Raw genomic sequence first — 72089 nt, forward strand, 5'->3', positions numbered from 1 at the left:
TACATTCAAGTTTATAACTATGGATGGGTCAGTTCCTTAATTTATGCTGGGTAATTTTGTCTGGTTTACCCTATGTAAAGAAAACTGTAAACTTGGCAACAAATTATCTGGTTATCAATTATTTAATGGAGAAATATTTACTGGTTGCTACCATTTGCCAGGTTTTATACAAGGTATTACATTTTTGCAACAAAATAGACCCATTCTCTGCCCCCATGAAGTTTTAAGTCTATGGAAGACAGATAGTAGATATTTAAATGGCCATATAGATATATGATTACAAATGTTAATAACTTCTATGACAGAAACAGAGTATACAAAGAGAGAAAATAATTGAAGTTGCATACTTTAATTCTGTTATTTAGTTTGAGCATAAGGGGAGGGCAATATTTAAGCTGATATCTGAAGAATGAGAAGGACCCAGACATGGAATAGGTGGGTGGAGGTGCTCTATGAGTAAAGAACATCTCTTTGAAAGTGTAAAGCATGCTGAAGTAACTGAAAGTTCAGTGTGGCTGAAGCTTGGAGAGATAACAGGACAGTAGCACAAGATGAGGTGGGAATGGTAGGCAGGGACCAGATTGTGTAGGGCTATAGCAAAAAGCTTGCATTTTATTGAAAATGCAAAGGAAAGCCATTGAAAGCTTTCAGATAAGTAATATGATCAGATTTACATTTTAATTTTTTTTCCTCTGTCCACATTTTAATTTTTTAATAATTTTATTTATTTATTTTTGGCTGTGCTGGGTCTTCATTGCTGTGTGGGCTTTTCTCTAGTTGCAGCAAGCAGGGGCTACTCTCTAGTTGTGGTGTGCAGGCTTCTCACTGCAGTGGCTTTTCTTGTTGCAGAGCATGGTTTCTAGGGCAAGTGAATTTCAGTAGTTGCAGCACATGAGCTCAGTAGTTGTGGTTCCCGGCTCAAGAGCCACACAGGCTCTTGTGGTGCAATAGTTGTGGTGCACAGGCTTAGTTGCTCCACAGCATATGGATCTTCTTGGACCAGGGATCAAACCAGTGTCTCCTGCATTAGCAGGTGGATACTTTACCACTGAGCCACCAGGGAAGCCCCTAGATTTACATTTTTAAATGATCATTTTGACTTTAGTGTGAACAATGGATGGATTTAGGGAAGAATGGAAGTTGAGAAAAGTTGGCTGATAATTTCTGGCTGAGAGGTGTGACCAAGTAACCAAATGTATCTGCACTATAGCCGCAGTTGTTCTCTTTAAAGGATTTGTGTATATTTTTTTTTATAGTATTATCCAAGCTAATAAACCGTGACAATATGCTTCTTATTTTTGCTGATGAAATATGTTAAACATAATATTCTACTGAAAGTTGTATTTCCTAACTATATAACTTCTCTTCTGAAGGCTAAATTCACATATTATTAATATTTTGGTTTTACATATTTGCAAATAATTTCTTTTTTTTCTTTATTAACCAATTGACTCTGGATTCAGTTCTGTAGAGCTTATTCAAGGAAAGGATGAATCAGAGTTAGAAGACATTTCTGTGATCCCCAATCATACTAATCAACTCTCTCTTGGTGGATTTTCTCCACCAGCTTCTTTTTGCAACCCAGCCATTTATGTGTTAACAAAACAGTTTGAACGAACAAATGGTTAGGTAACTTCTTACCATTTCAGCAGAATGAAAAAAGTGGTCATGGAGAAACATTAGTTTTGTTAGAAATTGTGATACTTAATGAGTATGTAAAGAATTTTTGGCATCATAAAATTGTGCTCACAGTTTCTGGAAAATTGTCCCCCGGTGACATGGAGAAACCAGGTAACCTGAAATGTCCTGACCATCCACTGTGCCAAGGGCATCCCAGTGATCCCTACTCTGCAAATGAGTTGAAGACAAATGGAACTTGGTGGGTATTCCTGAAAAGAGCACAGAGCTTCAACAAAAAAAAAGAAAAAAGAGGGCAAATAGTCTCCAATAATTTGACGGAGGTACCACAACTACATCATTAAGAGAGGAAGTCAAGTGGTTGATGACTCTGTCTTAAATGAAGTGAACAATAAGAGAAATGAGTCAGAAAACTATAGTCAGAGAGATCTCTAAGGAGATCTGTGAAAGAGGTCACTGAAAGATCAGTGATTGACAATGTGCAGCTAAAGAAGAAATCTTTGAGACCTAATATGAATTTACTTTCCTTTGAAAAGCACCAAGAACTAAGTAAGGCCTGAGTGAGGTAGATCTCAAGAGAGTTCAGACATCTGCCAAGTGGAAGTCTAGCATGAGCAAGGGTCAGAGTGGGTTTGAAGAATCACTGTACAGAAAGGAATGGGGTATAAGTTCTAAGAGAAACCAAGAATCCTACTCAACTGACAGTGGTGTCAACTCTACTCCAGATTAAAAGTCTGAACGGACTCTTTTCTTCCCAGTGTGAGTGAAAGAAAGTGAGATTTTATTTTTTTGTCATTGTACTAGCCGAATTAAGCTGAAGTGGACTTAAGTCACAATAACAAGTTTGCTCTGAGATATAAATTTCTTATTCTATTTTCCTTTGGTTTTCCCTATAAAGGCTCTGGTTACAATAAGTCAACCTTATCTTGACTGAATCAAAGTGAAAGGATTTTCCAGACATCAGGAGGGTAGATGGGAAGAGAACTCAGCACCCACCATGGCCCATACAAGTAGCAGTAGCCACCCAGAATGAAGTAGTGGAGCTGGCATAGATAGAGATCATAGAACTAACAAAAACTCTCCGACAACTCTGGGATCGTTTTGTCATCTTGGTTCAAAGGCAAACAGACCTAAAGCAGAAAATCAAGGCTGCTTCAAAAAAGTGAAAGAAAAGAACCTAAAGCAGAAGGGACACAAACTTCCCTTTGGCTGCTTAAAAAACAGATCTCAAGAAAAGATAGGTCAGCTTCCAGAAAAAAGGAATTCCTATGGCTGTGAAACTTCAGTCCACAGTCCAAACAAGTGCCATTCAGAAGGAACACATGAGAGTAGAGGCAAATGCAAAATCAGTCAACTTGATTCTGTGACTTAAGAGACTGTTATTATATGGTCATGGCAAGGGAAAAAAAAATCTCTCTGGATTTGTTCTATTGCCACCTTTTATGAACAGAGTCTGAAATAAAACAATGGGATTGTTTTGGTCATTAAGATGCCCTAAGGCAACCCTATTTAATTCTTTCTTCTCTTGAAACAAAGGTACTTTAAATGCAAGACTGTGGGGTTTGTGTAAATAAAACCTATAAATTTCACAGTCACACTTATATTTTTACATTGTTCAGAGCTTAGTATGACCAAATATGCAACAAATATTTTGGTAAAATTTTTCCTATGAAGACATTTAAATTCCTAAAAAAACATTTATTTCATACACATCCCCAAAAAGCAATGTTTCAGTTTGCACATCATGGATAATTTCTAAAAATGCCACAGAATGTCAACTTACATGCTAATCAGAAAAAGCAAAAACTTTTTTTTTTTTTTTTTGAGAACTTGCATTGGGTCAGATAGCCAATTTAGCCAGGATTTAAAAACAAATACTATAGCAAATGCCTTATACTTAACACTCACTATAGTTGACTTCTATCACTGTGAACACATCTTTTGAATAAATATCACTATGCTTAATATCTTGTAATAATCTATAATGAAAAAATGTCTTAAAAAGAACACACACACACATATATACACACCCACATATGTGCTGTGCTCAGTCATTCAGTCGTGTCTGACTCTTTGTGACCCCATGAACTGTAGCCCACCAGGCTCTTCTGTCCATGGGATTCCCCAGGCAAGAATACTGGAGTGGGTTGCCATTCCCTTCTGCAATATATATGGGTTGTGTTTAGTCGCTCAGTTGTGTCTGACTCTTTGCAGCCCCATGGACTGCAGCCTGCCAGGCTCCTCTGCCCATGGGGATTCTCCAGGCAAGAATACTGGAGTGGGTTGCCATGCCTTCCTCCAGGGGATCTTCCCAACCCAGGGATGGAACCCATGTATGCATGCATGCTAAGTCACTTCAGTTGTGTCCGACTCTGTGTGACCCTATGGACAGCAGCCCTCCAGGCTCCTCTGTCCACAGGATTCTCCAAGCAAGAATACTGGAGTGGGTTGCCATTTCCTTCCCCCAAATGGAACCCAGGTCTCCCGCACTGCAGGCGGATTCTTTACCATCTGAGCCACCAGGGAAGCCCAAGAATACTGGAGTGGGTAGCCTATCCCTTCTCCAGGGGATCTTCCTGACCCAGGAATTGAACTGGGGTCTCCTGCATTGCAGGTGGATTCTTTACCAGTTGAGCTACCAGGGAAACCCCGATATATATATATGTTGTGCTGCACTATACTTAGTCGCTTAGTCGTGTCCGACTCTTTGTGACTCCATGGGCTGTAGCCCCCCAGGCTCCTCTGTCCATGGGGATTCTCCAGGCAAGAATACTGGGGTGGGTTGCCATGCCCTCCTCCAGGGGATCTTCCCAATCCAGGGATCGAACCCAGGTCTCCCGCATTGCAGGTGAATTCTTTACCATCTGAGCCACCAGGGAAACCTATACATACATATATGTATGCGTGTGTGTGTGTATGTATGGAATCACTCCACTGTACTAGCACACATCATTGTAAATTAACTATACTGCAGTTAAAAAAGAAATAAACATCACTTACATTTCTGTATAATCTATATTCTTAAATATTTCATTATAGTAAAATGTTTCTGATTCACTAAAGCTCCTCAGTGAATAGAAATAGCAATGCCAAGTACTCATTCCAGGAAACTGACAGGCCCACACGAGGCAGGTGATGTACTGCTGGGAATTTTGCATAGGCTTGGAAGTCAGGATACTTGGGAAAAATCTGGATTAACGCTAACTCACTATAGGAGATCTTAGGCAGTATAATTTGGGGTTTGGAGATGTCATTATCCAAGGGTAGGGTGAAGAGTCCTGGAATCCCTTAAGGATGTCACAGGGATGACTGCAGTGGTTATGGGGAGTTCTAAACCACCCCCACAATCAAAAGAGGTCTTTTTGATTTGTTTAACACGCTGAACTTCTGTGTAAGTTCAGTTTGAAGACTACCATGGCCAAAATAAAAAAGAAATCACTGAATGAAGTACCCCTTAAGGATTTACCATTTTGTTGACACTCTAATACAACTGGATTTCATGTCTTTCTTTTGAACTGCAATAACTGACCATTGGGACCATTCATTTCCCTGTGTGCAAGTGTGCTCAGTTGCCCTGTCATGTCCAACTCTTTGTGACCCCATGGACTATGGCCCGCCAGGCTCCTCTGTCCATGGGGATTTTCTTGGCAAGGATACTGAAGCGGGTTGCCATTTCCTCCTCCAGGGGATCTTCCCCACTCAGGGATCAAATGCGCCTCTCCTGTGTCTCCTGCATTTTAGGCGGACTCTTTACTACTGAGCCACCTGGGGGCCCCTGATCTCCCTGAGGTAAGTGAAATATTTTCACCATTTGAATCAGGAGCATGTTAGACATCTGCAGGACTGAGTAGTGCAGGTGCATCTTGCTTGTTCACTATGCATTGATTTAACTGCTACCATCTTCACTATCATCTTTCCCTCTCCTTTCCTGTCACTCTGAGTGACATGCCAGCTGACAGTGTTATGAACAGGAAGGTTTGGGCAGAGTGACTGTCAGAAATATTTTTACTGTGTGAAAGGACATTTCTGGAATGTTATGGCATCGTTGCCTCCTGCCCCTAGAGAATGTGGCATGGGCTTTTGGGCTCTTGCCACTGTACCCAGCATATCAAAGTGAGTTCCTGGCCTCATTATATGTTACAAAATATTTAAATAATATCCCTACCTTATATATCCAACTGTTTTGATATTCATGTTCTTACTTATGCCCTAAGTTAGATTTTATACTTTGACTTAGATACAGTTTAGCCAAAGTCCTTAGGACACTTTGGTAAATGCTATTACCAGAATTAGAACATGCCCCCTGAGTTGCAGTGAGATTTGTGCTAAAGTTCACAATGCGAATTTGATAGCTCTAAACATGAGATATGTACTTGCTGCGTTTACTGAAATCCCCCAGTCCCCTATCACTTTCCTTAGATTTCAAAGTTATGGAATTGTCCAGTATGTTTGCTCAGAATGACCTGATGTGACTCAAGTGTTATTCTGGGCATGATGCTGTGGCCAGTTACCTTGGTTGTACATGTTTTAATGTGATTTGGGTTACTGATATAAATGAGTTGATTGCATATAACTTCTTAGTATCTTCTATTATAATAACATTGTATTTCTTTTCAGACATTTTATTGTCTCAGACTACAATATAGCATCTCGACATAGGCAATTTTAAGTAGACTTGATCATGTTTCAGTGCTTTAATCTTAAACACATCAGATTTGAAATTTGGATTGTGTATTAGTGGCAAATTCATTAACCTCTAACATCTCTTGGATCATGTTTATAATTATTTCAAAGCTTCCCTTACCACGCCAGAACAACCATGTGATAATCTGAAAAACAATTCTTTTTTGATCTATTTATTATTTTAGAGGGCAATTTATGACTCATCATGACTATGTCAGAAACTAGGACCCAGAAAATACATTGACCTCATCTCAGACACAGATTTCCAGCTAGTTTTACAGATAGGTTAATCAGGTAGTTGTGCATGTTGTGAGATTTGAGGACTCCTACCTTTAAAAAATACTCCCCTTGAGAGATCATTTGAAATTAGAAGGTCTTTGAACTCTAAAAGTAGTCTACTGAAATGTAAATACCTCTGGCTGCATAGCCTGTAAATCTATTATCTGTTGTTAACAACTTAGCACAGATTTATTTAGCAGACTTTGATAATTAGCTGAAAGGGACCAGCAAGACCAAGATTTGATATTGGTAAAGGACTGACAGGTCAACAAGATGAGATGTTGGTTTAAGTGGGAGGCAAATCTGCTTAAAATAATGGTTTTAGCTAGACAAGGGAAGCACGGTGGCATAAGGCATCTGAGGGCAGGCATAAAAGAGAAATAGCAGAATGCTTAGGCCAAATGTACTTGATTCCCCATTTTCCTGAAAGCCAACCTTTACCATTGAGTTCTAGATTAGGTTAGACTGCTTGGTTGCCACTCTGCCATCCATCTACCAGTGTAACTTTCAAGACTGCATTGGATAGGATATTCTCTATGCAGGTGGCAAAAATGCAATTCTGTAGCATCTTCCTCCTTTTCCAACTTCCTTAGGTATCTTCTTGCCATTTTGGGAGAAGCTTTCCTTGAAAAATTTACTGTTGATGCTTTAACCCTTTAACCAAGGCAACCCTATTCGAACTTTCCCACCTAATGCTCTCTTCAAAATAGTTTTTACCTGTTGACTCACAGATTTAGGGAGCAAACTTATGGTTGCCAGCAGGGAAGGATAGGAAGAGGGACAGTTAGGAAGTTTGGGATGGACATGTACACATTGCTATATTTAAAATGAAGTGCAGTGAAAGTCTCTCAGTCATGTCCAACCCTTTGGGATGCCGTGGACTATAGAGTCTATGGAATTCTCCAGGCCAGACTACTGGAGTGGGTAGCCTTTCCCTTCTCCAGGGGATCTTCCCAACCCAGGGATTGAACCCAGGTCTCCTGCATTGCAGGTGGATTCTTTACTAGCTGAGCCACAAGGGAAGCCCAAGAATATTGGAGTGGGTAGCCTATCCCTTCTCCAGCGGATCTTCTCCCAGGAATGGAACTGGCATCTCCTGCATTGCAGGAGGATTCTTTACCAACTGAGCTCTCAGGGAGGCCAAATATTTAAAATGGATAACCAATAAGGACCTACTGTATAACACAGGAAACTCTGCTCAATTTACATGGTAGCTTGGATGGGAGGAGGGTTTGGGGAAGAATGAGTGAGCGGTAGTCACTCTATAGCTAAGTCCCTTCACTGTCCACCGGAAACTATCACAACATTGTTAACCAGCTATTTGTTGTTCAGTCACCAAGTCATGTCTCTTCGAGACCCCATGGACTGCAGCACGCCAGGCTTCAGTTCAGTTCAGTTCAGTTTAGTCGCTCAGTCGTGTCCGACTCTTTGCGACCCCATGAACTGCAGCACGCCAGGCCTCCCTGTCCAATCACCAACTCCCGGAGTTTACCCAAACTCATGTCCATTGAGTCGGTGATGCCATCCAACCATCTCATCTTCTGTCGTCCCCTTCTCCTCCCGCCTTCAATCTTTCCCAGCATCAGGGTCTTTTCAAATGAGTCAGTTCTTCGCATCAGGTGGTCAAAGTATTGGAGTTTCAGCTTCAACATCAGTCCTTCCAGTGAACACTCAGGACTGATCTCCTTATGATTTCTTAGGTAATTTCATTTTTCATTTGTCTCTTCTTTCTGTAAATGTTATTATCCATATGTTGGGCAACCTATATTGATCCCCAACTCATTTTTTCTCCCTATTTTCTTAATCCCTAGCTTCCAGGAGATTTCCTCCAATTTATATTTCAACACACATATTTTTACCTTATTTTTAATTTCCAAAACATTTTCCTTGTTCTCTGAATGTTCTTTTTTAAATAGTGAATTGTTAATGAATGCTGTGTATTCTCATCTCTCTAAAAGATAAGTATTTAAAAATTTTTCTTCCATTCTCTGTTCCCTGCCTTGTTTCCTACAAGGTCACGTTTTTGATACATTGTTTCTATTTCTCTTAATGTCTTGTTCTTGATGGCTTATTTACATACAATAACAAGAGACTAAGAAGCTGATTGGGAGTTCTTGGTATATGAATGGCCACTGTTACGTGGTACATTTCTCTTTAAGTTGAGAAAGCTGCAATTAAGCTTTTTCACTAGGGTTCTCCAAAATGTCAGTAGTTTTAGGTGTTTTATATTGGACGATTTAGTTTCTACAGAGAGAAATATTCCAATTTCCTATTAGGTGTTATAAGCCTGGCTGTTGCTGTTATGGGATATACAAAAAGAGTGGATGGAGACTGAAGGTTGTACTATTTAATATGCAGGCTTTAGATCCTTGCTTTCAGCATGACAACTCATTCTAAATTTTAGCCACATAAACTTTTCTAGCAAGAAAAATACCTCCAGTCTTCTGCATGCATTGTCAAAGGAAATTACTCCATGGAATGCATGAGTGAACTTAGGAGGAGGGGCTCTGTACTCCTTATACCAAGTACCAAACTATCTTTATTTTTTCAGCCCTACCCACATCTCTGCCTCTAGAGGTCCTTGGTGCCTCCAAATTCTTAAAACTTTCTGAGCATGGATTGCCCTGTTTTGTTTTGCATTTTGGCCTCTCCCCAGTTTCAGGCTTAGGTTTCAATATTATCTACTCTGCTAAGTCAGTTACCACCTGTCCATCTGCTTTCCAGCTTACAAAACTTGTGTTGACATTTCTCTTCTGCTGTCATCTCCTCTTGTGTTCCCTTTGTCCTTTTGGGTTTTATGACTTTAAAAATTCTTTGCTGTCATTTTAGTGAGGTTTCAAAAGTGAGTGAAGATAAATGTATTCATTGAATCTGTCATGCTTATCTGGAGTTCCCCTTATTCATTTTTAAAAGCTGTATGGTATTCTGTGATATGGATGGGCCAAAGAGTAACAGAAAAAAATATTGAATATCTGATAGAACATGTTGTTGAGTCATTAAGTTGTGTCTGACTCTTTGCAATCCCATGGACTGCAGCACACCAGGCTTCCCTGTTCTTCACTATCTCCCAGAGTTTGCTCAAACTCATGTCCATTGAGTCAGTGATGCCATCCAACCATCTCATCCTCTGTCACCCACTTCTCCTCCTGCCTTCAATCTTTCCCAGTATCAGAGTCTTTTCCAATGAGTCAGCTCTTTGCATCAGGTGGCCAAAGTATTGGAGCTTCAGCATCAGTCCTTCCAATAAATATTCAGGGTTGATTTCCTTTAGAATTGACTGGTTTGATCTCCTTGCTGTCCAAGGGACTCTCAAGAGTCTTCTCCAGCACCACATGAGACAAAACCAGTCATAATAGGCATCAGTCCTAGTGTTAAAGCATGGAACTAAAGTTCTCTGCTAAGCAAGTCTTAACCTTTTAGTTGTTAGATTGTTTGGAGCTTCAAGGTGTCCAGGAGAAAAGACCAAGATGGCCAGAGTGCTGGAGAGGTGTACTTTGGTATGAGAGTCAAGGTAGACACTTTTAACAAGGTGTTCTGGATATATTTTACCAAGCATTATATCTGCACTTGTGCATGCTGGCTAAATATCAACCATAAATGTGCCATGAACTATTTAATCAATCCTCTATTGATGGACATTTAGATTATTCCTCATTTTTGTTGAACTTTATGGCAATGTATACATGACAACCTTGGACATACGTCTTTCTGCATCTTTGAGAATATTTCTGTAGCTCTGCTTTCTGTAGTAGTAGATTTCCTTCACCCATTATCTTGAAAAACCTTGAAAATGAATAATAGAAATTAAACAGTTCCTGATATTTTAAAGATAAACTCTAATTTTAAAGTTAATTTAACCTATTCATGTTTAAAAGTAAGTTCTTTTTTAAATTGGAATGCATTTTTAATGTTAACTAGTATGTGTCCTACAAACAGATTACACCTTCTTTTTTATTTCCCTGTGCTATACAGTAGGTTCTCATTAGTTATTTGTTTTATACATAGTAGTGTATATATGTCAGTCCCAATCTCCCAATTCATCCCACCCCCCTTTCCCCCTTGGTATCCATATGTTTGTTCTCTATGTCTGTGTTTCTATTTCTGCTTTGCAAATAGGTTCATCTGTACTATTTTTCTAGATCCCACATACATGTGTTAATATATGGTATTTCACTGTATATGACAGTCTCTAGGTCCAACCACACCTCTATAAATGACCCAATTTTGTTCCTTTCATGGCTGAGTAATATTCCATTGTATATATGTACCACATCTTTTTTACCCATTCCTCTGTTGATGTACATTTAGGTTGCTTCTGTGTCCTGGTTATTGTAAATAGTGCTGATGTGAGCATTGATGTGCACATGTCTTTTTGAATTATAATTTGCTCTGTGTATATGCCCAGTAGTAGGATTACTAGGTCACATGGTAATTCTAGTTTTAGTTTTAAGGAACTTCCATAGTGGCTATATCAATTTATATCCTCACCAACAATATAAGAGGTGGGAATATAAATATTCCCTTTTCTCCACACCCTCTCCAGCATTTATTGTTTATAGACCTTTTGATGTGACCATTCTGACTTTGACTGGTGGGAGGTATACCTCATTGTAGTTTTGACTTGCATTCTCTAATAATTAGTGATGTTGAGCATCTTTCCATGTGCCTATTGGCCATCTGTATGTCTTCTTTGGAGAAATGTCTATTTAGATCTTCTGCCCATTTTTTGATTGGAATTTTTTATATTGCACTGTATGAGCTGTTTGTATATAAGATTTGCCAAAAAAAAAAAATCCTTTGGTTTTTAAGTAAAAATAAAAGACACATTTTTCATTTTCACCAAGAACTTTATTGAACAACATATTCACCATTTTGTTCCACTACCTTCTGCCATTTTTCAGGCAACTTCATAATTCCATCTTCCCAAAACTTTTTTATCTTTTTGAGCAAAGAACTGTTCCAGGTGCCTTTTACAGTCTTCCAGGGAATTGAAAATTTTTTCCATTAAGAGAATTTTGTAAAGACTGAAATAAATGGAAATCCAAAGGTGCAATGTCTGGTGAATACAGTGGATGAATCAGAACTTCCCAGCCAAGCTGTAACAGTTTTTGCCTGGTCATCAAAGAAACATGTGGTCTTGCATTATCCTGATGGAAGATTATGCATTTTCTGTTGACTAATTCTGGATGCTCATTGTCAAGTGATGTTTTCAGTTGATCTACCTGGGTCCAGTAACTTTTGGAATGAATCATTTGGTTTTTCAGAAGGAACTCTTACTAGAGGACTCCCTTCTACCCCACCATATACACATCATTCAAAGGATAATAAGAGAGTGCTATGAACAATAAGAGCATGCTATCATATGCTTACTCATAAATTTGACAAGTTAGAAAATAGATTCATTCCTTGAAAACCACAAGCTAGAAATCCCAACCAAGATAAAATACATTGTCTTACAACCTTTAAAGATAGTTCATTCATGAAAGAATAGAATAAAAAACAAAATCCTCTAGATGCTTTTACTAGAGAATTTTATTAAATATTTAAAGAAATAAGACCAATTCTACATCATCCTTTCTAGAAAGCAGAGGACAGAACACTTCCCATTCATACTATGAGGTTAGTATTTCCTTGATACCAAACTTGACAAAGACATTACAAGTAAAGAAAATCAGAGACCAATAACCCAATGAATATAGATGCAAAAATCCTCAACAAAATACTAGCAACTCAAATCCAGCAACATATAAAAAAGATTATACACCATGACCAAATGAATATCATCCCAAGAATGCAAGTTTGTTCAATATATGAAAACAATCAGTATAATGGACTATATTAATAGAATAAAGGATAAAAACAACATGATCATCTCAAAAGACAAAGGAAAAGCTTTTGACAAAATCCACACCTATTCATGATAAAAGCTTTCATAAAAATAGAAACAAAGAGGCACTTTCTCAGCTTTATGAAGAGCATCTACAAAAATCCCACAGCTAACATTATACTTAATGGTGAAAGACTGAATGCTTGTATTCTAAGATTAGAAACAAATCTAGAATGGTCACTCTCACCATGCTTATTCAACATTGTTCTGGAAATTAGAACCAGTATAATAAGTTATATTGCCAGGAAATAAAAATCATACAGACAAGAAAGAAATAAATAAAACTTTCCCTAGTAGAAGATGACATTTGTTTATGTTGAAAATTTCAGGGAATCCAAAAACCTAGAATTAATAAATGTGATCAGCAAACTCTCAGGACACAAGATAAATTAATTTGTATTCCTATATACTAGCAACAAACACAAGGAAACAAAATGAAAAATCTAACTTTTACAATTGCTCAAAAAAGTGAAGTACTTAGGTGGAAATTTAACAAAACATATATAGCACTTATATGTTGAACCCCTACCCCCCAAAAAAAAACAGTGAAAGAAATAAAAGATCTAAATAAATAGACATACATTTTTCATGGATTGAAAGACAATATATAAAGCTGTCAGTTCTTTCCAAATTAATATTCAAGTTGAACTTGATTCTTTTCAAAGTTCAAGTAAGATTTTTTTTACAGATATAGATATGGTTATTTAAACATATATATGGGAAAGGAAAGGAACTAGATTAACTAAAACAATTTTGAAAAGAAAATACAGTGAGAAAAATCAGTCTACCCAATTTTTTGGCCACTTTATTTTTTTGATTGAAGGATATTTAATTTACAGAATTTTGTGGTTTTCTGTCATACATCAAGAATCAGTCATAGCAGTCTACCCAATTTTAAGACATTATATAGCTATCATAGTTAAAGTTAGGTTGTATTGGTTGAGGGATGGATGCATAGATCAGTGGGACAGAATAGAGAACCAAGAGATAGATCCACATAAATATGCTCAACTGATGTTTGACAGAGATCCAAAACCAATTAAATGGAAAAAAGGTATCCTTTTCAATAAATGATACTGGAACACTTGAACATCCATAGAAAACATGACACAACAAGCAAACAAAAATCCCTTAACCTAAATATAATATCTTATTAAACATTTAACTCAAAAGAGATCATGGACTTAAATGTAAAATGTAAACTTTAAAACTTTTAGAAAAAAATAAAAGAAAAACTTTTGTATCTAGTGATAGACACACTTCTTAAAATTGACACCAAAAGCACAATCCATAAAAGAAAAACTTGATAAATTGGAAAATATTGATAAATTGATCAAAATTTAAAACTTTTGTTTTGGAAAAGACCCTGTTAAGAGTATGGAAAGGAAAACTATAGACACTGCAGCAATATGTGTAGACCACAATTTGCAAAGGACTAATATAAAAGATCTCCTCCATGAATCACACACTTGTCATTGTGAAGGGCCTTGTGTAACTCAGTGAAACTATGAACCATAACATGCAGAGCCACCCAAGACAGACAGGTCATAGTGGAGAGTTCTGATAAAACATGGTACACTACAGGAGGAAATGGCAACCCACTCCAGTATTCTTGCCTTGAGAACCCATGAACAGTATAAAAAGCAAAATGATATGACACCAGGATTTGAGGCTCCCAAATCGGAAGGTGTCCAATATGCTATTGGGGAAGAGCAGAGGGCAATTACTAATAGCTCCAGAAAGAATGAAGCAGCTGGGCCAAAGCAGAAACAATGCTCAGCTGTGGATGTATCTGGTGGTGAAAGTAAAGTCTGATGCTGTAGAGAAGAATATGACATAGGAACCTGGGATATTAGGTTCATGAATCAAGGTAAATTGGATGTGGTCAAGCAGGAGATGACAAGATTGAACATCAATATCTTAGGAATCAATGAGTTAAAATGGACAGGAATGGGTGAATTTAATTTAGATAGCCACTATATCTACTACTGTGGACATGAATCCCTTAGAAAAAATGGAATAGCCCTCATAATCAACAAAAAGAGTTCAAAATGCAGTACTTGGGTGCAACCTCAAAAATGACAGAATGATCTTGGTTCGTTTCCAAGGCAAACCATTCAACATCACAGTAATCCAAGTCTATGCCCAACCACTGATGCCAAAGAAACTGAAGTTGACCAGTTCTATGAAGACCTACAACACCTTCTAGAACTAACACCAAAAAGATGTCCTTTTCATCATAGGGGATTGGAATGCAAAAGAGATACCTGGAATAAGCAGGTTTGGCCTTGTAGTACAAAATGAAGCAGGGCAAAGGCTAACAGAGTTTTGTCAAAAGAACATGCTGGTCATAGCAAACATCCTTTTCCAACAACCCAAGAGACGACTCTACATGTGGACATCACCAGATGGTCAATAGCAAAATCAGATTGATTATATTCTTTGCAGCTGAAGATGGAGAAACTGTATACAGTCAGCAAAAACAAGACTTGGAGCTGACTGTGGCTCAGATCATGAACTCCTTATTGCAAAATTCAGACTTAAGTTGAAGAAAGTAGGGAAAACCACTAAGCCATTCAGGTGTGACCTAAATCAAATTCCTTATGATTATTCCTTATGATTATACAGGTTATGAATAGATACAGGAGATTAGATCTGGTAGACAGAGTGCCTGAAGAACTATGAATAGAGGTTTGTAATATTGTACAGGAGGCAGTGACCAAAACCATCCCAAAGAAAAAGAAATGCAAGAAGGCAAAGTGGTTGTCTGAAGAGGCTTTACAAATAGCTGAGGAAAGAAGAGAAGCAAAAGGCAAAGGGGGAAGGGAAAAGATATACCCAACTGAATGCAGAATCCAGAGAATAGCAAGGAGAGATAAGAAGGCCTTCTTAAATGAACAATGCAAAGAAATAGAGGGAAAACAATAGAATGGGAAAGACTAGAAATCTCTTCAAGAAAATTGGAGATATCAAGGGAACATTTCATGCAAGGATGGGCATGATAAAGGACAGAAACAGTAAGGACTTAATAGAAACAGAAGAGATTAAGAAGAGGTGGCAAGAATACATAGAAGAATACAAAATACAAAAATGTCTTAATAATCCAGATAACCATGATGGTTTGGTTACTTACCTAGAGCTGGACATCCTGGAGTATGAAGTCAAGTGAGTCTTAGGAACTTAGGAAGTATTACTATGAACAAAATTAGTGGAGGTGATGGAATTACAGCTGAACTATTTCAAATCCTAAAAGATGATGCTTTTAAAGTGCTGCACATAATATGTCAGCAAATTTGGAAAACTCAGCAGTGGGCATTGGATAGGAAAAAGTCAGTTTTCATTGCAATCTCAAGAAGGGCAATGCCAAAGAATGTTCAAATTGCCACACAATTGTGCTCATTTCACATGCTAGTAAGGTAATGCTCAAAATCCTTCAAGCTAGAGGCTTCAGCAGTATGTGAACTGAGAAATTCCAGATGTACAAGCTGGGTTTAGAAAAGGCAGAGGAACCAGAGATCAAATTGCCAACATTTGTTGGATCATAGAGAAAGCAAGGGAATTCCAGAATAAACATCTACTCTGCTTCATTGACTATGCTAAAGCCTTTGACTGTGTGGATCACAACAAACTGGAAAATTCTTAAAGAGATGGGAATACCAGACCACCTTACCTGCCTCCTGAGAAACTTGTATGCAGGTCAAGAAGCAACAGTTAGAACCGGACATGGAACAATGGACTGGTTCAAAATTGGGAAAGGAGTACATCAAGTTGTATATTGTCACTCTGCTTATTTAACTTCTATGCAGAGTACATCATGCAAAATGCCAGGCTAGATGAATCACAAGTTGGAATCAAGATTGCTGGGAGAAATATCAACTTCAGATATGCAGATTATACGACCCTAACAGCAGAAAGAGAAGAGGAACTAAAGAGCCTCTTGATAAAGGTGAAAGAGAACAGTGAAAAAGCTGGCTTAAAACTCAACATTCAAAAAACTAAGATCATGGCATCCAGTCCCATCACTTCATGGCAAATAGATGAGAAAAAATGGAAACAATGACAGACTTTATTTTACTTGGGCTCCAAAATTACTGCAGATGGTGACTGCAGCCATGAAATTAAAAGACGCTTTCTCCTTGGAAGGAAAAGTTATGACAAACTTAGCACATTAAAAAGCAAAGACATCACTTTGCTGACAAAGGTCCGTCTAGTCAAAGCTATGGTTTTCCCAGTAGTCATGTATGGATGTGAGAGTTGGACCATAAAGAAGGCTGAGCACTGAAGAACTGATGCTTTCAAATTGTGGTGCTGAAGAAGACTCTTGAGAGTCCCTTGGATAGCAAGGAGATCAAACCAGTCAATCCTAAAGGAAATCAATCCTGAATATTCATTGGAAGGACTGATGCTGAAGCTGAAGCTCCAATACTTTGACCACCTGATGTGAAGAGCTGACTCACTGGAAAATACCCTGATGCTGGGAAAAGTTGAGGTTAGGAAGAGAAGGGGTGACAGAGGATGAGATGGTTGGATGACATCACTGACTCAATGGACATGAGTTTGAGCAAACTCCAGAAGATAGTGAAGGACAAGGAAGCCTGGCATGTTGCAACCCATGGGGTCGCAAAGAGTTGGTCATGACTGAGTGACTGAACAACAGTAACAAATGTTTAGAGTACCACAATTTAACATATGAAACACTGGGAAAATCCACCTCCAAAACACAGGATTTGTTTCATAAATTAGGATACCTTTTTTGAAGAATAACTTACAACCACAAAAAACCACATTTTCAAAGAACATTTTATACAGTGTGACTAATGATCATGATATATTGTTAACAAAAGTTGCTAAATAATATCTTATAATACATGGTCACTATTTTTTAAAACCAAAACATGAATGTAATTACTTAGGCATGACTGAAAATACATCTTTTAAAACACCTAAATTCTGTCCTTTCCAAAATTTTATGCAGTAACAATATACGACTTCTTTAAATAGGGAAAAAACTATTTAAAACTAAAAAAAAAAACCTGTTTTAAAAATACTTCTTCTAATTTAGGTTAAAAGTGATGAAGCCTTCTATATAATTAAAGCCTCAATAATTCAATAATTCAGAAAATTATGCTTTTCATACTAATGGAAAATAAACACTTCCTTGACATTTTTGCTAAAGTAGAAATGATACACAATTATAATCATAACCTGTTATGTCTTAGGATGAACAGTTCCAATAGTTACATATTTTAAACATACAAATTTCTCTGAAATACAAATATGATCAAGTCCACTTTTCTCAACTACATGTCCATAAATTCATTCTAAATGGAGGCAGCAGGGACTTCCATGGTGGTCCAGTGATTAAGAATTCCCCTGCCAATGCAGGGGACACAGGTTCTATCCCTGATCCAGGAAGATCCCACATCCTGTGGGGCAACTAAGCCAGTGCACTACAACTACTGAAGCCCATGTGTCTAGAGCCTGTGCTCTGCAACAAGAGAAGCTACCGCAATGAGAAGCCTGTGCACTGCAAGCAAGTGTAAGCCCTGCACACCAAAACTAGAGAATACCCTCATGCAGCAGCAAAGACCCAGCACAGCCAAAAATAGATAAATAAATATTTTTTAAAATGTCAGGGTCCACTACCCACAGGTGTGAGGGCTGGGGGCTGTTGAGCCTCCAAGGTGCAGAAGCACTTTCATTGTAGAATCAATGTTCCTGAACTTCAGGAGAGCAAGAAAGGAGTGGGCAGACAGGGGAAAGAGATCACTTTGCTTCACTGATGTGTGAATTCTTTCTTCTGGAACTGCCAGATTTCATCATGACAAGATGCATCATATAAGAACACAGGCACAAGTCACCCCTAACAAGAAATCAACACAAACCACTCAACCAACCTTTCCCTCCAAGGGCAAAAACCAAAAGGAAGAAGGAATACAACCCTAAAGCCTGGGAAAAGGAGACCTCAAGTGGAGCAAGTTAGAAAAAAAAATGAAAAGACAGAGAAATACAGCACAAATGAAAGAGCAAGGTAGAAACTCACAAGACCAAATAAACGAAGAGGAAATAAGCAATCTACCTGAAAGAGAATTCAGAATAATGATAGTAAAGATGCTCTGAAGACTTGAAAATAGAATGGAGAAAATGCAAGAAACATTTAACACAGTTAATACAATCACCAAGGAGAAATCTAAGATATGCAGATTATACCACACATGTCAGAAAGCGAAGAGGAACTAAAGAGCCTCTTGATGAAAGTGAAAGAGGAGAGTGAAAAAGTTGGCTTAAAACTCAGCATTCAGAAAACTAAGATCATGGCATCTGGTCCCATCACTTCATGGCAAATAGATGGGGAAACAATGGAAACAGTGACAGACTTTATTTTCTTGGGCTCCAAAATCACTGCAGATGGTGACTGCAGCCATGAAATTAAAAGACACTTGCTCCTTGGAAGAAAAGCTATGACCAACCTAGACAGCATATTAAAAAGCAGAGACATTACTTTGCCAACAAAGTTCATCTAGTCACAACTAGAGTTTTTCTAGTAGTCATGTATGGATGTGAGAGTTGGGCCATAAAGAAAGCTGAGCACCGAAGAACTGATGCTTTTGAACTGCAGTGTTGAAGAAGACTCTTGAGAGTCCCTTGGACTGCATGGAGATCAAACCAATCAATCCTAAAGGAAATCAGTCCTGAATATTCATTGGAAGGACTGATACTGAAGCTGACACTCCAATAATTTGGCCACCTGATGCGAAGAGCTGACTTCTTAGAAAAGACCCTGATGCTGGCAAAGATGGAAGGCAGGAGGAGAAGAGGACAATAGAGGATGAGATTTTGGATGGCATCACCAACTCAATGGACATGAGTTTGAACAAGCTCTGGGAGTTGGTGATGGACAGGGAAGCCTGGTGTGTTGCAGTCCTTGGAGTCACAAAGATTTGGACATGACTGAGTGACTGAAATGAAATGAACTGAATATACAAGGGAAAACCCATATGATTAACAGTGGATCTTTCAGCAGAAACTCTGCAGGCCAGAAGGGAATGGCAGGATATATTTAAAGCACTGAAAGAGAAAAATCTACAACCAAGATTACTATACATGGCAAAGATCTCATTCAAAATTGGAGAAATCAAAATCTTACAGACAAGCAGAAGTTAAGAGAATTCAGCACCACCAAACCAGCCTTGCAACAAATACTAAAGGGACTTACATAGCCAGTAAACACAAGAGAAAGGAAAGACCTACAAAAACAAACCCAAAACAATCAAGAAAATGCCAATAGGAACATATATATCAATGATTACCTTAAATGTAAATGAATTAAATGCACCAACCAAAAGATACAGACTCACTAAATGGATACAAAACCAATTCTGTAAAGCAATTATCCTTCAATAAAAAATAAATTAATTTAAAAAACCTCAAATATGAAAACCCATATATATGCTGCCTACAAGAGACCCACTTCAGACCTAGAGACACATACAGACTGAAAGTAAAAGGATGGAAAAAGATATTCCATGTGAATGGAAACCAAAAGAAAGCCAGAGTGGCAATCCTTATTTCAGACAAAATAGACTTTAAAATAAAGAATATTATAACAAGCAAAAAAGGCACTACATAATGAACTAGGGATCAATCCAAGAAGAAGACATAACAATTGTAAATATTTATGTACCCAACATAGGAGCACCTCAATACATAAGGCAAACACTAACAGGCATAAGAGGGGAAATTGACAGTAACACAATAATAGTAGGGGACTTTAACACCCCACTTACACCAATGGACAGATCATCAAAACAGAGAATCAATAAGGAAACACAAACCTTAAATGAAACATTAGACCAAATGGACCTAATTGATATCTTCAGGACTTTCCATCCAAATGCAGAAGAATACACTTTCTTCTCAAGTGCACATGGAACATTCTCCAGGATAGACCACATCTTGGGCCACAAATCAAGCCTCAGTAAATTTAAGAAAATTGAAATCATATCAAGTATCTTCTCTGACCACAATGCTATGAGACTAGATATCAACTACAGGAAAAAAAACTGCAAAAAACACTAAACTCATGGAGATTAAACAATACATTACTAAATAACAAAGAGGTTACTGAAGAAATAAGAAGGGAAATAAAAAGATTCCTAGAAACAAATGACCATGAAAATATGACAACCCAAAACCTATCAATTCAGTTCAGTCACTCAGTTGTGTCCAGCTCTTGCAACCCCATGGACTGCAGCATGTGAGGCTTCCCTGTCCATCACCAACCCAGAGCTTGCTCAAATTCATGTCCATTTACTCGGTGATGCCATCCAAACATCTCATCCTCTGTTGTTCCCTTCTTCTCCTGCCTTCAATCTTTCCCAGCATCAGGGTCTTTCCCAACGAGTCAGTTCTTTGCATCAGGTGGCCAAAGTATTGGACCTTCAGCTTCAGCATCAGTCCTTCCAATGAATATTCAGGACTAATTTCCTTTAGAATTGACTGGTTTGATCTCCTTGCAGTCCGAGGGACTCTCAAGAGTCTTCTCCAACACCACAGTTTCAAAAGCATCAATTCTTCAATCACTCAGCTTTCTTTATGGCCCAACTCTCACATCCATACATGACTACTGGAAAAACCATAGCTTTGACTAGATGGACCTTTGTTAGCAAAGTGATGTCTCTGCTTTTTAATATTTAATATGATGTCGGGTTTGTCATAGCTTTTCTTCCAATGAGCAAGCATCTTTTAATTTCATGGCTGCAAACCTATGGGATTCAGCAAAAGCAGTTCTAAGAGGGAAGTTTATAGCAACACAATCCTACCTCAAGAAACAAGAAAACATCAAATAGACAACCTAACTCTACATCTAAAGCAGCTGGAAAAAGAAGAACAAAAAAACCCCAAAGTCAGCAGAAGGAAAGAAATCATAAAGATCAGAGCAGAAATAAATGAAAAAGAAATGAAGGAAACAATAGCAAAGATTAATAAAACTAAAAGCTGGTTCTTTGAGAAGATAAACAAAATTGACAAACCACTAGCCAGACTCATCAAGAAAAAAAAGGATAGAAAATCAAATCAACAAAATTAGAAATGAAAAAGGAGAGGTTACAACAGACAACACAGAAATACAAAGGATCATAAGAGAATATTATGAGCAACTATATGCTAATAAAATGGACAACCTAGAGGAAATGGACAGATTCTTAGAAAAGTTCAACCTCCCAAGACTGAACCAGGAAGAAATAGAAATTATGAACAAGCCAATTACAAACACTGAAATTGAAACTGTGATCAAAAATCTCCCAAAAAACAAAAGCCCAGGGCCAGATGGCTTCACAGGGAAATTCTATCAAACATTTAGAGAAGAGCTAATGCCTATTTTTCTGAAACTCTTCCAAAAAATTGCAGAGGAAGGAACACTTCCAAACTCATTCTATGAGGCTACAATCACCCTGATACCAAAACCAGGCAAAGACAACATGAAGAAAAGAAAATTACAGGCCAATATCACTGATGAAAATAAATGCACAAATCCTCAACAGAATTCTTGGAAACAGAAGTCAACAACACATTAAAAAGCTCATACACCGTGATCAAGTTGGGTTTATTCCAGGGATGCAAGGATTCTTCAATATACACAAATCAGTCAATGTGATACACCATACTAACCAACTAAAACATAAAAACCATATGACCATCTCAATAGATGCAGAAAAAGCCTTTGACAAAATTCAGCACCCATTTATGATAAAAACTCTTCAAAAAATGGGCATAGAAGGAACCTACCTCAACATAGTAAAGACCATATATGATAAGCCCACAGCAAACATTATTCTCAGTGGTGAAAAACTAAAAGCATTCCCTCTAAGATCAGTAACAAGATGGGGTTGTCCATTCTCACTACTATTATTCAACATAGTTTTGGAAGTCCTAACTACAGCAATTAGAGAAGAAAAGAAATAAAAGGAATCCAGATTGGAAAAGAAGTAAAACTCTCACTGTTTGCAGATGACATGATACTGTACATAGAAAACCCTAAAGATAGTATCAGAAAATTACTAGAGCTAATCAGTGAATTTAGCAAAGTTGCAGGATACAAAATCAATACACAGAAATCACTTGCATTCCTATATACTAACAATGAAAAATCAGAAAGAGAAATTAAGGAATCAATCCCATTCACCATTGCAACAAAAAGAATAAAATATCTAGGAATAAACCTACCTAAGGAGACAAAAGAACTGTATATGGAAAATTATAAGACACTGATGAAAGAAATCAAAGATGACATAAACAGATGGAGAGATATTCCATGTTCCTGGGTAGGAAGAATCAATATTGTGAAAATGACTATACTACCAAATGCAATCTACAGATTCAATGTGATCCCTATCAAATTACCAATGGCATTTTTCACAGAACTAGAACAAAAAATTTCACAATTCATATGGAAACACAAAAGACCCTGAATAGCCAAAGCAATCTTGAGAAAGAAGAATGGAGCTGGAGGAATCAACCTTCCTGACTTCAGACTATACTACAAAGCTACAGTCATCAAGACAGCATGGTACTGGCACAAAAACAGAAACATAGACCAACGGAAAAATATAGAGAGCCCAAAGACAAACCCATGTACCTATGGGTTCCTTATTTTTCTAAAAGGAGGCAAGAATATACAATGGGGCAAAGATAGCCTCTTCAATAAGTGGTGCTGGGAAAACTGGACAGCTACATGCAAAAGAATGAAATTAGAACACTTCCTAATGCCATACACAAAGATAAACTCAAAATGGATTAAAGACCTAAATGTAAGACCAGAAACTATAAAACTCTTAGAGGAAAACATAGGCAGAACACTCAATGACATAAATCAAAGCAAGATCCTCTATGACCCACCTCCTAGAGTAATGAAAATAAAAACAAAAATAAACAAGTGGGACCTAATTAAACTTAAATGCTTTTGCACAGCAAAGGAAACTATAAACAAGTGAAAAGACAACCCTCAGAATGGAAGAAAATAATAGCAAATGAAACAACTGACAAAGGATTAATTTCCAAAATATACAAGCAGCTCATACAAGTCAATACCAGAAAAACAAACAACCCAATCAAAAAATGGGGAAAAGACCTAAACAGACATTTCTCCAAAGACATACAGATGGCTAATAAACACATGAAAAGATACGCTCAACATCACTCACTATTAGAGAAATGCAAATCAAAACTGCAATGAGATACTACTTCACACCAGTCAGAAAGGCCATCATCAAAAAGTCTACAAACAATAAATACTGGAGAGAGTGTGGAGAAAAGGGAACCCTCCTACACTGTTAGTGGGAATGCAAACTGGTACAGCCACTATGGAGAGCATGGTGGAGATTACTTTAAAAACTGGGAATAAAACTGCCCTATGACCCAGCAATCCCACTCCTAAGAATATAGCCTGAGAAAACCAAAATTGAAAAAGACACAATGTTCATTGCAGCCTATTTGCAATAGACAGAACATGGAAACAACCTGGATGTCCATTGACAGATCAATGGATAAAGAAACTATGATACATATATACAGTGGAATACTACTCAGCCATAAAAAGGAACATATTTGAGTCAGTTCTAATGAGGTGGATGAACCTAGAGCCTATTATACAGAATGAAGTAAGTCAGAAAGAGAAATATAAATATTGTATACTGATGCATACGTATGGAATCTAAAAAGATTGTACTGATGAATTAATTTTCAGGGTAGCAGTGGAGAAACAGACATAGAAAACAGACCTATGGACACGGGGGAGGGGAGGAGGGAGAGGGTGAGATGTATGGAGAGAGTAACATGGAAATTTACAATACCATATGTAAAATAGATAGCCAACAGGAATTTGCTGTATGACTCAGGGAACTCAAACAGGGGCTCTGTGACAGTCTAGAAGGGTGGGATGGGGAGGTGGATGGGAGGAGGTTCGGGAGGAGGGGACATGGGTATACCTATGGCTGATTCTTGTTGATATATGACAGAAAACCACAAAATTCTGTAAAGCAATTATCCTTCAATTAAAAAAAAAGAAAAAATATTTTTGGAGGACTCAAGTCAACAGTTATCAGTAAATATTTATTGTGCATTTACCAGGAAAAAAAAAAAAAAGGAGGCAGAAATAAGCTTGAACTTTGGAGCAAGAAGCCATGGCTTCTAGTTCCTGGGCCACCACCTGTGAGCACTGTGACTCAGGTCAATTGTTTTTTTCTTACCTCTCCTTTTCTCTTTTATAAAATGGAAAAATTAACAATTTCTTCCTCAAGTCTTCTCATGTGGATCAAATTAAATAATATGGATGAAAGTACTGTGAAAATTGTTAAATCGCATCTCCACTGTTCTTTATTATGTCTATTTCCTGTGAGACAAACATTACCCTTTGCTTGGCTTAGCGAATCCCTGGATACATCTTACTAACTAAAAATCTACAATCACACGGTACTCATGGAGGGAAACTGTATTTTGTAGAATGTTATTGATGCCTCAAATGTTTAAGTGGCTGCTCCTTTCTCCCCATGTAGAAAATGGCTTTCGAAAGTAATTCATCAGAAAGCTATTTGTGGAAGGCGTTGCTTAACTCATTTAGGCACTACAATATTCCCTTCTTTCTGTTAAGATCATTTGCAGTTTCATGGGCAGAATTATGTTTTTGAGAGTTTTGCAGCTTAGGTGTGGTGTTTGTTTTCCATCAGCGTTGTTGACCAATTTAGAATCTCACTCAGACCCAGCTGATGGTCTCTCCAGCAGCCTTCCAGCCTAAGGAAGGAACAGGGTTAAGAAAACAAGCATGAATATTTTTTTACAGGCCTATTATATGTTAAAAAAATTCTCAGAAAGGACCTCAATTAGCTCTAGCAATGAATACAATTTTCATGGGTTTGCTTAGGTATCTGCAAAACTCTTCCCTCATGTAAAAAATAGAAATAAAAGAGTTTTGTAAACTTCTTAAAAAATATCAGCCATTGCACCTAATAGTTTAGGGTGCTCAACTTTTTGGGTGATGCAGTATTTATGGGTTTTTTTTTGGGGGGGTGGCTAAAAAAATCTGGTCTTCATCTCTATAGTGACAAATAAGGCTTTTTAGTCTTCAAGTGCCCTGGAGCATAAACAGAATCCTTCCCTAGCAAGCACCAGACAGAGAGGAGATTAGCTTTTTCTGTTGCTCTGAGGTACATTCACTCATATTAATCTTGTCATCCTGTGTACCAGTGCCCTCTTGTGAAAAATACCGTTATGGGTCCACACTTGTTTCGATTTTGCCTGTTTCTTATTTAAAAAGAGAGAGAGAGAGAGAGAGAGAAAATGTAGATCAGACAGTGATTGAAGCGTTTTGCCCCCTCCCTTTCTCCTTCCTGCTTTTCCTTTTTGTTTTTATCCGGTCTCCCTTTCCATTTCCTCGCCACACACTCTGCCTCCTTGACCTCAAATTGTTCTCCTCTTTCTTTATCTTAATAGATTTTTAGAAGCATGAAGCTGATGTCAATTCTAAGAAGTCTGTCTATCCCTAGAGCCCAAACATTTTGACCTTTATTTTTTTTCTCAAAGTTTTAGGGTTTACATTTAAGTTCATGATCCATTTTGAAAAAATTTTCCCACTCCCCACCAAAGAAAATAGATAATAGAAAATATAGAATTACTTGGGTCTTTAACATAAATCACAGCAAGATCCTCTATGACCCACCTCCCAAAGTAGGAAATAAAAACAAAAAATAAAAAAAAGAGACCTAATTAAACTTAAAAGCTTTTGCACCTGAGGGAAACTATAAGCAAGGTGAAAAGACAGTCCTCAGAATGGGAGAAAATAATAGCAAATGAAACAACTGACAAAGAATTAATCTCCAAAATATACAAGCAGCTCATGCAGCTCAATACCAGAAAAATGAACAACCCAATCAAAAAGTGGGCAAAAGAACTAAACAGACATTTCTCCAAAGAAGACATACAGATGGCTAATAAACACATGAAAAGATGCTCAACATCACTCATTATTAGAGAAATGCAAATCAAAACCACAATGAAGTATAATCTCACAGCAATCAGAATGGCCATCACTCAAAAAGTCTATAAACAACAAATGCTGGAGAGGGGATGGAGAAACTGTTGGTGGGAACACAAAGTGGTACAGCCACTATGGAGAACAGAGGGGAAATTACTTTAAAAACTGGAGATAGAATTTCCATATGACCCAGCAATCCCACTTCTAGGCATATACCCTGAGGAAACCAAAATTGAAAAAGACACATGTACCCCAATGTTCATTGCAGCACTATTTACAATAGCTAGGACATGGAAGCAACCTAGATGTCCATTGGCAGATGAATGGATAAGGAAGTTGTGGTACATATACACAATGGAATATTACTCAGCTATAAAAAGGAATGCATTTGAGTCAGTTCTAATGAGGTGGATGAACCTGGAGCCTATTATACAGAGTGAAGTAAGTCAGAAAGAGAAAGACAAATACTGTATATTAATGCATATATATGGAATTTAGAAAGACAGTATCAATGATCCTACATGCAGGGCAGCAAAGGAGACACAGATGTAAAGAACAGCAAAGGAGACACAAATGTAAAGAACAGACTTTTGGACTCAGTGGGAGAAGGCGAGGGTGGGATGATTTGAGAGAATAGCATTGAAACATGTACATTACCATATGTAAAATAGATGACCAGTGCAAGTTCAATGCATGAAGCAGGGCACTCAAAACCAGTGCTCTGGGACAACGTAGAGGGATAGATGGTGGGGAGGGAGGGGGAAGGGGGGTTTCAGGATGGGGGGGGCACATGTATGCGGGTGGCCCTTTCATGCTGATGTATGACAAAACCATCAAAATATTATAAAGTAATTATTCTCCAATTAAAATAAAATTTTAAAAAAAGAATTACTTGGATCGTTAGACTTATTTCCCATCTTCATCTTCATGATTTGAAGTTACTGCGGACTGAAAGGAAACAGTAGTATTTGGGGACAAAAATAAAGTTACTGTCCACATTTAACTTCAAGGTTTGTGATAGGTTGCTGAGCCAGAGTAAAGTTGTAAGACAGCTTCACAGGACAATATTTTCTCTTAACAGAATAAGCCTCAGTTTCCTACTCTATGAAATGGGGATGATAATACTAATACACAATTTATTGCTGTTGTTCAGTCGCTCAGTTGTGTTTGACTCTTTGTGACCCATAAGAGGGTGTTTGCCATGACCAGTGCAGTCTCTTGGCAAAACTCTTAGCCTTTGCCCTGCTTCATTTTGTACTCCAAACTTGCCTGTTACTCCAGGTATCTCTTGACTTCCCACTTTTGCATTCCAGTCCCCTATGATGAAAAGGACATTTTTTTGGTGTTAGTTCTAGAAGGTCTTGTAGGTCTTCATAGAACCATTCAACTTCAGCTTCTTCAGCATTAGTGGTTGGGCATAGACTTGGATTACTGTGATATTGAATGGTTTGCCTTGGAAATGAACAGAGATCATTCTGTCATTTTTGAGATTGCACCCAAGTACTGCATTTTGACTCTTTTGTTGACTATGAGGGCTATTCCATTTCTTCTAAGGGATTCTTGCCCACAGTAGTAGATATAATAGTCATCTGAATTAAATTCACCCATTCCCATCCATTTTAGTTCATCGATTCCTAAAATGTCGATGTTCACTCTTGTCATCTCCTATTTGACCACTTCCAATTTGCCTTGATTCATGGACCTAACATTCCAGGTTCCTATGCAATATTGTTCTTTACAGCATCGGACTTTACTTCCATCACCAGTCACATCCACAACTGGGTGTTGTTTTCACTTTGGCTCAGCCTCTTCATTCCTTCTGGAGCTATTTCTCCACTCTTCTCCAGTAGCATATTGGGCACCTACTGACCTGGGGAGTTCATCTTTCAGTGTCATATCTTTTTGCCTTTTCATATTGTTCATGGGGTTCTTAAGGCAAGAATGCTGAAGTGGTTTACCATTCCTTTCTCCAGGGGACCACATTTTGTCAGAAGTCTCCACCATGACCCATCTGTCTTGGGTGGCCCAATATATAATTAGTATTAGTTACTGGAAAAAGTTACCAGGTTGTAGGAGAACTTTAATTGTCTTGTATTTCAAGACAAGAAATGTAGCTTTTATTTGTTATATACAACAGGGTGTCATCAAACTTTTTAGCAGGTTAGTTTTAAGAAAATTGGTACAATGGCAGTGGGTAGGAGGAAAAACTAAAGGTGGGCAGGTTATTTGACTTGCCCAAATGATGTGTTATGATAAACATTGCTAACATTTATTGAATGTTTGCTATATGCCAGGCACTGTGCTAATCCTTTTTCTGTCTCATCTCATTTAATTCTTTCAGCCACTCTGTGAAGTAGGTAATATTTATCTACATTTTACAGATGAACAAACTCAGGCACTGAGCAATTAAAAAATTTACTTAAGCCATAACTTAGTAGGAGGTAACCAAAGAAGAGCTGAGTAAGTGGCAGAGCCACCATTTGACCCAGATTGTCCGGCTTCAGAACCCTCAAGCTTAAACACTGTAGTGTACCATTGCTAATGTCAGTCAACAACTCCACAAAGTGCCATCCATATTTACCCATTAGCATTACTTCAAAGAACATTTGACAATTTGAGGGTTTTCTGTGTAGGATAATTATTCAGTTGTCTTCCACAATCTGGGTATAAAGTGTCTTGAGTTTGTGATTTTTTATCTATCCCTCAAGCATTTTTTAAAAAAAGATTGTTTATAGTAGAAATCTTACTAAAATATACTGTAAGTTTCACTGCTTTTGTAAAGAGTTTTCTTGAATCTGATTAATTCTGGATTTTTATATATGTCAATTCTTTTATTTTGGAAGCTAAACCTTTAGAAACTATTAAGGTTTGGAGTACAGTGTGAACCTATAGTTGCTTCTTTCTTTTCTTCTTTCTTCTTCCCTTTCTCCCTCCCTCTCTCCCTCTTTCCTTCCTTCCTCTCTCCTTCCGACACTTCTTTCCTCTTCTCTTCTTTCTCCCTCCCTCCTTCCCTCTTTCTCTGCTCTTCCTCCTTCTCTTCCTGCCTCCCTCCCTCCTTCTCTCTCTCTCTTTCTCACTCCCTGACTCACCGATTCTCTCAGTTGTTAGTGAGGGCTTACTTTCCCCTTTGGCCTTAAGCCCCCAGGTCACTTGTACATACTTCTTGTCTTCTTCCTTGTGATTTGCTGTCTTTGCTCACAGATGTCAGAGTTCTGTTGCTGTTCTTGTGTTTTATAACACAAGATCTTCTTTCCTCTTTGATATTCTTCCCATTGTTTTTCACTGATCTCTCTCCTCCCTTCCTATTCTCTGTTTTGCTGCAGTGGGACTGGATTTTGCTATCTAGGCCAATCAATCAACTATTCCTTTTCCCTGGGCAAGGTTGGGGGGTGTTGTGTAAAATTTTACCCCTTTTCTCTGGCCAGTGAAAACATTATTGACGAGACCTATAAACTATGCACTTTTTACTTCTTAGCTATTTCATAGTTTCTCTTATTTTGGGATTCTTGTTTGCTTTAAATAGCTGAGGTTACTAAACATCTAAATCTGGAAAATCTTAGCTCTATATTTTTTCTAGAATAGAGGGCTTAATAGCATTTAACTTTGAAAAGTCTAAATTGTGATAGTTTTAAATTTAATTATTGCAATAAGCATAAAATAGCAATGTATTTGTTAAATACTCTAGTCTTTCAACTATTTTCCATTTAAAGCTACATAAGTTCTGAAAATTTTAGTCCACAAAAAAATAAGCAAACCTGCACATGGATGTTTATGTCAGCTTTATTCATAATTGGTGAACTTAAAAATCTTCTGAGCCTAATGGCTCAGAAAGTAAAGAATCTGCCTGCAATTCAGGAGATCTGGGTTTGATCCCTGGGTTGGGAAGATCCCCTGGAGGAGGGCATGGCAACCCACTCCAGTATTCTTGCCTGGAGAATCCCATGAACAGAGGAGCCTGGCGGGCTATAGTCCACAGGGTCGCAGAGTCAGATGTAACTGAGTGACTAACACAAGGAGACAAGGACAAGGAAAAGCAACCAAGATGGCCTTCAGTAGGAGAATGGGCAAATAAACTGGGGTACACCCAGACACTGACAGTATTATTCAGCACTAAAAAAGAATGAGCTATGAAGCCATGAAAAGACATGGAGGAACTTTAAATGCACATTACTAAGTGAAAGAAGCCAATCTGAAAAGGCTACATACTATGATTCCAACTATGTGACATTCTGGAAAAGGCAAAACTATGGAGATAGTTAAAAGATCAGTTGTTTCCAGGGACTGGGAGATGGGGAGGAGGGACAAATAGGTGGAGCCCAGGTGAATTTTAGGTCAGTGAATATACTAGGTATGATTCCATAATGATAGATGTATGTCCAAGTAGACAGATACATTTGTCCAAGTCCACAAATTATAAAACACCAAGAGTGAGCCCAAATGTAACTTACTTTGAGTGATAAGGATGTATTGATGTAGGTTCATCAGTTGTAACAAATGTACCACTCTGGTGACAGGGTGTTGATATTTGGGAAGGCTATGCAGTTGTGAGGTCAGGGAGTATATAACGTCTTTGTGCCCTCCCCCGCCCCCAGTTTTGCTGTGAACCTAAAATTGCTTTAAAACAAAGAAGTATTTTTTAAATTGAGATATAATTAGCCTATAACATTGTGTAAGTTTAAGGTGTATAGTATATTGATATGACACATTTATATATTGCAGTATAATTACCACCTTGAGTGAGTGAGTGAGTGAAGTCGCTCAGTCGTGTCTGACTCTTTGCGACCCCATGGACTGTAGCCTACCAGGCTCCTCCGTCCATGGGATTTTCCAGGCAAGAGTACTGGAGTGGGTTGCCATTGTTGGCCAATACCTCCATTATGTCACATAACTATTACTTCATTTTGTGGTTAGAGCATTTAGTATCTAGTCATTTAACAACTTTAAGGTTTATAATACAATATTTCTAACCATAATTTCAATGTTCCACATTAGATCTCCAAAACTTATTCCTCATCTAACTGCAAGTCTGTACCATTTGACCAACATCTCCTTAATTCCCCCACCTTCAGGCCCTGGTAACCTCCATTCTACCCTCTGTTTCTATGAGCCTGACTTTTTTAGACTCTACTACATACGAGTGAGATCACACAGTATTTCTCTTTTTCTTTCTCAGTTATGTCACTTAGCATAATGCCCTCAAGTTTCATCATGCTATCACAGATGGAGAGATTCACTTCTTTCTCATGGTTGAGTAATATTTAATTGTGTATATATAAATCACATCTTTTTTATCTATTCATCCATGGATAGTCTCTTAAGTTGTTTCCTTATCTTGGATATTGTGAATAACACTGCAGTAAACATAGATATGGGCTTCCTTTGCGGCTCAGTTGGTAAAGAATCCACCTGCAATGTGGGAGACCTGGGTTCGATCCCTGGGTTGGGAAGATCCCCTGGAGAAGGAAAAGGCTACCCACTCCAGTATTCTGGCCTGGAGAATTCCATGGACTGTACAGTCCATGGGATTGCAGAGTCGGACATGACTGAAAGACTTTCACTTCACTTCACTTCAAACATAGATATGTGAATATCTCTTGATATTCTGTTTTCATTTTCTTTGTATATATAACCAGAAGTGGAACTGCTGGCAGTTCTATTTTTTAATTTTTTGAGGAACTTCCATACTGTTTTCCATAGTGACTGCACCAAATTTACATTCACACCAAAAATGTATCAGTTCAGTTCAGTTGCTCAGTTGTGTCCGACTCTTTGTGACCCCACAGACTGCAGCACACCAGGCCTCCCTGTCCATCACCAACTCCCAGAGTTTACTCAAACTCATGTCCATTGAGTCAGTGATGCCATCCAACCATCTCATCCTCTGTCGTCCTCTTCTCCTCCCGCCTTCAATCTTTCCCAGCATCAGGGTCTTTTCAAATGAGTCAGTTCTTTGCATCAGGTGGCCAAAGTATTGGAGTTTCAGCTTCAGCATCAGTCCTTCCAATGAACATTCAGGACTGATTTCTTTTAGGATGGACTGGTTGGATCTCCTTGCTGTCCAAGGGACTCTCAAGAGTCTTCTCCAACACCACAGTTCAAAAGCATCAATTTTTTGGTGCTCAGCTTTCTTTACAGTCCAACTCTCACATCCATACATGACTACTGGAAAAACCACAGCCTTGATAGATGGACCTTTGTTGGCAAAGTAATGTCTCTGCTTTTTAATATGCTATCTAGGTTGGTCATAACTTTTCTCCCAAGGAGCAAGCATCTTTTAATTTCATGGTTGCAATCACCATCTGCAGTGATTTTGGAGCCCCCCAAAATAAAGTCTGCCACTGTTTCCACTGTTTCCCCATCTATTTGCCATTTCCACATCCTTACCAACACATGTTATCTTTAATCTTCCTGTTGATAGCCATTTTAATGAATATGAGGTGATAGCTCATTGTAGTTTTGATTTGCATTTTCCTGGTGATTAGTGGCATTGAACATGCTATCATGTATGCCTTAGGCATTTGTAGGTCTTCTTTGGAGAAATGTCTATTCTGTTTCTCTGCCCATCTTTAATTGGATTTTTAAATTATCAACTGTATGAGTTTTATAAATATTTTGTACATTAACTCCTTTTCATATATATATGGTTTGCAAATATTTTCTCCTACTCTCTAGGTTACTTTTTCATTTTGTTGACTGTTTATTTTGCTCTGCAGAAGATTTTTTGATATTTTTCTCACTTACTTGTTTTGCTTTTGTTGCTTGTGCTTTTGGTTTTATATCAAAAAAGAATCATCACCAAGGCCAATTGTCAAGGTGCTTTTTCTTTAAGCTTTTTTCTAGGAGTTTTATGGCTTCATGTTATATATTTAAAATTTTAATCTGCTTTGGGTTAATTTTTGTGAGAGGTGTAGGATACAGGTCTGGCTTAATTATCTTACATGTGATTACCCAGTTCTCTTAACACTGATATTGAAGATATTATCCTTTTCACATTGAGTATTCTTATGTCCCTTGTCAAATATTAGTTCACTGTGTCTATAGATTCAATGCAATTTCTATCAAAATTCCAATGGCATTTTTCACAGAAAGAAAAAGCAAGTCTAAAATATATACAGAACCACACACACACACAAAAAAAACAACTCAGAGTAGCCAAAGTAAGTGAAAGTCACTCTGTTGTGCCCAACTCTTTGTGATCCAGGCCAGAATACTGGAGTGGGTAGTCTTCCTCTTCTGCAGGAGATCTTCCCAACCCAGGGATCAAACCCAGGTCTCCCACATTACAGATGGATTCTTTACCAACTGAGCTATCAGGGAAGCCCCAAGAATAGCCAAAGCAATCCTGAGAAAGAAGAACAAAGCTGGAGGCATCATACTCCCTGGTTTCAAACTATACTCAGAACTGTAGCAATAAAAACAGTATAACAGTGGCATAAAAATAGACACATAGACTGATAGAACAGAATAGAGAACCCAGAAGAAAACTCCCCCATAAAGTCTTAATAAAAAATTATGTAAGTTTATGATTTTTAGATTATATGATTTTTTAAATTGCTGTTACAGTCACTCTAGAAATTTAAAACAGCATTTAAATTATTTTATAATTGAATAGGCTTTAGTTAATTTTTGACATGCTTTCTAGAAAATATTTTAATCATAACTCAATCTAGTACAGAGTTAAATCTGTAAGGCCCATTAGCTTTTAAAAAAAAATATTATTGGAGTATAGTTGATTTGCCTGAAACTAACACATCATTGTAAAAGGGCCATTGACTTTTGAAGAGAATCTTCTCGCACTCAGGATCTATTTGAGAATTAGGAAGACTTTGTTTGGTCTTCCCTGGTGGCTCAGACAGTAAAGAATCCACCTACAATGCAGAAGACCTGGATTCGATCCCTGGGTCAGGAAGATCCCCTGGAGAAAGAAATGGCTACCTATTCCAGTATTCTTGCCTGGGGAATTCCATGGACAGAGAAGCCCTGGAGGCTATAGTCCCTGGGGTCACAAAGAGTCAGACACAACTGAGCAACTAACTCTCACTCTCTCTCTCAGGACTTTGTTTAAAAGCAAAGTAACAAAATGAAACACTAGCTCTGAGTCTTTGAAACAGAAGTTTCTTTTCCCTAAAGTAAAATTGTTTACATTTATAGATGCAAATAGTTCTTAGTGAAATTATTGCCTTTTAAAATTTGCTTTTGAATACTAAAATTCATAACCTTTTTTCCTTAAAGAAATGATATGACGTCTTTCTGAGGACCTGTCTGCTTTTAGTTTAAACTGGAAAACATTATCAAGGTTCATCAAAATTAAAGGTGGGAAAAAATAGGTTCTTCTTATGCCTTTAACTTATTAGAAAATATAAGACTACTTTATCACTAATGGATTTGCTTCAGGTTAATCGTGTAAAATGGCCCTATCACTGCCCTATTTAACAAGCTGTTTCCCTTTGTTCAAGAGTCTTCAAATGAGAATGGAGGTATATTCCAGTCCATTTACATTGCTTATAAATCAAGCAAATCTTCTCCAAAGGAAGAGTTTTATTTGATAGGAGAAAATGTTTTAAAGTAAGGCAAACCTCCTGATTTATACATTCAATTGGAAATGAATGTACACATTCAATTGGAAACCAACCTCTGAAACTGTTTTACCTGAAGAATTACTAAGAAGGTGGTAACTTTTCCAAGAATGATTTTCCCAGGAAATTGGATCATTTTAGAAAAATGGCAAATATCATGAATGGCATGTGAACTGGCCCTGCAAAATTAAAAACTTAAGACTCTATCCACTCTGCCTGGGTCAACAGGGCAGTGGTGCTGGCTCTGTGTTACATTACTTTAAGGTCATTGTTACGGGTCATGAGGGGTTAACCACAAAATACAAGGCAGAGGCATGGTTGGGTAGACTCTGTCAATCACTGTGAATTTATGTAGCAGGCTTACAAGGCATAAAATGATTTTGTCCTTAATCCCAGGGCCCTGGGTAGCATTGGTGGACTGTACAGTGACATTGAGAACTGGAATTGTAAAGTCAACACAGAATAAGTTCTCTGAGGCTTCATGAAGTCTAGAACTATAGTTGCTCTAACAATTCATTGTAATGTAAGTGGAAAATATATTTAATCTTATGTGTCAAACCTTGATCAATCAATTAATAGTGGCTATTGAGGGCTTTGTGTTGAGTAAGATTCTTAGGCTTATCTAAAAGGAGTGCTGAGATTAGGTAGCAATATATGCCATAAACCTGAGAGTAAGAAGTGGGTGCAACCTTGCCGATTGATTGCCATTCCTGGTCTGGGAGTTGCTGCTGTCTCTTAGGCTGTGACCTATCTTGCCTAGCTAGCTCCTCATTGATGGTTATTTTTTTTATTTTATTTTTAATTTTATTTTTATTTTGACTATGCTAGGTATTTGTTGCAGCACACAAGCTCTCTAGTTGCCCTGCAGCATGTGGGATCTTAGCTACATAACCAGGGATTGAAACTTTGCCACCAGACCACCAGAGAAATTCCCCTCTTTGATGTTTAACAAAATTCTCTCACCCAAGTTATAACCAGGGTCAATTATTCCGACAAATTTATGAAAACTTTGAGGGGCATATGGCCTTTGAGACTAATGTACCTACTTTTCCACTTGTTGATGGGATCACCCCTTGAAAGTTAGAAGAGAATGTGGTCATATTATCCTTTCTTTCTGAGGCTCACTGTATTGTGAGACTGGCTTCTGAAACCAGCGTGCCACAACCTTCTTGAGATGGGTGGCTAGTCAGTCTTTATCTTTAACTGCCACTTAAATTTAACTCCCCAGATTAGTCAGATGGCCTCACACATCTACTTGCTTGAATGTGCGGATTTGTTGTTGTTATAACACAACTTATATATTTAAAATGGACAAAAAAATAGTATCATTTACACTATCTTAAGATAAACTTTGAATGGGAGCTTCCTTTTAGTACTTCAAGGTCTACAAGACATATCTAGAAAATTTGCTACTGTGGAAAATGAAGACTGCTTAAATCAATGGAGGGAGTTCAGGAGGGCCTATGGTTTTTCTTCTTGGTTAATTGCTATCACACTTTCCTTCAGGTAACTGAGGGAGTTTCATATTTTCCTTAGACATCATTGAGGCTTCCTTGGTGGCTCAGATGGTAAAGAATCTGCTGCAATGCAGGAGACCTGGGTTCGGTCCCTGGGTCAGGAAGATCCCCTGGAGAAGGGAATGGCAACCCACTCCAGTATTCTTGCCTGGTGAATCCCATGGACAGAGGAGCCTAGTGGGCTATAGTCCATGGGGTTGCAAAGTTGGACAAGACTGAGTGACTAACACTTTAGACATCATTAGGTGCTGAAGCTCTTGCAGGAAAACTTTTATGCTGTATGAATTCTGCCATTTTGCTAGCACTGATAGGGCTCTTGAGTCCACCACTCCATCAGAACCATTAACTCCATTCATATTAGTTTTTATTACAAATCTTACAAAAGTGTGTGCTTCTTGGTATTTAGGTTCACAATCTATTTTAAGGGTATATATTAATCATCAGGGTCAGTTGGTGGCATCTTGCATCACTGTCACTCAAAGGCCAGCACCTAGATTGTGCTTTGGAATGATTCTTTTCCTAGCAGCAAGTATCTGCTTGGATCAGATCTGCCTTATCTCTTTGGTAGTCAGAGACTCATGTCTGTTTCCTGTCCACCTTGTCCTATACTTTTTATTATGGTGGATCTCTTGGCCTGAATTGCTGGCCCAGAGCTTTACCAGCCATACTGTCACTTGGCATTTGACCACATCAAATTCTTGTTACCTGCTTAGACTTTGGCTCTTTTTTTTTTTTTTTTTTCCCATAAGCATTGGTATATATGCTCTCCAGGTTTTTATTCCTGTATCTACTCAGTTTCTGGCCCACTGCTCTTTATGGATAGCTATAAATTTCTCACTTATAACTCATTGCCTCCTTCAACTTTTAACCCATTAGTTGTTTTAGACTGAATTTTACATCTTGTGAAAACACTTAGTTCCAGTCCCTCACCCTCTCTGTATAACACATCAGTTCAGTTCAGTCGCTCAGTCGTGTCTGACTCTTTGCGACCCCATGAATCGCAGCACGCCAGGTCTCCCTGTCCATCACCAACTCCCGGAGTTTACTCAAACTCATGCCCATCGAGTCGGTGATGCCATCCAGCCATCTCATCCTCTGTCGCCCCCTTCTCCTCCTGCCCCCAATCCCTCCCAGCATCAGGGTCTTTTCCAATGAGTCAACTCTTTGCATGAGGTGGCCAAAGTACTGGAGTTTCAGCTTCAGCATCAGTCCTTCCAATGAACACCTAGGACTGATCTCCTTTAGGATGGACTGGTTGGATCTCCTTGCAGTCCAAGGGACTCTCAAGAGTCTTCTCCAACATCACAGTTCAAAAACATCAATTTTTCAGCACTCAGCTTTCTTCACAGTCCAACTCTCACATCCATACATGACCACAGGAAAAACCATAGCCTTGACTAGATGGACCTTTGTTGGCAAAGTAATGTCTCTGCTTTTTAATATGCTATCTAGGTTGGTCATAACTTTCCTTCCAAGGAGTAAGCGTCTTTAATTTCATGGCTGCAGTCACCATCCACAGTGATTTTGGAGCCCCCAAAAAATGAAGTCTGCCACTGTTTCCACTGTCTCCCCATCTATTTCCCATGAGGTGATGGTACCAGATGCCATGATCATAGTTATCCAGTATTGACAAAAAGCTGTCAGGTGAGTTAGGAGTGGGCATGGGGTTAAGGGAATGATGGTTGTGGCCTGTCCCATAGAATCAACACAATAGCATCAACCAAAGAAATTTGGGTCTTCTGAAGCTTGTCTGAGGCATTTAGACCAGAGTAGCAAGGCTGCAGGCTCCAGTAATCTCCTTTTGGCAGGCTGAAAATATCATACTTAAATTTGAATCACATGTGTCAACATGCATTCAAACCTATTCTTCCAATTAGGTTAAGCATATAAGTACACTACCATGTATAAAATAGATGTGAGATGGTGGTGAGGAGGGAGATCCAAGATGGAGGGGTATATGTATACTTATTCACTGATTCACTTCGTTGTACAGCAGAAACCAACACAACATTGTAAGACAATTATACTCCAATTAAAAAAAAACATGCATTCAACTAGGAAAGCAGATAGATGAAACAGTGGAAATAGGCTTATAGGCTTGTACTTAGAATGAATCAGTAATTCTTTTAAAATATAGGGTTGTATACTATGGTGAAGTCACTTTACATTCATGCTTGTGTGTGTGTTCAAGACATAATTTAAGAGCAAAAGGGGACTTTAGGGATCATATAGCCCAATGTTCTAATTTTACAGATGAAGAAACCAAAGCCTGGAGAGGTTAAGTGGCTTGTCCAAGGTCACATAGTTGGCTAGTAGTACAGCTAGGACTAGAAAGAACCCAGGTCATCTTACATGCATTCCTTTTTAGGCATTATTCTGTCTCTCCACAGTTGCATTGTTTTCAAATTATGAGTGACTCAGCTCACTTCAAAGGGCATAGAACTAATTTCCTTCTGATTGAAATGAGGCAGTCACAGGGTTTCACACAAGAAAATTGAAAAATGATGTATGTGACTTATTTCTTTGTTCCTTTCTGTTTTTGTCTCTTGATCGATAGGCAAAGGAAGCTAGGAGAAATAGTTGGAAGCAAGACAAGGATATCCAAATTCTTCCAAGGAGCAGAGGGCTCATACATTAGGGAAAGCAAACTAATATCTGCTCGTTGTTGGAGTGAAAACAGGCAATTATATGTATCTGTCTCATTAGAGAGGTAGACCAAGATTGTAACTATCAGAATCTCTCCTTCTAAATTGCTCAGAGCCTAGAAGATAATGGATGCTGACTCTAAAGGGAGTAAAACACTCCTTATTAAGTGAACCAACCTTGGTACTAAGAAAGAAGGACACCTTGGAAGACATCCAAGTCTAGTAGGAGGATTGGCTCTTTTTTTAACAAAGGGAAAATAGTAACTCCTGGTTTAATGGAAATGTTCCCCCAGTGTATTGTGAAATTGTTCATCTGAGATCTTTTACTTGGGATCACATGCAATCTGTCTGCCTATTACTAAATTGGACCTGCCTACCTCATTTTTTTTCATTTTGTTGTTATTATTGTTGCTGTCTATTCATTCATTCTTTCAGTATTTATGTGTTTACTATATTCTAAACACTATTCCAGATTCTAGAGATACAATGTGAAACCAAGTCCAATATCTTGGTTTGGAGAGGCTGCAGTCTACTGTGGAGAGAAAGATAAGTAAAAACAATAAATGGAGTCTGAAAAAGAATGTGATATAAATATCCTCAAGGTACTATAAAATAGCAATTATCTATCTGAGATGGAAAAGAAAGGCTTTCTGGAAAGGTTAGGCTTGCGTCACTCTTGAAAGAAAAGTAGGAGCTGGGCAGTCAGTTGAAAGAAGAAATTGAGAGGACAGAATTTACAAATACAAAAAAGCTGAGATAGCCTAACACATTCCATGTTCCCACAAGGTATTTAGTCTCTCTGGCCTGTACAGTTTGAGCAGTAGGGTAGTGAAAGGAAAATCTGGAGAAGTAAGCAGGGGTAAGGGCTTCGTCTGCTGAAGATGAAAGTCAGTGAAGTCTACTTAAATATTACACCTGCAAAATATTCTTAAACTCAACACATTGTAGTGGGCAATCATTTCTAAACTGTGGACCTTGGGCAAATGACTTAATTGCTTTAAGTATGCTGCTTTGCTTTTAAAATGGGGATGATTATTTCTGCTTCATGTTTGTAGAGAAGAGTTAATAGTCTATGTGAAATCACTGAGCATAGAAGTAGCAGATAATCAATGGAAATTCATCTTTTATTCTCGCTTCTTTTCTTCCTTACCTTCTTCCGTTTGCAGTCTGACAATCGTGCCCTCCTTCTTTCTATCTGGAGATTTGCTGGGTTTACAGAAATGGTGGGTGTCTTGTGTGGCTTCACATCCTTGTTTATTAAGTGGATGACATTTAGAAAAACAATTTTGGGAAAGTTTTGTCCGCATAGCAGTAAATGTACCAGATTGCTACAATGTCCACAATTGATTGGATCTGCTTGCTGTTGCTGGGTGACATATTTAAATAATCCTGTCATAGACATGAAACATGAAGCAGTTTTGCAATTTGTAATCAGAACTTTACCCAACAAAACTATTGCAGCTGTGGTAGGATTGAATTCATTCTTGCATTCCCTCTCTCCCCAAACCTATCAAACTGTCAACAGCCTGCCTTTTGGGAAAAACTAGACATTGTTTTGCCATATGTTTTTCCCCTGTGTTACCATACTCAGTTCTTCTACTTGTGCTATAAAGATATCCTACATTTAAAAGAAGAGGTCATTTCCAATATACTTTGTTTAGGTAAAAAAAAAAAAATCTTAAAAAGATAAGGAACTTAATAGGCTTGAAGAGAATGAGTTTCCATAATGTTCTGAACTAGAGTTATTATTAGATTCTCACTGCTCCTGAACAAATTGGGTGTGGCATCCACATAGATGACTTTGGGGCCATGATTCTTCACAATCACCTAACTTGCTTGGTTCCTAGAGTAAGAAGAAAGTAGAACAGTTATCTAGTTTCCAACCTTCTGTCTTACACTTGAGTCCCTTCTGTAGCATTGCTGCCAGTTAACTATGGAACCTCTGCTTTAATAGATTCAGTGATATGATAGATACCCTCTATTGCTTAAGGCGATACCTTCCATCTTTGGACTGCTTCTATTATTTATAAGGTGATTCCTGATATTAAACTAAATATCATTTTATAACCTTTGGTCCCAGATTTATGACTTGTAGTCATATGGAATAAGTCACATCACTTTTTTCACCTCTAGACCTCTCAAATGTTTGGAACTGACTAACATTAGACAAAGTCTCTCACCCACTAGAATCTTCTTTACTCTCAGCTTAATATTTCCATTCAATTAGTGGTTGCCTATAAGAACTGATTTCATGTTTCTTTACCATGCATTTGAACATACTAGTCCATATATTTGTAAAGGGTAGCACCTAGAACGTTACGTATACTCACAATATGTTGCAACCCATGCAGAAGAGTCTCTGCTATCACCTATCTTGTTCTATTAATGGAACATAAGATCAGATTAGCTGCTTTTGCTGTCCACATCAATGCTATCCCATGTCAAACTTGCAATTGATTAAAACTCTAAATTTCCTATTATATGCCATCCTTGTTCTTTTAAGATTTTTGTTTGTGCTTTCTAATGTACCTTATATATCTACTGTCTTTTGCTGTCTCCAAACATGACAGATCATCCTTCTTTCTTCATCTAAATAATTGATAAAATTGTTGAACATTTAAGAACCAGATCTGCAGAAATAAACAAACCTACCAATATCATGATTCCAGATTTCTCTGCTCCTGAATGGTGAAGAAATAAATTTCTGTTGTTTTAAGCTAAAGAAAAAGAAAGGAAAAGAGAAAGAAAGAAGGAACAATGAAAGAAAAAACAGGAAGTTTTCCATTAGAACTATTCTAGTACAGCATTTCTTAACCTGGGATCCATGAATCAATAGGAACTTGGTAAATTTTATGCAAAATGTATACATATATGTGGGCTTCCCTGGTGGCTCAGCTGGTAAAGAACCCACTTGCCAATGCAGGAGACACAAGAGACATGGAGTTTGATCCCTGGGTTGGGAAGTTCCCCTGGAGAAGGAAATGGCAACCCACTCCAGTATTCTTGCCTGGAAAATCCCATGGACAGAGGAGCCTGGCAGGCTATGGGGTTGCAAAGAATCAGACATGACTTAGCATACATGCACACACACACACATGCATATATGTATTTTTTTCTATAGCAAATATCTATAGCTTTCATCATATTAAAGCTGTTCAAGGTCCAAAGAAATTAGGAACTTGTGTTCTAGAATGGCATGAAAATACTCTGACTAAAGTCACTCAGTGTTTTAAAAAAATAATATGAAGAGTTTCCAGCCAATGCTTATCCATATTCAATGCATGGGTGTAATAAAAAAACTTGTTAAATGCCTTTGTATATGTATACTCTGCATACCATACATCTCTGATTTTCAAGGTTATTGGCCATGTCAGAGAATAAAATGAAATTAGTATAAGTTAATAATCACTTACATTTTTAGTTGTTCCTGAACAATTATTTTAATAATCTGCTTTAGAATCTTTCCCATGACTCAAGTAGTCAATTATTCATTCAACAAGTAGTTGCTTAGTTCCTGCTCTGTGTTAGAAACTGTTTTAAGCACTGGGGCTAAAACGGAGAGCAAGACTGACAAGATCTTGGCTCCCATGGAGATGAGTGAGGGGTCAGGCAACAAGCAAACACACAAGTAAGAGCATTTCAGGTAATGGTGAATACTCTGAGGAGGATAAAATCAGGAAATGGAATAGAAAGTGACTAGAGTAGGGCATGGAGAAGGAAATGGCAACCCACTCCAGTATTCTTGCCTGGAGAATCCCAGGGACTGGGGAGCCTGGTGGGCTGCCGTCTGTGGGGTTGCACAGAGTCGGACACGACTGAAGAGACTTAGCAGCAGCAGCAGAGTAGGGCAGGACAGTATTACTAGATAAGTTAGGGAAGGCATCTATTAGAGGATGGTATTTTAGCTGAGATCTGGTTGATAAGGATTTAGTTTGCAAGGATTTAGTTTAGTTGACAAGGTTTGTGTAAGGGGAGAACCCTCTAGGCAAAGATAACAGCAGGGAACTTCCCTGGTGGTCCAGTGATTAAGACTTTGCCTTCCAATGCAGAGGGTGTGGGTTTGATCCCTGGTCAGGGAGCTAAGATCCCACATGCCTTGTGGCCAAAAACCAAAACATAAAAAACAGAAGCAATATTTTAAAAAGACAATAAAACATCAAAAATCTTAAAAAACAAAAAAAGAATAACAGCAATGCAAAGGCCCTGGGGCAAGAACAGTCTTGGTGTGTTCAAGGACAGAAGATCAAAGTGGTTGAAATATAGTGAACAATGGAGCAATAATGAGTAATGGAGTTTAAGAGGGAGACCACATGGTAAGAGCAATGGTAGAGTGTAGACTGTGTTCTAAGTACAGGGAGCATTGTATGAAGCAGCAGTGTTTCATGGTCTGATTTACGTTACTCAAAGAGTCTAGCTGCTGTATACAGAGAATGAATTTTAAGGCAAGAATGAAGGCAATTTGCCTATATTTAATTCTGGAATCTATCTTCTCATCTTAAAAAAAAAATAGGAAAAATCAAAAAGAATGCATCTCCAGCACTCATCCATGATTTCATCTCTTCTCTGTGATTCCTCAAAGACAGTGAATATAGCTTGACCAATTTTATACATTCTTGGATTTAATTCATACATCCCAGAAGATTGAAAGCCATTTATAAACACTAGAACACTGAGTTTTTGCCTGTGTGTGTGCATTTTATAATCTTTTCAGCCATCTTAGTCTTAAGTTATTTCTTAGCAATGGTTGTTCTTTACATTTTTCAACCTGAAAATAATTCTCTTTGACACAGAGAACAGAAACAAAACAGGACTTAAAGGAGTCTACTTTCCTCATGTTATCCATCACCCTGGACAGCTCTCTGGTTTATTTAGGTATTCACTTCTATTTCTTTCTGCTACCTCAGTATAATTTACAATTGTATAGTTTGAATTGTCTTTTTGAGAGTTTCCTTGAACCATATCTTGAATTCCAATATTCCCTTCTAGCTCAGCCATTTACTACCTTAGATAAAGCATTTAACCTCTCTATCTCCAATTACTCAACTATAAAATGGAGACAATAATATCTATCTCATAGAGTGTGGTGAGGATTTAATGAATTAAACATATAAAATGCTTTGAACAATGCCTGTCACTTACAAAGTGTTCAGTAAATGTCAGCTACGATTATCATTATTACTCTTAAATTATATTTTGGGCATGAGCTTCAGATTCTATACCTCCTACATACTACTTTAGTATGGCAGCCTTGCCATGTCTATTTCCAGATTCAATTTTAGAGTTTCTTGACTACTTTTTTTTCTGTTTACTTCTTCTGTATCGATTCCTGTGGCAACTCTTGGAGGGAAGTTGTGCAGACCTGAGTTCTAAGTTTATTTTATTTTTAAAAAAATCTTTGACTGTACTGGGTCTTTGTTACAGCACTCAGGCTTAGTTGCCTCACTGCATGTCGGACCTTAATTCCTGGACCAGGGATCAAACCCATGTCCCCTGCATTGAAAGGTGGATTCTTAACTACTGGACCATCAGGGAAGTCCCCTAATTTACATCTTGACTCTGACATTTACTAGCCCTGTACTAGCTCTGATCTCAGTGTCCTTTTTAGTAAAACAGGAATAATTATTTTCCATTTAATGTCTTTCATTTTTGGGTAGATTGACTGGGAAAGTATATGTAAAGCTAACAAAGAGCATGATATATGGCTCAATAATTTCAAACCTTCTTCCTTTATCAGTGTTTTCGTGTTGCCCCAACTTTGTTGGGAGAGAATTCTTCTTGGAGTAAGATGCTCAAAACAGGATTGTTCCTTTGACCTGGCCTTCTGGCCAGCTGAGCTGCCCCTCCCATTACTAACTTTATATCCATTCTTTGGCAGTTCTTGGCAGTTTGCTGCCTTTGAATGGCCAGTGGTTATGCTGAATTTCCTGATATTTGGCATTCTCCCATTGTATTAATGGTGCTATCTTGAATGAGATTCAATTTATAATTTATGTCATAATCAATTTCATTTTCAGGGAAAAAATACATGTTCAATGCAAATGCTATTCAATAGTAATTCATCTAATAATGTTACTTTGATCCATTTTCCTGTTACTTTTGTTTGCTCTACACCAGCCATGGTTTCCCCATCGGTAAAATGAGAGTGATGACTATACCTAACTCATAAGGTGTTGGTGAAATTAAATAAGAAATTCAGGTACAGTACTTAGCACAGTGTCTGACTCATGGTAAGCACTCACTAAATGGTAGCTATGTAGACATCGATATATAGGAATGCATAATTATGGACATCTAAATCATGGATATGGCATGCTTATGCATGCTCAGTGAAACAGTCGTGTCCAATTCTTTGTAACTCCATGGATTGTAGCCCACCAGTCTCCTCTGTCTATGGGATTTTTCAGGCAAGAATACTGGAGTGGGTGCCATGCCCTCCTCCAGGGAATCTTCCCGACTCAGGGATCAAACCTGTGTCTTTTACATCTAACTTGCATTGGCAGGCAGGTTATCACTTTACCACCTGGGAAGCCCATATGGATAAGGACCTGACTTCAATTCTCAGTGATGCTGCTTATTGGTTATACTAGGGATCACCATTCCTTTTGATTATCATTGAAAATTTATTGCTCTTAATCTCTCCCCTGTTATATAACTGTCTTCCTTGTTATATAACTGTCTGCATTACTGCATGTATTCCAGTAGAGAGATAGTTATTTGTCTCTGCCCTTGGGTGGGGTAAGTCTCCTTACTTCAATGAAACAGGAAAATTTATTATCTCCCTTTTACAGATGAGGAAAACTGGAGCTCAAAGAAGCATATCATTTGATCATTTAATATACCTGCTGAATCATAATTTCTCCTAATCAGCAAAGCTGAGCCTTTGTCTCGAGGCACCTCAATTCCAACCAGTCCTGAGGCTCCGCTCTAATCCAAACTGTGTTATCCTGAGGCTTTGCCTGGCAGTGGCCAGCCTCTGGTGGTCTTTTCCTACAAAGCATTGAATCCTATTCCTTAGACCCACCATTTGCTGGCTCAAGATGTCTGTTTTGAATAAACCACTCATCCTAGACTGTGGTGTTTCTACCTTCCTGGTTTCAACTATCATCTGGTTGGAAGCCTACTTCTAGGCTTCACAAGGAAATTTATTTTTCTGGCTAATGAGGCCAGTTGGAACAAGTATGAGGTATCCACATCCTATCCTGTTGTTTATTCCTCCTCTTGTGCCTGTGCTGATAGAATTCCATCAGGCTTTATGCCTGAACCCACAATGAACAAGAAAAGGATAATTTCAGTCTGTGTGGATGAATCTTCTCTGGATAAGGCCCTTCTTGAGTCTTTTTTTTAAAAGTATATATATATTTTATTGAAGTATAGTTGACTTACAATGTTTCAGGTTCACAGCAAGGTGATTCAGTTACACAAATACATATATATTATTTTTGAAATTATTTTCCATCCTAGCTTGTTACAAGGTGTTGACTCTGGTTCTCTGTGCTATATGGTAAACCTTTGTTGCTTGTTGCATATTTATTTTTTAAATTAGAAATCTAGCATTCTATTCATACTAAGTCAAACAAGTGGAATCAAAATGTCATAATTTTTTTTAGTTAGGCAAAAATTCATAAGTTTTCTAAAATATATATATTATACATATTTTTATATATGTATACAAAAGCTTTTCTACTACACTTGATAAAGGCTTGAGAAAGAACATTAAAAAAAAAAGAAGAGATGGAGAAATTGGAGAACATAAACTAAATGAAATGGGAGCACTGAATATGAAATAGAAAAAGTGAAACAAACTAGATAAAAGTAAAAAGATCATCATATAGTCCAGTTGTTTTTAAACATGACTGCTCATTAGAAACATATCTGGAGCTCTGGAGAAAAAAAGCAATACCTGAGCATTTGTATTTTTCTTTTTTTTTTTTTCCATTTATTTTTATTAGTTGGAGGCTAATTACTTTACAATATTGTAGTGGTTTTTGCCATACATTGACATGAATCAGCCATGGATTTACATGTATTCCCTATCCCTATCCCCTCTCCCACCTCCCTCTCCACCCGATCCCTCTGGGTCTTCCCAGTGCACCAGCCCCGAGCACTTGTCTCATGCATCCCACCTGGGCTGGTGATCTGTTTCACCCTTGATAATATACATGTTTCAATGCTGTTCTCTCGAAACATCCCACCCTCGCCTTCTCCCACAGAGTCCCAAAGTCTGTTCTGTACATCTGTGTCTCTTTTTCTGTTTTGCATATAGGGTTATCGTTACCATCTTTCTAAATTCCATATATATGTGTTAGTATACTGTATTGGTCTTTATCTTTCTGGCTTACTTCACTCTGTATAATAGGCTCCAGTTTCATCCATCTCATTAGAACTGATTCAAATGTATTCTTTTTAATAGCTGAGTAATATTCCATGGTGTATATGTACCACAGCTTCCTTATCCATTCGTCTGCTGATGGGCATCTAGGTTGCTTCCATGTCCTGGCTATTATAAACAGTGCTGCGATGAACACTGGGGTGCACGTGTCTCTTTCAGATCTGGTTTCCTCGGTGTGTATGCCCAGAAGTGGGATTGCTGGGTCATATGGCAGTTCTATTTCCAGTTTAAGAAATCTCCACACTGTTCTCCATAGTGGCTGTACTAGTTTGCATTCCCACCAACAGTATAAGAGGGTTCCCTTTTCTCCACACCCTCTCCAGCATTTACTTCACTGTACATTTCTCTACTTATTAACTCTGTTCAACAATCTGGGAAAGAATCATACACCACTCTTTATTTACCAATGTGAAAAAATGACTTTGTCCAAATTAATAATAATTTCCAATGTCAGGACCCTAATTCTGTACGTGATGCATGTTTCTTTCAAAATTCTTCAATAAATAAATTGATACGTTAAAACTAGAGCCACTTTCCTTTTACACTTGCATCTATCTGGGGTAGGGATGAGGGATTTAAAAATGAAAGCAAATCCTATGGCTGGTGTAATGATTACTTGTATGTCTCTTTATTTTTATGAAGATCTCCTTATAAGGACAAATTTTACCATTCTCTGCTGTAATTATGGTCTTTGTGATGAAAAGTAACTTACCTAATGTGAAAGATACTATCAGATGTTGACATTCCAGGGAAAGTTCACTTTAGCTATTAGTGTTCCAAAATAGAAGAGAGTGCCATTTTTGAGGGAAAATAATAAGAGAGAAGATGAATACTGAAGAGTGAAACCAGCTTTCAGTCTTTGGATATGATGGAATTGAAGTAATTTTTAACTCTAAGGATTTCTGAGATGTCTTTTGCTATGGCAACTAACACCATAGAGTTTATATTGTTGATGGGAAAAGAGATTAAACTTTTATGTTCTGATCTATTAAATTGATCTAAATTCTGTAGAGATATATATCAAGGGATCAGTACAGTGGGTTCTAAGCTTCTTGATGAGCTTTATTTATGGTTTGAAATTTATTTTGGTACTGAAAGGGGCTTTAAAGTGTTATTATTTTAATCTCTAAATCTTAATGGAGATAAATGGCCTTGGTTTTGTGAAACCCTACTCTTGTGGGAGTTGGTAATTTATTGTGAAATGTTGGAACATAGGTAATTAAAATACAGATGTTAGTGATCAATCACCTTACAAGTGATTGTCTTTGATGTGCCCAGTACTGTGTTTGCAGTTGTGCTAAATATAATTTGCAATTTATTTGAAAGAGGCAAGATTGAGGGAGATGGCATTTGATATTTCCTGTTATATATTCTTGTATGCATGTGTGTGTGCTAAGTCGTTTCAGTCGTGTCTGACTCTGTGCGACCCTATGGACTGTAGCCTGTCAGGCTCCTCTGTCCATGGGATTCTCCAGGCAAGAATACTGGAGTGGGTTGCTGTGCTCTCCTCCAGGGGATCTTCCCAACCCAGGGATTGAACCTGTGTCTCTTACATCTCCTGCATTGGCAGACAGGTTCTTTACTGCTAGCACCACCTGGGAAGCCCTATATTCCTGTATAGGTGTCTTCAGAGTTTTTACTCTAAATTGAACCTAAGGCAGGTGGACAAAGGCAAGTCTGAAAAGTGAGCTAGAAGTTTGCTTACTGTGAAATATTATAAGGTTTAGTTTCATGACTTAGAAAATTTGAGGAAAGACAGTGATGGGAAAAACAATCAAACCAGGGCTCAGATGTACTCCTAATTAGATTTATACCTCAGTTTTAGTTTGGGGTATTATTTTCTCAATCAGGAAAATTAAAGTAACATGGCAGGAGAGAGGCTCAGGAGGGTGATGGACTCCGGATAGGGACTTGGCTTCCTTTCTTTTTGATAATTGCTCTCTCTTTCCTGATATCTGAGCACTCTCACATTTCACATTTCTAATCAAAGTGAATTCCTTTTCCCCTAAACTCTTGGTGGCATGAACACTGCTTATTTAAAAAAAAAAAATTATTGGAGTATAGTTGCTTTTTTTAAATTGGAGTATAGGTCTTCCCTGGTGGCTCAGTTGGTAAAGAGTCTGCCTGCAATGTGAGAGACCTGGGTTCAATCCCTGGGTCAGGAAGATCCCTGGAGAAAGGAATGACAACCCACTCCAGTATTCTTGCCTGGAGAATTCTATGGACAGAGGAGCCTGGTGGGCTACAGTCCATGGAGTCACAAAGAGTTGGACATGATTGAGTGACTAACACTTTCACTACTTTCACTGTAATTGCTTTACAATTACAGTTTCTATTTCTGTTGTACAGTTGTACAATAAAGTGAATCAGCTATATATATACATATATCCCCTCTTTTTCAGATTTCCTTCCCATTTAGGTCACCACAGATCATTGAGTAGAGTTCCCTGTGCTACACATATATTCTCATTAGTTATCTATTTTATATATGTGAAGAAAGAAAAAGAAGTGTAAGTGAAAGTTGCTCAGTTGTGTCCAACTCTTTGTGGCCCATGTGACTGTAGCCCACCAGGCTCCTCTGTCCATGGAATTCTTCAGGCAAGAACTGGAGTAGGCTGCCTTTCCCTTCTCCAGGATCTTCCTGACCCAGAGATCACACCTGGGTCTTCTGAATTGCAGGCAGATTCTTTCCCGTCTGAGCTACCATGTGTATATGTCAACCCCAATCTTCCATTTTATTCTACCTGCTCCTTACCCCTGGAAACCATGAATTTGTTTTTATATCATATGATATCGCTTAAATGTGGAATCTAAAATAAAAGGATACAAACACCAGTCATTTTGAAACAAACTATCTTCAACTGCTGCTTATGTTGCTTAGTTTCCCTCATAGTGCTTTGCATATGGTAGGCAGACAAATATTTGTTTAAAACTGAAATATAGTTGATTTAACATATTCTATTGGTTTCAGCTGTACAATATATTCATTCAGTATTTTTACAGATTATATCCTGTTTATAGTCATAAAATATTAGCTATATTATCTAATGTACAATATACCCTTGTAGCATATTTCATAGTAATTTGTTCCTCTTAATCACTCAAATACTTTTCGATGGGTGGAATGGCACATTTGTAGCTATAGTGGAAAAAGAATTAAAGACTGGAGGTAAACCATCCTGATGAATCCATTCACTCACCTCTATCCAATAAAAGTTGTATTTTATCTGTTGTGTTTTATATTAAAAGTTGCATGTAGTTCATTGTAAATAATCCAAGCAGTATAGAAAATACAAAGAAGAAAGTATGAATCACCTAAAAGCAAGAAATTTGTGAGGATTACAGTCTGCATTTGTAAAATGGGGATTATAATAGTGCTTACATCATATGGCTGGTGTGAGGAAAAAATAAAGTGATGATGGGCCCAGAGAAAGTGTCTAATAAATGTTCATCATAATCTTCCTCATCACTATCATCATCATCACAATTAACTAAAGAAAGATGAAAATAAATAAAATTTAGAAACAGAGATGTTTTTGCAGTAGAAAAAGTGAAGAAGTGCCTATTCATTTGAGATCTACAGGAAGAGAAAGAATAATTATAGAAATAAACATGATATCTTAAGAGTAGATCAGGGAGAACATTTCAGGGGAATTTCACTTTAAGAAAATAGATCATTTCCTGAGAGCAAGAAGGTAGGGGTAGGAGGGGGAATTGAGGTTTAGAGGAGAGGAGAAGGTCTAGTCACAAAGGCTGTTGTTGTTTAGTTGCTCAGTTGTGTCTGACTCTTTTTGGACCCCATGGACTGTAGCCTGCCAGGCTTCTCTGTCCATGGGATTTCCCAGGCAAGAATACTGGAGTGGGTTGCCATTTTTTCCTCCAGGGGATCTTCCCAATCCAGGGATCGAACCTGCATCTTCTGCATTGGCAGGCAGATTCTTTACCACTGAGCCATCAAATCCATAGAATGTACATCACCAAGAGCAAACTCTAATGTAAATGACAGATTCTGGATGATTATGATGCATCAGTGTAGGTTTTCTAGTAATTTTCTAGCCAAGAAATTTTTGCAATTTTCTAGCCAAGAGATAATGGCAGCTTGTACTATGGTGGTGGGAAGTGCCATGTTCTGAATATATTTTGAAGATAGGGCTGGTGTGATATTCTGAAGCATTAGATGTGAGGTATGTGAGCGAGAAAGTAACCTAAAAGGACTCCAAGGATTCTAATCTAAGCAATTAGGTAAATGGTGATGTCATTTATTGAAAGGAGGCACACTAGGGGAGGAGCAGGCTTGGTGTGGGAATAAAGAATTCAATTTTGGACATGATAAGTTTGAAAGTGAAAGTGTCAGTTGCTCAGTCATGTCTGACTCTTTGCAATCCTATGGACTATAGCCACCAGGCTCCTCTGTCCATGGAATTCTCTCCAGGCAAGAATACTGGAGTGGGTTGCCATTCCCTTTGCCAGGGGATCTTCCCAGCCCAGGGATTGAACCCGGGTCCCCTGCATTACAGGCAAATTCTTTACTGTCTGAGCCACCAGGGAAGCAGCTGCTCATTAAACTTCTAAGTGAAGATACAGAGAAGACAGTTGGCTACACAAGTCTGGAGTGTAGGGGAAGTTTGGAACTAGAGATAAATTTTGAGAGTTTATGATATATCATTGTTGTTTTAGTTGCTATGCTTCTCTGATAGTTCAGTTGGTAAAGAATCCGCCTGCAATGCAGGAGACCCTGGTTCGATTCCTGGGTCGGGAAGATCTGCTGGAGAAGGGATAGGCTACCCACTCCAGTATTCTTGGGTTTCCTTTGTGGCTCAGTTGGTAAAGAATCTGCCTATAATGTGGGAGACCTGGATTGGGGAAGATCCCTGGAGAAGGGAAAGGCTATCCACTCCAGTATTCTGGCCTGGAGAATTCCATGGACTGTGTAGTCCATGGGGTCACAAAGAGTCAGACACGACTGAGTGACTTTCACTTTCACTTAGTCACTAAGTTGTGTCTGACTCTTTTACAACCTTATGGACTGTAGCCGGCCAGGCTCCTCTGTCCATGGGATTTTCCAGGCAAGAATACTAGAGTGGGTTGCCATTTCCTACTTCAAGGGGTCTTCCCAACCCAGAGACTGAACCCAGGTCTCCTGTGCTGTAGGTAGTCTCCTGCATTGCAGGCATATTCTTTACTGACTGAGCCACCAGGGATATTGGTTTTGCTTTCTTCAGTAAGACAAATCGAAATATAAAAAATAATATATCCCTTTTCTCACTCATAACTCCTTGAAGTTGAGTGAGAAAAAGGATATATTATTTTTTTATATTTCAATTTGTCTTGCTAAAGAAAGCAAAATCAGTGGCTGTCAGGAGCAAATCTTAAGTTAATAAATTGAACACATGAGTCTCATGTTTGAAGATGGGGATGGTTACTTATTTATTTTTGACTGCTCTGGGTCTTTGCTGCTGTGTGGGCTCTTGTTGCCGTGAGTGGGGTCTACTCTCTAGTTGCAGTGCAATTCTCATTACAATGGCTTCTCTGGTTGCAGAGCATGGGCTCTAGGCTCACAGGCTTCAGCAGCTGCAGCACATGGCCTCTACAGTGGTAGTTGTAGCTTAACAGGCTTAGTTGCTCCATGGCATGTGGGGTCTTCCTGGACCAGGGATCAAATCCACATGTCCTGCATTGGTAGGTGGATTCTTTTACCACTTGGCCACCAGGTAAGCCCAGGGCTGGTTAAACATGTGCTGGGATAGAGCTCTTAGTAACTCTAGCTTTTGATAGGAAAATCTATATGTCTCCTATGGATATTTTACAGATATCTTAGACTCAGACTTCACTTGACTGGCTTGGTTGGAGATAAGGGCATTTTGGTTAGCTAGATGTGTAATTGTTGTTTTATTTTGTTTATTTAAAAAATTATCCATTTACTTATCTGATTGTGTCAGGTCTTAGTTGCATCATTCAGAGTAGCTTTTGTTGCAGCGCACAGACTCTCTAGTTATGGCATGCAGGCTTAGTTGCTCTGTGGTATGTGGGATCTTTAGTCCCCTGCTCAGAGATCAAACCCATGTCCCCTGCATTGGAAGGTGGAGTCTTAACCACTGGACCACCAGGGAAGTCCCACTGTTAATTTAATTGAGTGTTATTAACTCATCTATGCAGCAAAAGCTCCTGACATATGAGCACTCCTACAAGCATAGTGCTTCTCCATTTTCATTGATGTGTGTGCAAGTGTACTAGTGCAATTCAAGATCATGCATCATTAAGAAGTAATAATAATAAAGTGCTATTTTTAAAATAGTGAATGATACAGGACTTTCCTACACTGGCTGCTCCAGACCCATTGGTCTCCTTTCAGTTCCTGGAATGTAGTCTGCTCTTTTATGCCCTAGAATCTTCACACATGCTGGTCCTTCTTCTTGGACTATTCTGCCTCCTCCCCCTTCCCTTTGCTTATCTAAGCACCTAATTATCTTTTCGATCCTAGTTAAATGTCACTACCTCAAAAAGTCTCCTCTGATATATATGCTCATGTTGCATTCCAAACTTGCCTTGTAGTTAATTACTTTTGAGTTATTAGTTTGATTCTCTTTCCTACTAGACTGGCTTGGGGGAAATGTTCATCATTCATCATCTTTCCTCCTGGGTTCTAACCAATTGAAAATTACACAAAAGTTGGAGAGTGGTGGCCAGGAACTCTGAAGTACAGGGGAAATTATTAGAGGACACAGTTTAGGCCTGAGGCTAAACTGGGCCTTCTACTCCCTTGCTCCCTGGACTGAAGGTTCCTAGGCTCTAGTACCAGTCTGGTCAATTTACTCACCCCGGTGAAGAGCAGGAAAAGAGAGCAGCATCTGTTGACACAGTGGAGTCCAGAAGTGTCAATTGTGCTGCCTTTCTTTCCTGTAGGTGAGGCAGACTGTCCTGCAGAGACAAAGCAGAGCCTCCTTTCTGCTTTTGGAGGCAAAGGGACCTCAACCAATAGGATAATGTGACTCAGTGAGTGATTGATCAATCAGGTTAGTCATTCTTCCTCCTGTGGGGAGAACTGAATGTATTAGTGAAGACAGAGGTTAGTGAAAGTGAAAGCTAGGGGTGGGGTGGAGGAATGAAAAAGATATATCTGCACCTCCATTAGACTTTTAGGCCTGGGACCTAATCTCTCTTATTTCACAATTGTGTCCTCTATGCATACAAAAAGAGCTGTTGCAAAATTAAAAATGTAATGCACACTCTTTGCATAATACCTGGCACATTGTAAGCATTCAGTATATATTTGTTGAATCAAATGAGTCATTCTTTACTGATTATTGAATCATTGGCTACACGGCCAAGCAGACTTTTTTAAAAGACACTATTATTTAATGGATATTGTGAGACAGAAAATCTGGTTCTAGCCCTGGTTGTGCTACTTGGTGTTTGATCTTGATCAAGACATTTAGCATCCCTCCTAATCTGTTTTTCTCATATGAAATATAGTGCAGTTGAACAAACTTAACTGTAACTTGTCTTATCTAGTTCTACATTCTGGTTTTAGAAGGCCAAGTTCAAATTCTTTTTGGCTTTAACTAAGCAGGAAAAAATCCTTAGAGCAAAAAGTAAAGGTAACTCTTTTCCTTAAGAGTTACATAACTAAAAACTTTCTAAGTTTAATTAGAAATGGCAGGTTTTGAACAGTGAAGTCTAATAGGAAATGTAAGAAACTAGAAGTGACTTTAAAAAGAACCCAAAACAAATCAAAAACAGTTTCTTGAAAAGGGGCAATTAGAAAGTGCTTTAACAAGTAATTAGCAAAACAATTTAAATCTCAGATTTTGCCTTATACTATTTAGTAACCAAGGATAAATCTGTCAATTACTTTTCTCCTTTCATTCAAAACCACAGAAACTAAAAGCAGTATATTCTAGAAGTATTAGAGGACTACAAGTAAAGCTACTGGATATGTGGATTGTCTTTGCTTAACCTGCAACCCAGGTTTAACATTTTTATCTGAATTCTTCATATACAAGTACAAACAGTTTATATATAATTAGGGTCTTTCTTTGATTTATCATTAGTTGCCAACAACTTTCCAGTTTACAATAGTTAAGGCTTCTATTAACTGAGATGTTAGTAGTCAGACAGGACTTTCCTGGAGTTCTGAATTTAAGATTATCCCCAGGAAATATTTTGTCTTTATATTTTAGTATTAAACGCTGTTCACTTTTGAATTCAAATGAATGCTTTTAGAAAAAGATTTTAAAGATACTTTCAGGCATAATGATAGGCATAGGAAGTAAAAAAAATGAATTTAAAAATACTTGGTTTTAAGTTGACAGTCTAATGAAGGATAAACTCATGAAAAAATGTAATAACATTAGAAATAAAAACATTAAATTCTTGAAGTTGACATGTGTACAAGTTCCTATGGGAATACAGAGGAAGGAGTGAATTATTCAGGAGTCAGAAAAGCCTTCATGGATGAAATGCCATTTGAGTGAGAATCCATTGATATATAGGGAATGAGTACATTCTTAACAGAACAGCATCCATAGAGGAAAGAAGTTAATAAAGAGAATAATTTGCTCAGAAAACATAAGAGTAGTTTCTTTGGTATGAAGATACTTACAAAAAAAGGACACAGGGTTGAAATCCTTCATATATAAGGAGCTCTTATAATTCAATGAAAAATGTTGAACACCTCAGTAGAAAAAGGGACAAATATTAATATCAGTTCAGTTCAGTCACTTAGTCATGTCTGACTCTTTGCGACCCCATGAACCACAGTACGCCAGGCCTCCCTGTCCATCACCAACTCCCAGAGTCCACCCCCCATGTCCATTGAGTCGGTGACACCATCCAACCATCTCATCCTCTGTCATCCCCTTCTCCTTCTGCCCTCAATCTTTCCCAGCATCAGGGTCTTTTCAAATGAGTCAGCTCTTCGCATCAGATGGCCAAAGTATTGGAATTTCAGCTTCAAAATCAGTCCTACCAGTGAACACCCAGGACTGATCTCCTTTAGGATGGACTGGTTGGATCTCCTTGCAGTCCAAGGGACTCTCAAGAGTCTTCTCCAACACCACAGTTCAAAAGCATCAATTTTTCGGCACTCAGCTTTCTTTATAGTCCAACTCTCACATCCATACATGACCACTGGAAAAACCATAGCCTTGACTAGATGGACCTTTGTTGACAAAGTAATGTCTCTGTTTTTTAATATGCTATCTAGGTTGGTCATAACTTTCCTTCCAAGGAGTAAGCGTCTTTTAATTTCATGGCTGCAATCACCATCTGCAGTGATTTTGGAGCCCAGAAAAATAAAGTCAGCCACTGTTTCCACTGTTTCCCCATCTATTTGCCATGAAGTCATGGGACCGGATGCCATGATCTTAGTTTTGTGAATGCTGAGCTTTAAGCCAACTTTTTCACTCTCCTCTTTCACTTTCATCAAGAGGCTGTTTAGTTCTTCACTTTCTGCCATAACGATGGTGTCATCTGCATGTCTGAGGTTATTGATATTTCTCCTGGCAATCTTGATTCCCACTTGTGCTTCCTCCAGTCCAGCGTTTCTCATGATGTACTCTGCGTATAAGTTAAATAAGCAGGGTGACAATATACAGCCTTGACGTACTCCTTTTCCTATTTGGAATCAGTCTGTTGTTCCATATCCAGTTCTAACTGTTGCTTCCTGACCTGCATACAGGTTTCTCAAGAGGCAGGTCAGGTGGTCTGGTATTCCCACCTCTTTCAGAATTTTCCACAGTTTATTGTGATCCACACAGTCAAAGGCTTTGGCATAGTCAATAAAGCAGAAATAGATGTTTTTCTGGAACTCTCTTGCTTTTTCGATGATCCAGCAGATGTTGGCAATTTGATCTCTGGTTCCTCTGCCTTTTCTAAAACCAGCTTGAACATCTGGAAGTTCATGGTTCATGTATTGCTGAAGCCTGGGCTTGGAGAATTTTGAGCATTACTTTACTAGTGTGAGATGAGTGCAATTGTGAGGTAGTTTGAGCATTCTTTGGCATTGCCTTTCTTAGGGATTGGAATGAAAACTGACCTTTTTCAGTCTTGTGGCCACTGCTGAGTTTTCCAGATTTGCTGGCATATTGAGTGCAGCACTTTCATAGCATCATCTTTCAGGATTTGAAATAGCTCAACTGGAATTCCATCACCTCCACTAGCTTTGTTCATAGTGATGCTTTCTAAGGCCCACTTGACTTCACATTCCAGGATGTCTGGCTCTAGGTGAGTGATCACACCATTGTGATTATCTGGGTTGTGAAGATCTTTTTTGTACAGTTCTTCTGTATATTCTTGCCACCTCTTCTTAATATCTTCTGCTTCTGTTAGGTCCCTACCATTTCTGTCCTTTATTGAACCCATCTTTGAATTAATATAAATATTTATTGAACATTTGTTATATTTATAAAATAGTAAGAACAACAACAACAGCAATATACTCTTTTTTTTCATGGATCTTGCAAAATAGTGGGAGGTGCAGATAAGTAACTTGACTAAGTACAATTTAGTATGATGAAGCTATGCTTAGAAAATATGGGAGAGGCACCTGATTAATAGTTAAGGAGTGAGAGAAAGATGCCAGAGGAAGCAACTTCTATTTTTAAACATGAAAAATGGGTAGAATGTAGACAAACAAAGATAGAAATGGGTCGGTGAGATGATGAGGATAGAAAACGATAAAGAGGTCAGGGAGTAGTCTAGTCATAGTGAATAACATATGTGAAGGCCTGGAATTTGTGAGAAATGAAGATATTTAAGTGTGCCTGAGGCACAGATTGCAAGGGGAGAAGTCAAACCATATAAACTTTGCAAACTATGTTAAGAAGTTTCCATTTTCTTAAGTGAAGTGAAAATCACCCAGTTCTGTCTGACTCTTTGTGACCCCATGGACTATAGCCTTCCAGGCTCCTCTGTCCATGGAATTTACTCCAAGCAAGAATACTGGAGTAGGTTGTCATTTCCTTCTCCAGGGGATCATCCTGACCCAGGGATTGAATCTGGGTCTCCTGAATTGCAGGCAGATTCTTCTTCATATGATCTACCAGGGAAGCCAGGAAGCCATTAAAATGTTCTAAGCAGGGAAGTAATACTATGATTAGATTTGGGCTTTAGCTTATATGACTGTAGTGTGGAGAATGGATTGGAGTGGGCAAGAAGTCTATTTAAGAGGATTTTTCTGTAACCTAGAAGAAAGATGATGGTGGGTATCAATCGGAGCAGAAAATATTAGGATATACCAGGAGTAGTGATTTAAAGAAGTAGGAACAGCTTTGAAAAGAAAGATGATGGATGCTGTTCTGGACATGTTGAGTTGTAGGTGTCTAAAGGACATAAAAATGGAAATTTCTGAAATGCAATTAGTTGTATGAGTCTGGGACTCAGGAGAAAGAACTTGTTGGATAGAGATTAGTATTTACATGGTCTGTATGTAATGATGTCATCTAGAGACAGTGAGTACTGTATGAAGAGAAGATAAAAACTCAACTCTGAGAACTCTGCCATGTACCAAGGAACAGAAGTCCTCAAGATGAGAAGAAAGGGCTTAGTGGTAGGTAAGAGGAAAGCCAGTGTAGTTTTGTGCCATGAACCTAAGGATAGATCCTGTTCAAGAAAAAAGAAATGATTTACTCTATCAAATGTTGCTGAGAAGTAGTGTAAGATAGCACTGAAGACCATCGATTAGATTTAGTAACAAGGTAGTTGACAGTGACCTTCCAGAAAACAATTTGAATGGAGTGTTGGATGAGGCAAGGATTCTTCAATATTTGCAAATCAATGTAAGACACCACATTAACAAATTGAATGATAAAAACCATATGATTATCTCAATAGATGCAGAGAAAGCCTTTGACAAAATAAAACATCCATTTGTGACAAAAACCCTCCAGAAAGCAGGCATAGAAGGAACATACCTCAACATAATAAAAGCCATATATGATAAACCCACAACAAACATTATCCTCAGTGGTGAAAAATTGAAAGCATTTTCTCTAAAGTCAGGAACGAGACAAGGGTGTCCCTCTCACCACTACTATTCAACATAATTTTGGAAGTTTTAGCCACAGCAATCAGAGAAGAAAAAGAAATAAAAGGAATCCAGATTGGAAAAGAAGAAGTAAAACTCTCACTGTTTGCAGATGACATGATCCTCTACATAGAAAACCCTAAAGATTCCACCAGAAAATTACTAGAGCTAATCAATGAATATAGTAAAGTTGCAGGATATAAAATTAACACACAGAAATCCCTTGCATTCCTATACACTAACAATGAGAAAACAGAAAGAGAAATTAAGGAAACAATTCCATTCACCATTGCAACAAAAAGAATAAAATACTTAGGAATAAATCTACCTAAAGAAACAAAAGACCTATATATAGAAAACTATAAAACACTGATGAAAAAAATCAAAGAGGACACAAATAGATGGAGAAATATACCGTGTTCATGGATTGGAAGAATCAATATAGTGAAAATGAGTATACTACCCAAAGCAATCTATAGATTCAATGCAATCCCTATCAAGCTACCAACGGTATTTTTCAAGGAACTAGAACAAACAATTTCACAATTTGTATGGAATTACAAAAAACCTCGAATAGCTAAAGCAATCTTGAGAAAGAAGAATGGAACTGGAGGAGTCAACCTCCCTGACTTCAGATTATACTGCAAAGCTACAGTCATCAAGACAGTATGGTACTGGCACAAAGACAGAAATATAAATCAATGGAACAAAATAGAAAGCCCAGAGATAAATCCATGCACCTATGGACACCTTATCTTTGACAAAGGAGGCAAGAATATACAATGGAGAAAAGACAATATCTTTAACAAGTGGTGCTGGGAAAACTGATCAACCACTTGTAAAAGAATGAAACTAGAGCACTTTCTAACACCATACACAAAAATAAACTGAAAATGGATTAAAGATCTAAATGTAAGACCAGAAGCTATAAAACTCCTAGAAGAAAACATAGGCAAAACACTCTCTGACATAAATCATAACAGGATCCTCTATGACCCACCTCCCAGAATAATGGAAATAAAAGCAAAAGTAAACAAATGGGATCTAATTAAACTTAAAAGCTTTTGCACAATGAAGGAAACTATAAGCAAGGTGAAAAGACAGCCTTCAGAATGGGAGAAAATAATAGCAAACAAAGCAACTGACAAAGAATTAATCTCAAAAATATACAAGCAACTCCTGCAGCTCAATTCCAGAAAAATAAACAACCCAATAAAAAAATGGGCCAAAGAACTAAACAGACATTTCTCCAAAGAAGACATACAAATGACTAACAAACACATGAAAAGATGCTCAACATCACTCATTATCAGAGAAATGCAAATCAAAACCACAATGAGGTACCATCTCACGCTGGTCAGAACAGGCCACTATCAAAAAGTGTACAAACAATAAATGCTGGAGAGGGTGTGGAGAAAAAGGAGCCCTCTTACACTGTTGGTGGGAATGCAAACTAGTACAGCCACTATTGAGAATAGTGTGGAGATTCCTTAAAAAACTGGAAATAGAACTGCCATATGACCCAGCAACACCACTGCTGGGCATACACACTGAGGAAACCAGAATTGAAAGAGACACGTGTACCCCAGTGTTCATTGCAGCACTGTTTACAATAGCCAGGACATGGAAGCAACCTAGATGTCCATTGGCAGACAAATGGATAAGAAAGTTGTGGTACATATACACAATGGAATATTACTCAGCCATTAAAAAGAATACATTTGAATCAGTTCTAATGAGGTGGATGAAACTGGAGCCTATTATACAGAGTGAAGTAAGTCAGAAAGAAAAACACCAATACAGTATATTAATGCATATATATGGAATTTAGAAAGATGGTAACGATGACCCTATATGTGAGACAGCAAAAGAGACACAGATGTAAAGAACAGACTTTTGGACTTCTGTGGGAGAAGGCAAGGGTGGGATGATTTGAGAGAATAGCATTGAAACATGTATATTATCATATGTGAAATAGATCACCAGTCCAGGTTCAATGCATGAGGCAGGGTGCTCAGGGCTGGTGCACTGGGATGACCCTGAGGGATGGGATGGGGAGGGAGGTGGGAGGGAGGGTCAGGATGGGGAACACATGTACACCCATGGCTGATTCATGTGAATGTATGGCAAAAACCACCACAATATTGTAAAGTAATTAGCCTCCAATTAAAATAAAATAAAATAAAGTGTTTCCCAGTAGGTAAAAAGAGAATCAAATAAGAGATCATTAACACACAATTCACAAAACAAGAAATACAAAGAATTAGGAAACAAAAAAGTTATATCTCTTTAGTAACCAAAAAATACAGAATAATATACCTATCTTTAGGCAGTCAAGTTGGCAAAGATAGGCAGTTAATATATTGGTATTCACACACTGTTGGTTTTTCACTTTACATAATTTTGAATGCAAAATCAAAAAAATTTTTTAGATGTGCATACCTTTAATATCACAGTTTCCGCTTCTTCCTTGGTAGAGAGAAAACATGTTCCTCATTATGCCTTTTTGTTTTTGTGTTCTCTATTATCACCATATAAGAGCTAGTTGGAGTTGAGAATACTAAGAAGAGTTCCAAAGCGGGAAACGTTCCTTGTTCTGCATTTTTGTCATTGTTATTGCTGTTGTTTTCTTTTTTCATAGTGGAGTAAAGGGTTCATTTGGGGAGTGCTGGGATGTCAAGCCAGGTTACCAGGAGTCCTATTTGCTGGAAGACATACCACTACGCCATGAAATTAAAAGACTCTTACTCCTTGGAAGGAAAGTTATGACCAACCTAGACAGCATACTAAAAAGTAGAGACATTACTTTGCCAACAAAGGTCTGTCTGGTCAAGGCTATGGTTTTTCCAGTGTTCATGTATAGATGTGAGAGTTGGACTGTGAAGAAAGCTGAGTGCCAAAGAATTGATGCTTTTGAAGTGTGGTGTTGGAGAAGAGTCCCTTGGACTGCAAGGAGATCCAACCAGTCCATCCTAAAGGAGATCAGTCCTGGGTGTTCATTGGAAGGACTGATGCTGAAGCTGAAACTCCAATACTTTGGCCACCTCATGTGAAGAGTTGACTCATTGGAAAAGACCCTGATGCTGGAAGGGATTGGGGGCAGGAGGAGAAGGGGACGACAGAGGATGAGATGGCTGGATGGCATCACTGACTCAATGGACATGAGTTTGAGTAAACTCCTGGAATTGCGAAGAGTCGGGCATGACTAAGCGACTGGAATGAACTGAACTGATACCACCACAGGCTTAGAAAAGACTGAACTGGATCGTGGGATGGATAGTTTCAAAGAAAGAAAGGGAGTTGAAGTCTGCTTTTCCCCCACTAAACAAAAAACAAAAACAATATCTAAAAATGTTAAAAAAAAAAAAAAAACAACCACATTTTGGGAAGTAGAATCATTCACCTTGTCATTACAAGAAAAGTATATGGATTTAAAATAGAGTGAGGAAAGAGGAAGAAGGATGAAATTGCAGACATGCAGAGAGCTAGGCCACACAAATAATTTTCTGCTATAATTCCTATGGGACTCAGCATATATTTCCTGGCAGCAGGAGAAATAAATGAAAGGGGAAAAGGAAGGGTCCTTGAGGAATTTTTTTCTTCCCAATCTCACACAAGCAAAGAGGTAAACTAGTTAGCAAGGGGTATTGGTGAAAGCCTCACAAAATCAAAATAAAGGAAAAGATAAGCCCCACTAGGGCAAGGATTTATGTCTGTTTTGTTGCTTTATTGTTACCACTGAGAAGAATGCCTGGCACATAATAGATGCTCAATTAACAATAGATAAAAATTGAATGGAAAATTTGAGACCACTATTGCCATATATATAATCTGGGCCCTTAATTATTTCCTGTGACTGGTATGGTTTAGAGAAGCAGTGGTTACATTTGCTAAAACTGATAGTGTGTGTGTGTGTGTGTGCTAAGTTGCTTTAGTCATGTCTGACTCTTTGCAACCCTTATGGACTGTAGCCTGCCAGGCTCCTCTGTCCATGGGATTCTCCAGGCAAGAATACTGGAGTGGGTTGCCATTCCCTTCTCCAGGGGATCTTCCCAACCCAGGGACTGAACCTGTGTCTGCTCCGTCTCCTGCATTGGCAGGCAGGTTCTTAACCACTGCACCACCAGGGAAGCCCTAGGTGGTAAACTAATGTTATCTCATTCTGTGTCACAAAAGGAGAAGGGAGAATATTAACCAGTCAGAAAGCTTGTGTTTGAATTAATTGGTGATTATTATAATATTCATAGCAGCTTTTACTTTTTTTAAGATGCAACAACGATTTGATTAGTTGGCTCCATTTTGAGGAGAGGCAATCACAGTTACAGAAACAGGAGAAGTAAAAATGCTCCCAACAAGTTGCATAAAAATACAGCTTCTTAAGGTTGTTGTTTTCATAGCAAACTTGAATATAGAAACCCATGTTCAAGTGTACATGGGGGAACTTGCAGTACTTTTTGGTTATCCTCTTGGTTCCTACTTTCCCCCCTGTACCTCAGAATTCTCTTTATATTACAAAGGAGCAGTGAAAGACCTTCCATACTAAAACTTTCATTATTGTAAACCAGAAAGATACAAGAAGGAAACTTGGTGCAATAGAAATGAACTGCATGATTTAACAGCAAAAAGAAAAAGTATGCTGGGCTTTTTTTGTTTTTGTTTTTTGACTCATTGCCAGCATTGTGTAGTTTAAACCTTTGACTCTTTGAAATGCTCTATTGTCTTAATTTTCCTGACATAAGACTCTTGAGGTTTTCCATCTATATCTTTGGTTTCCTTCTTTCTCTCTTGTGTACAGGTTCATCTTAAACTACTGAGCCAGTGTTAGGGCCTCTTATTTTCTCAATCTGTACTCTCTTTTTAGGAGAGCTCATTCATGTCCATCATTTGAATTATCACCTGGTTCAGATGACTCAACATTTTATCTCAAGCATAGGTTATTCTTCTAGTTCCAGGCTCTTAGAGCTTACCTACATGATATATATATATTTTATCTTAAAGGCACTCAAACTTACCATGTTCAAAAAATAAGAACTATAATTTCTTTCTCCATTTAATACTCTCTACCAAAAATGCCACTATGTATTCTGGTTTGCAATCCAGAATCATCTCTGATACCACTTTTTTCTCTTTTCCTTGCCACATTCAATCCATCACTAGGTTTCTCCATTTCTCTTAAATATCTCTCAGTTCTGTTTTTTCCTCTAACTTCACCACAATTAGCCTCATGCAGTTTATTCATGAAGTATCACTTAGACTACTTCAAACATCCTTGATGGTCCAGTTGAAAGGGCCCTGTGTTTCCTTCCAGTAAGGAAGGGGCACAGGTTCAATCCCTGGTTGGGTAACTAAGATCCTGCATGCCATGAGACCAAAAAACAAAATAAATTTTTAGAATTGTTTTTAAAAAATCTTCTAAAGCATATTTAATTCTATACCATTTTGACAGTGCAGCCATTTCAAGACATAAACACATAATTCTCCTTACCACTGATCTTGATGAAAATTTGAAGACTTAACAAGACCTATGAAGCTTTGAATGATTTGAACCCTTCTCACCCTCTCCAGTGTCATCTCACCCTGCATTTGCCTTACTCTTTGTACTCCAACTGCACCGACCTTCCTTTACTCCCCATTCCATGTTGCTTCTTGCCACTGGGCCTTTGAACATGCTTTTTCTTAACCAAGAATGCACTTACCCCACTTTCTCTGGTCACCTCAAACTCATCATTCAAGTTTTAGTTTATTTTCCTTTAGGAAAGACTTTTATGACTTCCTTGACTTGATCCACTGTCCCTAACCTTCTCATATTCCATTGTATATCTCTTTATTATGCTTATCACATGAGTGTGTGGCTAAGTAGGGTGGGAGACCCCCATCAGTCAGAGAGGTGGCAGGATGAAAGGTGCTCTGTTAGTTGAATGGACCGATCAGCTTTTACTTTTCCTTTGTGTCCTCATACTATTTCTGTGAAGACATTGCCCTTGCTTTGGGGAGGTGCCTGTCTGCCGCTTTTATTATAATTCAACCCTGTTTTGTCCTTACTGTTCTTTGACTGTACCCTATATTTTTCCAACTAGAGGTTCACTCTGCTGAGTAGGATCATGTCCTCCATTTCTATCTATAAACAGTCTGCTTTATCCATAAAACAATAAGAAGAATAATATTTTGGTAGTTGCTTACTATGTAAGGTTTGTTACCTTTATTTTCCCATTTAATTCTCACAACATTCCTGTTCAGCACTTTCTATTATTATCTCCATTTTACAGATGAGAAAACTGAGGCTCTGTGAGGTTAAGTAACAGCATCAGTCACACTGCTGATAAGTGTCAGGGCTAGAATTTGTGCTGAAAAATCTGACAAAATGGTTTCTGATGATATCCTCTGCTTTATAAGATGACACTTTTGTGAAGCCTTTATTGGTATGCCCTGGAGAAGGAAATGGCAAGATGTGATCTCTTCTCATAACATTCTCTGTATTATGTTTCTCCATCTATTAGGGTGACTATCGTATTCTGTGTGCTTTATCATGAATATGTTTATTCTCCTGCAGCAGATTATAAACTCTTTGAGGGCAAAGACTATATTTACTCATTGTGCTCTTCCACTGAATAACTTTAGCCACCTAATTTCTGAATTAGTCAACCTCTATTATGTGAGGTCAGACCCATCAGTGGTTTCAAACTTCGATGAGTATAGGGGCCAAGCATGTAACAAATAATTGAGATGGCCTGTTTGGTTTTGATGTACTGAAGAAGATAGCCCTGTTTGAAGAGAGGAGCAGCTACTTGGTTCCTATTGATTGTGGACACACTGGAATGCCATGCCTGGTATTGCCAGATTTTTTAATTTTTTTTTCAAGAGAAGTCAGAAATTTGGATTTTTTAAAAAGTGGAATTCCTTGCTTTTTAGATGTTGGGTCAATTAAAACACAGATTTAGACCTATGTGGACTAGATCTGAACCAGTGACTGGTAGATCTCTTTTACTCTTCTTTTAAGCTTTTGTTATACAGAATTATGATTGTAAATACATGAATGTTATAGTACTTACCAATTTTTTTCAAGAAATCACTGTTATTATCAGTAGTATCTTCTATAACAATTGAGAATGGGAAGAAAGAGGGAGAAGAAATATCAAACCATCAAGGTTTTACTACAAACAAGGACAAACACATTTAAAATATTCGAAGACCCCTATTCTATAATTATCCATATATATTTATAAGCATAGATGTATATGTAATTTTCATAAATATCATTGAATATGCATATATTTATATCCAGCATTTACAGATTTACATGGTATTTCACATTTACACAAATTTGCATTTGAATTCACAGAATATGTAAATTTATGTTAGAGATTTTTGAAAAATTAAAAGATTCAGATTCAACCTTAACTGAAAAAGTTTTTAAACTGGACAGTGATCTTATTGATTTAATAATCTAATTCCCTCAACTAGCCAGATTTTGGACAATGAGCAACTTAAAAATGTTTCTGCCTGTGCGAGTATTTGAAATGACTGTTTAAACTCTTTCGGTCATATCCTGTAAGCTAAGAATATTTTTGAGAGGCTGCATGTTGACAAGAGTGAAGATGAACTAGATCAGTCACCACCAGTGCAAGCCAACCATAAACTCTGTTCAAGTTCTATTCAAGAGGTTTTGTTTCCCAGGTCGCTAGAGCCTTATACTGAACAACAGTCTCAATCAACATCTAAAAATAGGTGTAACAAGCTCTCACCATGGATATGGTGCAGCATGAAGTCCTGTAGAGATATTGAAGACAGGTAACGTTTTCAAGGAGCCCAAGTTTAGTCAGTCTCAAGCAAGAATGTAAATATTTTGCACTATTTGTTAACTTCTCAAGAAGATTACCCAGGAGAATTTAGGAATTTCCTTCCTGGATTGGCTTTATGAATAGGCTAGACATTAATCTAAGAGATGCTCATTTTCTTTCTCAGCTTGTTGATGCTCTATGTTACAACTTCTTTGGGGGTAAGAGTGTTTCTTAAAAGGAAATAGCTTCAAACTTCCTTTTTTTGGAGTCTCTCCCAGGCTGCATTTTTAGCACAAAAGTAAATAGAGATGGTTATATATTAGCCAGAAGAATGACCACAGGAAGAGAAAAGAATACAACCCATTGACATTCTGTAGGTTAGAGAATATTGGAGCTTGAAGGGATTTGAGCAGTTCCTTATCAGTTATGCTACAACCTTTGGGAGTTAGACTAGTTATCTTCAAGACCTATTATAACTCATTTTTCAGATGAGGCAACTGAGGCTTAGAGTCAAAGTTTATATTTACTGTGGCTCAGTCTCTCAGGAAAAAAGGGGATTGACTACTAAAATAATAAAATGAGTTCAGATAATGAAAAATTGGCAATAATTTATTGGCAATAATAGACGACATTTCAAATAAAGGAGGTAGAATTGATCTAGTACTTGAGATTCTATAAATAACATTTTCTAGCATATCTTTTTCTTTATCTTCAGTTCAGCTCAGTCTCTCAGTCATGTCCGACTCTTTGCGACCCCGTGAACCGCAGCATGCCAGGCCTCCTTGTCCATCACCAACTCCTGGAGTCCACCCTCTTTAATATTAAATTCTAATATATCTTGGGTACACAATGTGGAAAGAAGCAAACCAATTAAAAGTGCGTAGCTTGGTGCTTGGCTCATTGCAGGCAGTCAACATATACATGTTGATTTTTATTTATTTTTTAAAAATAGATTTTGTTTACACTTTCATGTTTCTAAGCTCGATAGTTCAATACTAATAGTAGAAGTCAGTTTGTGACACTAAGAGTAAATATTCTTTGACCCAAGCCTGTAACTCTTTTTTTAGGCAGAGACTAATTGAACAATTCATTTTGGTAGTTTTCATTTTTATCATAGAACTGCTGCACAAGAGATACTTGACTTTTAGATAATTTTGTTAGATATATGAAAAGAAAAATAATTCTTTGCCTGGAATTTTATGTCCTACCAAAATTAAGTAAATACATAAATGTACATAAATAAAGCCTCCTTGAATGCTAGCCTGTCAGGGAATACAATGAAATTTGTGTGTATTCTCATTGTTCAGCACAGCTAGGACTAAGAAACAAGTTGTATTCAGTTTTAGTCTTTTTCCTTTCACATCAGTATCTTCATATACATGATTTAAAAAATTCAGTGGGGGGGATTGCACACACTTTAATATTAATTGTGACTAAATTAGTGGCAAATATTTCATATGAACCACTTAAAATTATGAACATTAGCTTTTATGTTTATCTTTCACATACCTATTGGTATAGTCTCTTATGAATAGTATTTTCATTGTATTCTTCTCTTGCTCAAAAATCCTATTAAGAATGTTTATAGCTCTAGTGGTTACAGAGCTCTAGCAACAGAGGTTTTAAGTCTGAGTCTCTGCCTTTTGCCAGCTGTGTGACTTTGGGAATGTCCTTTATTTCCTCTGAGGCTCAGTTTCCCTATAAACAAAGCAGGGGAATGTATACAATACTGGTAGTATTGTTGTGAGGGGTAAAATGAGACAATGTTTAAAGTTCTTAGCATAGTGCCTGGCATGATGGTAAGCCTTAATATGTACATAGTACAGAGTACACAGCCATTCAATAAATATTGATTTAATGAATGGATAGATATCTAGTGTTTGGAAGGTATCATGTAAATCCTTTATCCTATCATTCAGGAATTGGCTCCTGTATTTATCCCAAGCACCAGTCCTCTTAGTTTTTTACAGTCTATTGAGGATTGGTCCCTTTGTTATAGCCAAACTAATTTCCTTTCTGCCCTAAACACTATTCAGCTTCTCAGTCCCATGCCTTCACTGTTGTCATTACTCCACAGAGAGGGCCTTTTGCTCTTCAATGCCACCACATTTTAATTTGTTTCATAATCTTGCACAAAACTCACCTTTTCCAGGAAATTGCTTAATTAACCCCATTTGACTTAGGTCTCACCATGATTCTTGTTCATCTTCTCAGTACTCACATAATTGCATAATCTACACCTGCGGTTATACCGCTTTGCATCATTCTGAAGTCATTTTCTATATATCTATCTCCCTCCTCCAGTTAGTTGCGAAGCTGTTCAGTGGCAATGAGACATGCATCTTTTTACTATGTTTGTAACACCCTTCCCATATCACCTTTGGCATCTGACTTCAAGAACATGGTTTCAAATACTTGCTGAAGAAATGAATCAATGATATTTAATGAAATTGCACTTTGCTGCCATGAAAAGCAAAACATCAAATGGAGGCAATTTCATGCTTGTGATCTAAAATAACAGACCAGGTGTTCTGACAGTGAACTGATATTTGTGATTATTTTTATATTTTATGAAATGAGGATAGAGGAAGAAAATGCATCATTGTGTGACCACAGTTGCAATGGTTAGTGTAACATATATAGCATTAGAAAATATTCTACCGACACAGAGTGAGTGTACAATTTGAAAGGATGAGCTAGCTTGGGTGTGACCCCAGTCATGTCAATTAACTTCTTAGGAACTCAGTTTTCCCATCTGTAAAATAAATGAGGGGTTGGATTATATTATCTCTGTCTGCTCTCAATTCTATCATTTTTCAGTTTTTTGATCACAGACTTCAGCTCAAGTTGGAAGCATGGCTGATGTGTATATGATGTGAATTCTGAGTAGGTGATATCTGAGTAGTTATAGCTGGCTTCTTTGGAGGCTGACTGAATATATATTAAATATGGGTAACTTTTATCTTGGGTATGTGATGTTTGTGATCTATTCCCTAAGAAAACAAATGGTTCTCCATTAGGATTAACAAGATTTGGTATTTTCTAGCAGGTTAAGAATGATGAGGGAAAGAGAAATTGAAGAAAGAATTTTTAGTTCAGGAATAGATTGAGACTTAGGTAAAACAGGATCAGCATTTGCTTCAACAGTAAGCAGAAGTAGGTCTATTTCCTCATTCTTTCTCTCCCCTTCATTTACCTCTCTACATCCCAGAGAACCAAAGAGGAACTGATCATCAACTACAATACATGATTCAAAGTCATCGTAAAAAATTGCTACTGCTAAGCACAGAGACTTGGCTATTTTAAAAAGCATGCAAAAGTTTTATTACCACATGGAAGTAGAAAGATGTGTACATTTATACCAACTAATAAACTAATATAAATCACTTGCAAATCTGCCAGTGGCCTGGGTTAATTATATTAAAGAACCATAAGAGACTGATGAAGAATTTATTCCCTGATCACTAAACCAGAATTAAAAGACAAACTATTTTGACTTTTCTAGTTTTATAAAAACACTTGTTTCTAATGAATGAAATTTACTTATTCAGAAACATCTGCCCACCATGCATTTTTTTAAAAAGCAAAAAGTCTACATTACTCCTCAGTTATGCTTTTCATGAAAATAGAAATATAGAAAATAGAAATTATTTCAAGGTACAAATAACTATACAGATAATATATATGATATTAGAGATAGTCCATAATAAGAGTCAGTATTTGAAGAAATGAAGTTTTGTCATGTAATGGTAACCTAACATGACTTTTCAGAGCTTGGCATATTATGTAGCACATTGAGTATATAAGACTTCAATGTAAGGGATGAACTATGTAATCTAATTACATATTGTATCACTAATCCATAAAATTACGCTATGAAGATGTGTTAATGAACCCACATGGTTCATCTACTGGACCCCACAAGAAACATACAGAAGCAACCTGAGAAATTTCTCCAAGGATGTTTTTTTACAGCCTCAAAGGTGCTACAAGCCTTTTACCAAAAGACTGGGAGAAGAAGTCGTTATGAGTCAGGAATATGTGTATTGAGACTGAGGGGGAAGGGGTTGCTGAAAGCAGGAGAAATTGAGGCTAGAGATGGGGATACTGGAGATGTCTTTTTGATGTAGAGTAGTCCTGGGGACAGCCCAATCTGGAAGGCTTTAATGGCAGTGAGTGGGTGGAATGAAGTGAAGGCAAATGTCACAGGGGTTAAAGGTTTAGGAACTACAAATGTGGGCATTGAGTGAACTAACTGTCCATAGGGATCTTTACTTATTGAATGAATAGGGAGCGCCTCTGCTGTGGAAAGTATTGTGGTGATATGGCCATAAATGAGGAAAACGCAGTTCCTGGCTTCACGGAACTTTGTTTCTAGTAGAGAAGATGGACTGTTGAACAAATAACTACAGTAAAGTAATAAACATTTGGATAAGGAGTGTCTGTCCTCTCTGGTAGCCAGCAGTAATGGTATTATCTTCAGAAGGCCTACCTTTGCCCATTTTTCTATCATTTTTTTAAGTTAAAAAAATGGATTTCAGTTTATAGACAAAAAAAAAATAGACTCAGAAAAATTAGGTAATTTATTCAATTTCATACAGCTAGTGAGTGGCAGAGCTAGGATTCAAAACCAGATCTGTCATGAT

At 37.9% G+C, this 72089-nt stretch overlaps 1 pseudogene; it reads right to left on the minus strand.

Moving 5' to 3' along the window:
• Positions 1-36569: 36569 nt before the first annotated feature.
• Positions 36570-37034, minus strand: LOC110130656 (ubiquitin-conjugating enzyme E2 variant 1 pseudogene; annotated as a pseudogene).
• Positions 37035-72089: the final 35055 nt, after the last annotated feature.

This window comes from Odocoileus virginianus, unplaced genomic scaffold (assembly GCF_023699985.2).
Source record: "Odocoileus virginianus isolate 20LAN1187 ecotype Illinois unplaced genomic scaffold, Ovbor_1.2 Unplaced_Scaffold_1, whole genome shotgun sequence".
NCBI classification, from domain to species: Eukaryota; Metazoa; Chordata; class Mammalia; order Artiodactyla; family Cervidae; genus Odocoileus; species Odocoileus virginianus.